Below are 72,089 nucleotides of genomic sequence, written 5' to 3'. Positions count from 1 at the left end.
CTTTGTTGCCAGTGGTGTGTGAGGCTATAGAAAGGAAAAGAGCAGCTCCAAGATGGCTGCGGGTGAAAGAGCATGTCCCAGCCTTGATGAGGTTTTTTATTCTGTCTGGCACTGCACAAACTGCTCCATCAGCAAGAGATGTCTCTATACATTAGGCATGAATTTTCTGGAAAAGACCAAGACTGTTCCCCCCATCTTCTCCTGCCAACACCACTCAGTGTAGCTCACCACTCCAGCCCAAGTGTCATGGCACCATGCTGTGCCTGGAGGGTCAGCCAGTTTCTTTCTTTGTCTGGGCTTGGATTAATCTGACCCTACATCTACAGAATCAATTCAGAGAAGGTTTTGACAGATATAGGAAGTGAACAAGAAGCCAGCATCTCTTGTATCTGACTCGTCTATCTTCTGAAGAACTCTTGGTGACCTCCTGATTTTGGCCTTTTTGTGTATGTATGTTTATCTTAATGCAATTTATCCTGACTTTGGTGCCTTCACTGCAGCAGCCTGTCCATTTTCTTGCAGTCTCTTAAGTGGATGGTGTACAGGTATCTCTCCAGGCTGGGACAGTCTCCTCTTTGTGGGATGCAAAATGCTGGCTCCCTGGCTCAGTGGTCCCTGAGTTAGCAGATCACCTGGTCCTCATGAAAGTATACTGCAATGTTGAACCATATCTCTTTTTCTGATGGTGTATCATGAGAAAGAGAGCTCTCTCTCTTGGTCACTTCTGACCTTCCTGAATTTTGAGAATACTTGGGGGAAGATACTGTGGGCGCAAATTCCTTTTTGCTGTCAAATTGCATACACTCTGCCAACGCCTGCTATCACTCACTGTCCAAGCACAGTGAATCATACCTTGCAAAATGCCCCTTCAGTTTCTAATTAGCACATTCTGGCTGAACAGCCTCAAGTTTTCCATGTATCTTGTAGAAAACAAGTTAGAGTTAGTAAGGCAGAAACTGTATCTGGGGACCAAAGCTGCAAGAAAGGGCCTCCACTTTGCCAACTGCTAGGTAATGTGAACTCAAGAGAGAAATAAACTGTTGTTATAGGTTCTGTCAGGATTTGGCTGTTTTGGGGCTAGCCAAAGTGTAATTTATTACACAAAGTGTGATTTATAGTTTTACTTGGATATGTTGCTTCTCTTTCCTCCCCTACAGAAGTCAAACATGCCATTCAGGCCACCTTCTCCCCACTAGATATTTCCTACAGCTGCTTCCATTGTCAGACATGTTTCATCACCAGTGAAACATGGTGGTACTGTGACTGCCTAGGTTCATCATCTGCAAAGGAGAATCCTGCAGTAATTATTTGTCTTCTGTTGGGCATCAGCTGCTGAGGCCCATGAGCCTCATTCCTCCTCCAAACCCAAAAAACTTGGATTATTGCAAAGGTGTTTCACCAAATCTTGCATGCCTGGGCCATTCCTTGGGTCCTGTTGAAACTAGGCACTGGTGAAGATGCTGCTGTGGTCCACTGAAATCTTACAGACTTTCACCCTGGAACTGTCACTGAGAAAGGATGTTTCACAACAGAGAGTTATTCCAAGTTAGATTGATGGGCTGGCTGCCTGCCTCTGCTGCCAGTGGTGGCTAAACACAATCACAAGCTAGGAATTTTTCTTCATGATATTGTCTCCTCACTCACCAGCCTTTCTCTCAAATGGTCACTTTTGAGAAGAACAGGACATTTATTAGGTAGTTATTCCATTAATTGCCCATCTGTTCTTCTTCATGGTGAGCAGGGATCTTCCCTACTGCACCAAAACATAAGCTCAGTCCTTTTTACGTGCATTATTCCAGGCCCATGCTGAAATGCAATTTGCATTGGAGGACAATATCTGGAGCACACACTCCTCAGTGAGTATTTTCCAAAAGAGGCTTGAATGTAAACATTGAAAGACAGCAGGACCTTTCAGCCTCTGCACTGGGATGGCTCTGCACACACAACAACCAGATCCAGAAACGTGGCGTTAATTGAACCTGTTGTTTTCCATATATCCATAACATGAAGGGGCGTCAACAGTGTCTGTCATAATCACAAAGCTGGAGAGCTCGCATGCGTTAAGCTCCTATCATTCCAGGCACAAGTTTTTTACTACAGTATCATCCTAAGGCTCCAGCAGCCACTTAATTTCCATTTGGGCAGGTCTGTCTATCTCTTTCCACTGCTATTTCATCTCCAGTCCTGCCTGTGGGAGACATGAGGAAGTGATGGGGAGGAGGTGGGCAGCGACAGCTCTGACAGAGGCATGTTTATGCTGGACTTTCATGTTGTTCCTCAGTATCTGATGGAGAATTGTCCATCTCCCCTGCACAGCGGGAGATGCACAAACCATCTCGGTGTGTTTGGAAGGAAAGGTTGAGTTGTGCTGATATTGCCACTGGCTCATCTTGTGTGACTGAGACTCTGATGTAGTCATTCCTTTCTACCACCCTCACTGACTCAGATCCCCTCCTTGCCTGTGATGGGGTTGAGCTGTCTTGGCTCAGCTGTGTTCCAGGAACCATCTGCAGGCCTGAATCTCTTCTCTTGTTAGTACTTCAGCACCTCTATGGTATTGTCCACGTTATGACAGAGCACTGGCTAAAAATCTGAAGAAACTCCTCTGTTGGATTTATCTCCTCTCAGCACGGTGAGGCAAATTACTTCTTCTGGCACTCACTGGGATCCAAGGAGGAAAAAAATAGTGGTGCCGACACCCACTTTTCCAGATATACAAAGAAGGATTAAAACACACTGTCCCCAACTTTTTAACTGTGGAAATGTTGTCTTCTTTTACTTTCCCCAGAGAAAAGAGGTCCTTCTTTTTCACATGGGATTTTTTTGCAAGTTTACACATTTCTTCTTGGCTTTGCCACACTGTTCATTTGTGTTCATTGTTTATTAATGCAAAATTTGAGAAGATAAAAGTTATCATTTTTTGAAACAGTTAGATTCTCCTGCTCAAAAGAGCTCTTCAATTAGAATTTTCCAGATTTTCATATACTTCAAAGCACTCAAGAATGACACAAGTTGGCCTATTTCAGAACAGATAAAATATTTCATTGATACAAAGGATGTTTTCCCACGTTTTGCACAGAAATCTTCATGTGGTTCTCCTATTTCTTTCCTCTATTGTTTTTCTGTTTCTCAGAACCTCCAGGAAATATGAAAATCCAGAGTTCCCCAGGGCCTTTGCCACTGACACACACATGTTTACTAGATTGCAGTGCATTTCAGGATCCAATTGGAAACTGCCACTTTCTCGAACGCTTAGTGGATGCACTCCAGCCCACATCATGGCTTCTTCTCCATCTGTCCCACCCCAACCCGCCTTTATCTGGCTTCTGCTGCCATTGCCACTCTGAAAGGGAGCTGCCCAAACACCAGATTTTCTGTCCTTTCTCCACGTTGCTTTGCTTGGAGCTGTGCTCCAGCAGAGCTGCCACTGGAGACAGTTCCCAGTCCCCTTAGTTTCTTGTCTTTTCCCACAAAGGAGGGTGGAAAGTATCTTGTATTATGTTCAACAGGGTGTGGGGAAATAAAGGGAAGAAACCAGTCACTTCTGGTCACAAGGGATTGTCCCATTTGCCAAAAACAACCAGCTCAGCTGGGATTCCCATTCCAAGCTGGATGATGACTCAGAAAAATCGAGTAGATAATGAGCTGTTTATGAGCAGGACCTGTTTGTTTACTTTGTTGCAAAGCTGTGAATGTCCTGTTCATGAGAAGCATCCTGGACTCTGACCTCGTAAAGGGAACCTGCCTGATATGGGCAGAGAAGAACCACATCTCCACCTTAGCAAAGGAAAACACATCCTTGTTGCTCAGTTTCTGCTCTAAAAGACCTCTACATGGAATACCACCAGCCCTAACACATCAACTTGCCCAACACTGAACTTGATGAAAGGCAGAACAGATATTTTCCTCGAAAACAGATTTCTAGTTAGAGTGAAAGAAAAATAACATGTTTTTCCTTTCCTCCTCTGTCCTGGCATCTCACCAGACAGCAACCAAAGAAAGCTGAAAGTCATGATGCAGTTCTAGGAAATGGAAATACTTCCTTACAAGAGATGTTGGAAGATGCTACTCTATCCTAACATTGCCTGTAGGAGTCTTCTCATCTAATTACAGTTTGAAATACTCTGTATTCTTTAGGCAAACATCCAGCCTAGAATTAAACCTTCCTAATGACTTAGGTACCATTCCCAGCCCTTAAATGTTCTTCTTTTACTGTAAAAAAAACCTGCCTCTTCTCTTTTAAATAATTATTATTCCCTTATTACACCTTATCATACTTGTGGCTACTTGACTTAAAAAGTCCTGTGTTGCCACATTAACATATGGAATTTATTGCCACAAAACACCAGAAAGAGCAAGCACTCAGCAGAATTCAAACATGGGAAATACGGCAAAGCTTCCTGAATTTCTTTGTCTCCTGTGGTACATTCCAGGGAGTTCTTTCCATGGAGGGGCACAGTTCATCTCCCTCAAAAGCTGGAGTCAGGGAGTTCTGGCTTTTTCAGAGGCTAATTCTGCAAAATGAACATTCATCTTTGCTGGAAAAAAAGGATAAGAAAATTATATATAATAAAAAAAATGTTGGCAGATCTCAGAGCTTTGACATTGTGAGATTCTACAGAAACATTTAGGGAGTTTTAGTCTTTGTTTTGGATATTGGAGGGCAAGGGAGAGGAGAAAGGAACCAGTAGCAAAACAGAGAGCAAACAAACAAACAAACAAAAACAGCAAAAAAAAAAAGAATACAAAGAATAAAAAAAAATAATAATAATTCTGGAGGAAATTAAAGTAGGGGTGGTTTAGTGGCAAAGCAAGAGGGTTGGTTTTAAAGACTAAAGTTTGTGTTTCATACTTGTGAGAGCTGATGAAACAGAGCCCAATCCTGAGAGATTCTGGAACTGATTATTGAATTTATATAATAAAATAATGAATACAAACAAAAAAAATCCATTAATTGTCATGTTCACAGATGATGCCTAAACATACACATACAAGTACTTGCAGACAAGCTGGCTTACAACAATTAATTTTTGTTGTTGTTGGTTTATAACGCTGCAAGATTTACATGTGCAAAAATATCCAAGTGGGCATGCTTTGTTTGCATAGACAATGTAGGGAATACATAAACTTACTAAGCATTTTGCTATTTGGTTTTGCATGTGGCACTCCAGGCAATCCAATCACTCAGGAGTTGCAGGAAAACATTGAGCAAACCATATTCCCACCGTACAACCAACAGCTGACATATTTTAATTTGTTAATTGTTTTCTCTTTTATCATGATGGGAATGATCTGTTCCTCTGCTTTTCCTATGAATGATCTCTAAGATCATACATTTGTGGATGCTTCCTTGTATAACACGGAAACCTGCATGTTAAATTGTAGAACATGCATTGACTACTGAGCACAATGGAATATTCCATGTTTTTGTCAACACTGCTTTTGTAAATTAATTGATAGGTCCTTGGAGGTGGACCAAAGCCAAACAATTTGGACACTGGCTTGAACCCAATGAGAGGCAGATTTGATATATTTATTTGTTCTATTGCAGGCAAGCAGCTCAAGTACAAACTGCAGCACAGGGTATAGGCTCTAGTGTCTGTAGGTAATGAATCACATCCACATGCACACAAACAGTGCTATGGGAACAAAACCTGGCAGCCATGACAACAAAAACACAAGTCCTTGTTGCAAAAACTAAAGCAGTAACTCTATTAGCTGTGCAAAGAAAGCCTTTCTCTTCTCCAAGGATGGCCATGAGAGGAGAACATGGAGTTGTAGTGTAAATTGTGGCAGTAGAAGAATATCTCCAGCAATCAAAGTTTGGGGGTTTCCCTAGTATGTGAGAAGTTGGTGACAATAATCAGCTAGCATTGATAATGATGACAGAATAGGGTGCAGTCAGGAACACCTCTCCTATAGAAAACATTGGCACAGAAGCTGTTCCATGATCTCTAGGTAATCCAAGACCTTTCCTATCTGATTCATGGCTCTTTCTGACAATAACCATAGTGGAACAAAGCATTTGACAGGAAAGGTAGAAACTTCATCACTTAAATTATTTACATTTCATGTTTTCTATCTTTCAGAAAGAGATGTTTTAGCTAGACTTAAAGACAGGTTGAAGTTTTTTTGGTGTAGGAAATGCAGAAAATCAATCTGGACCGTTCCTTGTCAGCAGGAAATATAACCTAAGCATTCCAGCATCAACATGCTAAATGTAATATAAACACAAACCAGAACATGATCTTTTGTACCAAAGCAGGTACCACATGCCTAGGCTGTGTCAGGACAACCTGCATTCAGATCCAGATTCCTGGCCTGGAGTGATGCTTTTCAACAAATATCTCACTATAGATCACTGGCATTACGGATCAGTTATGTTAACATTCCCCCATCAAAGTTCTCAATGAGAAAGAAGCTGTAAGAGATCGCAAAGCAGCTCAGCTGTGACTCAGACAAGTAGACAAATTAATAAAAGGAAAAAAGCCTGTATACACTCCGTAATTTCTTAACCCTTGAAGGGTTATGACAGTAATCAGTGCAGGTGGATAACCTGACATATACAAAGGAACTCATTAGAGGGTGTTGCATTTGTTACTCAGCAGAAGCCGTGTGATTCTGTGGCTTAGAAGATGAAGCAAGTAAGGACTCAGGGTACAAAGCTTGTTTAGCTCATTGACTCACAGATGTGGTCACACAACAATCACTTGACTTCTAAGTTTTGGTACCATTGTCATGCTTAGATAGGGAGCTGGTGTAATAGGACCAGGGACCTTTGTCTGAACGAAGAGGAAGAAAACACCAAACAAGGATGATACATCATCTGTCTGGAGTTTTTCTCTGAGTTAGGTAAGATGGAAACAGCAGAAGGAGAAAGAAAAAAAGAAAAAAAGAAAAAAAAAAAAAAAAAGGAGAGCGTGAGGAAAAAGAGGAATTAGTAACTATTTTCAGTCAAGTGAGATCTGCTTGGTGTGACCAACCTCCCCCAAGGGAGAAGAGCAAAAGTCTTACAGTGACACAGGATGAGTCACTGATATCTTTATCCTTGTGTTGCCCAGGGCAACTCTCATGACTTCAACAAAAAACTGTTGAGGGAATAAAATAAAACGTGCTTCAACTGTAGGGTGGCTCATTTGCAGGGAACATTGAATTTCAAAGCTTAGCCCAAGGCTGTTTTAGCCTCCTTTTCTGGAGAAACAAGGACAAGCATGTCATCTTGGCTTGTGCATGTATTCGGTCTGTCTTTCTTCCTGTCCTGGCCATTTTCAATCCCTTTTAGCAAGGGATTCTTCCACTTGCCACTGGGTTTGTGGACATGGTGAGGAACAGAGACACTACAAATCTATAAGAAAAGCTGTCTTTTGAGCTTTAGAATGCCTCAAAATCACTGCTGGATAACCAGCCCTGGAAAAACAAGCTTCTGTGGTGCCTCTCATTGAAGTGCATATCAAGATTCAAGGCATAGCTTGATCTCTTGTGCAGTGCACCTGCATGGAGAACTGAACAGCTGCAGATCAGAACTAGCTGATGTGAATGTCTCCCTATGGCCTCACTTATCTCCAGCCCAAGATTCCCTAGCAGAGGTGCTCTGCATGCCACAGAAGACAAGTGTCTTACTGCACAATTAACCTAGGGGATCTTCACTAGAAAGAGTACTACCTAGTTTTCAAGATGCAGTGGAATGAGAAAGTACAAAAGACGACTCCCCTGCAGAGCTCTGAGGTCTCAAAGGAAGCCACAAAATAGGATCAATGCAGAAAGCCCTCCTGGCACTCAAATAACCTCCTCCTGACATTGTCACATGTCCCCCTGCCTTGTGTCAGAAGCCCGTGCCCTCTGCTAGCCATAATGGGACAGTATCACCTGCATTCATGTTCTGACATTCAAGAATGTTTAAATATATTCCATGAAAGACAGAACTGAAGGAAAAGCTAGTGAAACAGCAGGGAAAATTAGATGTATTTCTGAGCTCACCCAGCAGTGCATCTCTAAGCTATTCCACTTCTAATTTTTGTTCTGACTTTTTCACCTGCTGTTCCTTCTTTTAAAGATGCTGTAGAAGGAAACGTGTTTCATTAATGCTAAAATCAGTGGGATTTAAGTTAACTTAGTGCCGAGCTTCAAAAGCTTTAGAATTCTGTTTCCCAACAGAAAAGCTTTCCAGAATATGCGTCCATCACACCTTACAATGGGATGTAGAGTTCCAGATCACCAGACTTTGATAATGCTACTTTTCAGAACACTGGGGATTTGTCACCATTATACACATCTGCTCAATCCTGTTACCAAGAGCTGGCCCTTCTGCATCCACAGTACACCCCAGATTTATGGAAATTACTCCAGTGCAAATACCAGCTGCTGCTGGTCCTTGAGCTCAGGGTTCAGCCTGGTGCAGCTGCAGAGCTGGCTGGCCACCTTCTCCAAGGTCCCCTGTACCCTGAACTGTGCTGTACCCTGCCACTGGTGCCTGCCTTAGAGCAGCAAAAAAACCCACCTCCTTAGCTCAGTCACCGGTACCTTGAACACAAGCACTGCAAATCTTGGTGAGGCCTCAACCTTAATTTTTTTACGTAAGCTCAGCTTGGTTGCTGACTCATGTACCCCTCCCATCAACCCTGGGTGCACTCCGAGCTCACTGTGATGCCCTGGATTGGGAAAGGCCATGCCTCCGGCTGCTGGCAGCACACAGAGGAGATCACTGAAAATAAACAAGAGAGCAAGCAGCTTGGTTTTCATAACCTCGGTTAAACGCAGGGGGTGAAGGATCCGAAGCAGCAAAGATGTGAGTTCAGGAAAGGCAGAGGGTAACCTCTGAGGGGCTCTTTTCTTTGGCAGCCAGAGGGAAGAGTGGTGCACAGAGGAGGGGGGAGGAAAAGTTATGGAAATGTTTGGCCCCCTGTGCACAGCAAATCTGTCTTTATCTCCTTCTGGGGCTGTTACAGCAGAGTTGACATTCATCACTGATACCGACGAAATGGCTTTCCTAAGCTCATGTGAGAAAATGGTGTATCATAGCTGACCCTCATGAGCAGAGGCAAATTAATATTGAACCTATCCCACATGCTAGCTCACTTCTTGCCTGCAGAGGCCTCAAAGCATCCTCCTTACTCTCTTCACCTGAAGCACAGTTTAGCTTATTTCTCTTTGTGGTGGCAGGTACAGATTTCCGGTCCCTGAGTCATGCTGGGATGGTGGGAGTCTGCCCTCCTCTGCTGCCCATAGCAGGGAGTGGGGAGAAGCCTGTACTAGAGAAGTCCATGTGAGGGGTATGCTCCTTTGAACAGAGGTGGGACATAGCTAGGTCCTTCTGTTAGGACCACTGTGCCTGCTGGGGGAACAGAAAGGCTCCAAAATCACAGGAGGAAGCTGGCCCCCTCCAGAGTTTTTGGACATTGATGGGAGCAAGCACCAGGCACAAAGGCTTTGGGAAGAACCTTCTTGGAGACCTAGAGCTTTCAGCAACTCAGAAAACAATGAATTAACTGAACTCACACCTGTCGCCAAGGACCTGCCTCCAATCACAGCAGTCCTGAAAAGACTTCAGCATGCATTTCAATGGTTCTCATAGAGCGTATGTCATTACATGCAGTGCATCTACAAATATTACTTTAATGGAGTAAACCAAATAACTACCCAGACTGGAAGCCTAGATACAGATTTTAGTAGTTCCTCTCCAGCTCACTGGAGGCTACCATAACTGTGGTCAATGCTGAGAACCTGTGCAGTGTTCAGGATCTTGTGCATAACCTGGTGACTCTTCCAGTGTTAGCAACCATAGGGTATAAACCTATGAAGAATATGTTTTCTATCCACAAATAGATTTTTTTTCCGCTGTTTCATTCTGTCTACTTACTCCTACTACAATTAAGTATCATGAAAATGCAGTAAAATTTTCCAGATATCAAAAGAAATTCAGGTTGTGTTGAAAGAAATTCAGGTTGTGTTGAGGCAAAGTTCTGTTCTAGATAAAAGTATTACTTTGCCGAATGTTTCATTTATCCAAGCCTAGAAAGAAGCTCTTTGGCCACTTGTGTGTGACTTTACTGAATTATAGACTAAGTTTGGCCACCTGAATATGTGTTTAAGATTTGTGTTGGGACTATGAAATTTGATTGTTTATACAGGAGAGCAAAATTTTGTTCCCCAGCAGCCTGAATTACCCATTACCCCTCTGAACTTACATACCACAGTCATACCTTAGCAAGAACTTGTTACAGTTGATTGTAGACATTGCAGAAAGTAGAGCTGGGGGTGGCTCTCTTCAGTGCCATCATCTGTGCCTGCCTACCCACAGACAAAATCTGTCCTCCCCTTGTCATTCCTGAGGCTTGCTATGTCCAACCTTTCCTTAAAAATCTCCAATGAAATCCACATCTACAGTTATTCCAGGGTTTCATTATCTTTATTGTTAGGAAGGGTTTTTCCATATCTAGCCTACATGTCCCTTGTTATACTTTAAGCCTTGTCTTCTGCACCCTGGACATAAAGAACAAATTGTTCTCTTCCTCTTCATCTATCTATTATGTATTTAGAGACTGTTATCATACCCCTTCTCAGTCTGATCTTCTGCAGACTAAACAACCCCCCTATTTCAATCTCTCCTCATTAGTCATGTTCTCTGGACTTCTCATCATCCTTGTTGGTTGCTTCTGGACATTGTCCAATCAGTCCCATCCTTCTTGAACCATGGTGCCCAAAATTGGAGAGAAGAGAGTACAGCAAAAAAATCACATCCCTTGTCATGCAGATGGTGCTCCGGTTAATATATCCCAGTATGGTGCTGGCTTTTCTCATGGCCATGTTAACTCTTCTGACTTCTCTTCAACTTGCAATTCACAATTACCCCACATTCTTCTCTGCTGGTTATTCGATGTCCCCTATTGGTACATCTGATTGTTCTTGCCTAAGTATAGAATTGTGTATCTTGCATTTGTCTCTATTAAACATTATCCTACCCCTTCCTAAACCCCCAGATTATTATTACACTTATATTTGATAATTCTGAAGTTCAAGACTGTCTTCTTTTGTGCTCGCAGCCCTTTCCAATTTTGTTATCTCCTAATTTAATTAGTATATTCTCCATTCATTCCATCTAGATGATTAATCAAAATCCTGAATAGTAACAGGTTCAGAGAATATCACTGCAGAATCTGACCAGCTGTGATCCTGTAATATGATAATGATCTGAACCCAGCTTGTTGATATCTGAATTTGGACATGAACCCACAGCTACACACTGATTCCCAGCATGTTTCAGCACCTTAGGTTCTTTCTGACACTGGTATGAACTGAAGGGAACTCAGAAGTGTCAAAGACTAACCTATATATCAATGCCTAGCAAGACATATAGGCCCTATATTTGTAGATCAATGAGTGCATTCTGTGTCATTGCACCTCAACATTGTAACACAGAAGACACAATGTACACTGGTGCAGCTGTTATACATAAACTAAAATTATATAAATAAATCCTGATGAAAGTTAGGTAGCAGAACATTTACCTTTGGGGAGGACGTAAACCAAATCCCAGTGTCTAAAGCACTTGTTCAGTATGTCTGGATGAATTCAGCCCTTACTTTATCCTCCTGTAGTTGGTCCAATTTTAGCAAATACATCCTTAACTCACAACTATTTCCTGAATAGTTTTAAATTCGTCTGTATCTTTTTATTGCACTCCCTTTCTGTACACCATCCCATTTTCCTGTAGATGGGAAGATTTCCTCCTCCCCATTTACAGGGCATCTGTTCAGAAACCTTTTCTGTCCCATTTGGGACATGAAGAGTGGTTCCCAACTACATTATTTTCAAGACTCTCGAACTGAGACTTCAGAAGCTAGACTTTTATACTTGTGACTGATCATGATAATCGAGTGCTCTTCAGCTGTCATTTTATCTGTGAATGTTCCTGTCTCAGGTTGCTGTCTAGGGACAGGTCTGGATACATGTTCTGCCTGTTAAACAGGAATACAAGAAATAGTCACTCAGAGTGATCCTCACTGGCAACATGGCCCATATGTGTGTTTTTATTCAGAGTAACTTTTTCCTAAGCCCTGGAGAGACCCAAGACCCATTTGTGTAAACACAGATGGAGAAAGCTGAGATCCCTGGGAAATGGACTGGCTTCAAATTCAAGCAAATCTTGATGAGCTCCTGTTTTGTGGGATTTGATCAGTAAAGTCTGAGTCAGGAGCAGGGTGAGACATCACCTTTCTCTTGTGTCTGCAAGGCTAGAGATGAATAGTCTCTGTGGCTTAGTCCCCAAGGCCAAAAGTCTTGCAATCTGCCTCAATTTAATTTTTTTATGTTTCATCCCACAACTCCTCCTTCTGGAAGTCACTTATCGTTACCTCAGGATTGTTGCCAGATTCCCTTCTGGCATCACTTCTCTCTCTCTTTTTGCAATCTTTGCTTATAGGGTACCTTAATCACTTCCCATGTCAACTACCACAAAGCTCTTTTTTTATAGCTCTCGTAAATACTTACAGGCTTTATATACATTTCCTCTCCAAACTTTGAGGGATGTAGATCACTGCTTAGAACTGAAGAGTTGGAAAGAAGGGCAGCCTGATTCAGATTTCACATGACCCAGGCATGGCAAAGTTTCCTGCAAGCTGAGATGAAACTGGTTCTTGTATAAGGATGCAAAAAAAAATGGTTTGCAGCCCTGGCTCTGTGTTACCTTCCCACTCCCAGATATCTCGTTCTGCTAAATTATCAGTCCTTTCAAAGAGCATAAAACCAGAAATCTGCTTTTGCTTCTTTTCTTTATAAGTTTGAACATTCTGGTGATAATTTTGTTACTCACTGAAGCAGAGGTTTTCAACTTTGTTCAAACTGTTGTATTTTTTCCTGTACAATAACTCTAAGCCTCCTGGAAATCAAATGATTTCTCTTATTTTTCTTCCATAGTTTCCTATAAAGAGCAGTGCACAAATCCCACAGATCCAGGCTCCACGGGTCTAAACAGACCAGCTAGATTTCTTAGTGACATCTGCTATTTGTCATCATATATGGGATACAGGTTAAAGTCTCAGGCTAATGGGAAAGGAATTTCTTTTTCTCCTGGTTTGAAAAACAGAACTGTGTTTTATTTTTCTCCATCTTTGGGCTTTATATCAGCTGTCTGTTGGGTGTTTCAAAAGTAATTGTCTTGTCTCAGCACAGTAAACTCACAAGCTAATTCCCATAGCACTGGAGATACAAAGTAGTCAGGCCAGCCAAGTTATTTGTGCTTCAACGTTCCAAATACACTCTTGACTGCCTTCAAGAAACAATAATTTTATAGGGTTTTCCTTCCTGAAAAATTGTTTAGTGATGACCTAGAAGTGAAAAGTTTCCTGTCTCATTACCATTTCCATCCAATTCCACATTAAATTTACTTAAAAAGCTGTCTTTGATGAAGCCAGGAGTCAAATATAAGAGCTACAAGGCCCTGATTAAGAAAGCATTTAATCACTTTCTGTGCTTTGAGTCAGACAGATGCTTTCCCCCATCAAGGACCATATCAGTAGCTGAGGGAGGATTGGGGAAAAGAGCTTGGCTTAAAGCCTATGAGAATTCACAACCCAGAGATACAGCTGCAGGACCTTACTAAAAGTACTGGTATTCTTGGACTATCAGCTGTCTCTCATTTTGCTCAGGACTTTCCAGGATACTTGCTCAATAAAACTCAGTGGCTTGGGTTGCATCTGAAAACAGAAGCCACAGAAAGCCCTGGGAATTGTTCCGGGAGCACCTACCTTTCATGGAAAACAGAGAGGGGCCCAGAACAACTTCTGCTTAGATTAGATTGCCCTTACTAAAAATAGGAAGCCCTTTAGTCCTCCATCTCTCTTGATAAAGCTTTATTTTTAAGCATATGTTTTGTTTGACCTTGAGGTTTAAAAAAAAAAAAAAAAAAAAAAAGAACTAAAGAAAGAAAGAAAAAGAAGAGGAAGAAAAAAAGCCTTCTTGACACCATTCCAAGTAACACTTAAGATAAAGCTGTGCTGTGGTTAGTTGGGATTCAGAGAGTGAGAGGTCTCACAATGTCCCATCTGCATTGTTCAAGTCATTATTTCTTGGCTCCAAAGGGATGTCAAACAACACTTCATCCAGAATGTGTCTATTTCTGGTCCACAAGGTATCCCTTCTCCTTTCTTTGGCTTCCCAAAATATTTTCCCTTTTCTTCCTAACCCCCACAGCTATGGCCAAGAAGAAATAGAAGTGAAAATGGTTATCAGCACCTTCAGATCACGGTAACTAGATATACTGGCTCTAGGCAATCCCATTGGACTGTAGGCACTACTGTTCCTCATCAAGACTTGGCAAGTTCTCGCGAAAGTCCATCAGCCAAAGCAACCCAAGTCATCAGAGTACATGGCTCCCTTAGGGAGTCAGAAAAAAAATATCTTTCTTAATCTAAAAGGAAGCCTTTTGGGGCCAGAGCACACAGTCATAAGTGTATACTGGAAAATTTATACTGTTAATTTTATTTCAGGTGAGAAGAAGCCTTTTAAGATCAAATCTGTGATGGAACCTGAAGAAGCTGCTGTAGATATCTTTCATCTAGAAAAATCCCGTAGGCAGCACCAGATAACACAGCTTTTAAAGAAAAAAAAAACCAAGCAGAAATTACATCTCTACTTACAAAAGTAATTCCCATTCAGTATTGACACTTGCTTGTTAAACAATTGAAAATGCACACAGACACAGCAACAGAAGCAGAGTTAACATGTAGTCTCCAGATCAACAGGCAAGAAGGATGTGAGTGAACCTTGCACGACCTTGAGAAAAACAAACTCTCCAGTGACTCCAGGACTCCAGCTAGTGCTGTTTGTCAATGCAAAGCTGGTGTGAGCCACGCAAACCCATTTACCTTCCATCCCGGGGGAATGTTAATTTCCATTCCCTCCCCTCAGTACCAGCTGGGTCCCCATTGCTAGCACATTCAGGGTCCAGGAAACCCATGCAGATGTTTTCATGGACATAGCAAAAGCCCTCTCTCTCTGCCAAGACTCACAGTGGGCTTTCCGTAGGAGCAAATGTATCTGTCACTTCTAAAGCAATGTGGTTTTGAAGCAGCTCTAATTTAATCTGAAGTTGAGAAATAAAATCCTCCTGACCTAGTTGTTGTATTTTCCTTGCCCTAAACAATTCTGACAGAAAAATGTCTATTATTTGTCTCTAAACTTGGAATCTCAACCTGAGGCAACCACCCTCTATAATTAATTTCACTCCTAAATATGGTTTTGAAAAGTTACTCTTGTTCTTTTCCAAACCAGAAATGCACACTCTTCTGATTGTTATTAAATATCTCCACTCTCAGGCTTCAAGTTATTGGGGGTGCTTAGAGGTGTTTGGGTTGTTGTAGTTCAGATTTGCACAGCACTAGTGTATGTCTGTTCTCGCAGCTTTCCATCAGGTCTGTGCTACAGACCCTTTGAATGCTTCTTTTTAACACTCCAGAGCAAATCACCTTCAAAGCAATGAAAGAGGAATTTTGTGCAAAAGATCTTCTTAAGGTAAAATACAGCATCTCCCAGAATGCTACCTAGTTTCTGGTCATCAACGACGTCAGTCACCTATGAAGGTGGGAAAAGGTGACCAATGCCTTCTGCACCCATCTGTGAGTATCAGCCACTGCAGTAGCAAACAGCAGTCAGTAAAGAGCACAGTATGTGAACAGACATTTCTCCAGAGGTGGAGGGCAGAAGTTTGAGATCTGAGCTCTGGGATCCAAAGGCAACAAAAGCCTTTTTTTTTCCCAAACTTGTGCCAGGATCAGATGTACCTATCCTGACTATCCTTAACTTTTTTAAGTATAACAGTACCGTTTGTCTGACCCATGCAGGTGTCTTTGTTCAACTCCACTCCCATTCTTCATCCATCTAATTGCACTAGGTTTTAAGTGGTTTGGAAGAAACCCTATCCTGTATGGGTATAATACTTAAACAGGGGTCAAGACTTTGTTTGGAAAGTGACAATCTTCCTAATAATGTTACTAAAAAAAAGTTAACAAGTTCTATTTCAGTGTTTTGTTCTGGATTTTGGTAACCAGTCCTGGAAATACTCCTTTGGAAAGTTTCAGCACAATCTTCCTTTCTGAATGTCCAAAGACTGCAGAAGTTAAAAATTAAAGCAATTAAATTTTTTTTTTTTTTTTTTGCAACCAGATGCACCATCTTATATTGCAAATTTATTTCTCTTTGGAGTCCTAGATAAAAACCTGGGAAATGTTAGTTCAGTTTCTTCATGTTTAAATGCAATGTGGGGTTGTGCATTTGATATCTTTTTATTCATACTTCTTTTAAAAAAAAAAATAATAAAAAAGAACAGCTTTTTTTTTTTTTTTTCAGTTAAAAATTATCTTCAACAGTTACAGAGAGATTTCTTAACCTTAGGAACCACTATACCATTCTGGTGATTTTCATTTTTCCCTTGTCAATGGGGATTTTCCTCTGAATTTGTACTTTTGCTCTCCTCAGTGTAGATTTGTTCAGTCCCATCACAGATACAGGCCTAGTGCAAAGAGCTCTAATCTGTGATTTCTCATAGAGACAGAGCAGGATGAGATCAAATATTACATTAGGATCAGCTGTTATTCAGGGAGTTGTCAGAAGGGCTAAGAAAAGTTACCAAAACATATTATCATGAGTTTCTACAGCATGGTTGAATATATCATGCATGGATCCTGATGCCTACCAAGAGAGGAAGGTTATTTTAATGTGGCCTTTTCCAAACCTCATCTTCAGACACTCCTCAGTCTTCTGGCACTGCTAACGTCACCTGTAGCGTTTGACTGGCGTGGCAGGTCCTCCCTTCTGTCTTGTGAAGAATTGTCAAATAGCAGAAAACAAAGGGTTAAATGATAGGCCTGTGTGCAAAGTTAGGAATACTGTGCAGTCATGTAGAAAATACCTGACTAATAATTTACTGTGCATTTATAGCTCAGAAGAGTTATAACAGAAACAATTTCTGTAGCAGCTTTTGCTTTTAAGGGAGACTGCACTTTGCAAATGGCTCATTGAACAAATCATCTTAGTTATTCATTATGGAATGTGCCATCCTTACAAGAAAAGAATTTGCTGGGCTCAGCAACAGGGCAGTCTAACTGTTCAGTCCTGTACAAAGCCTATTTGCAAAATTATGAGGAAGACAATTCTGAAGCAAGGTTTCAGGCAGTAATTTGGGATGGACAAGAACAGTGCTTGGGGTTTAAAAAGAAAATCATAATTCAGAAATCTTTCCACCTCCAGCTGCTATTACACTCACTACTATGACATGCTGAGGCCAAATCACCTATATAGCACCTACCTCTTGACTCTATTGAGCGATCATATTTTTCTTTAGCTTCAAAAAACATCAGTTAGCTCATTTCTCATGCATCTTTGAACCATCTGGTTTTGTCCCATGCAGAGATGTCAGGTCATCTTTGCAGAGTCTGAATCAGTATCTAACTTGAACCCAAAAGTCTCCAATGATCAGCAGGCTTGGGATTTGGTTTTGTTGTTTAGAGAGAGGCTTGACATCTGATGTTACTCATTATGTTAGTCCTGACTCCATCCCCATCCCTCTTTCAGACCTAGACGTCTAAACAAGACAGGAACTCAGGCTCCTGCTTGGCTCTTAGTCCAACACCAACCTTACTGCAGAGGCATGTGGTGTAGATACCTGGGGAATGAGAAGCTTGGCTGCCTGTGTGCTGGATCATACAGAGGACAAAGTGCCAAACATTTCAACAGCCCATTGCAGAGTAACAAAAGGACAAAGAAAGAGTAGCCAATCTGAGGAGTAGTGATGATGGGAGAGAGATTACCAGAGGTGAACGAAGCATTATGAAGAATAGTTTGGGTGGATTTGAACCTCATTTGGTATTTACCTGCAAATAAACAGCTGCACATGATTTTGGACTCAAAGGAAAACTCCAGCTTCCTCAGATTCACAAAATACCATAAAGTAGAGCATTTGCCTAAGAACCATTGACTGAAAGAGTGCTCCTACAAAAACAAGCAACAGAGATGAGCAGTTATGGCTAGAGAGGAATATACATTTCACTCATTTTTCTCAGTATCTGTAAATTGCACTGTGACCCCAGCCTTTGCCCATCTCTCCACGCAGCATTTCTCTACTGAAAATATACTGCAGCCACTAACCTTAAAACACAAGGTTATGCCCTTCCCTTCCCTTGACAGCACCTTTTTTGTTTTAGAAGAGAAAGGGGTGATCATAGAATCATAGAATGGTAGAATCATAGACTGTCCCCTCATCCAGGTCATTGATGAATATGTTGAACCATCACTGACCCCTGAAAAACTCCACTGGTTACAGGTCTCCAGCTGGACTCTGCACCATTGATCACCACCCTCTGGGCTCTATTGTTTAGTCAGTTCTCAGTCCATCTCACTGTCCACTCTTCTACCCCACACTTCATGAGCTTGCTCACGAGGATGTTGAAAGTCTTGCTAAGCTCAAGGTAGACTACATCCACTGCTCTCCCTATTCAGTCACAACATCATAGAAGGCTATCAGATTAGTCAAACACAATTTCCCCTCGGTAAATCCATGCTGGCTCATCCTGATAACCTTCTTCTCTTCCATGTGCTTAGAGATGACCTCCAGAATGAGCTGTCCCTCATTTTTTCAGGGATGAGGGTGAGGCTGACTGGTCTGTAGTTTCCTGGATTTCCTGGTGATGTTATAACTCAAAGATGGATTTGGGGAGGATGTGACAGGGCTGAAGGGTGTCAGCATAGTGGCATGTCAGGGGGGGAAGAAATCTCATAGCTGGATGGATTCAAGCCAACATAAAGTGACTTCAGAATATAAACTGCAAAATGTGATCTGATCCTCTTCTAACCAGTAGCTCTGTGCTCAGCTTTGTAGAGACAGCCATGCAGAGATCCCACTCTTCTCTAAAGTTTGGTACTTTGCCTGCTATTAAGTATTCACCACAACTACAGTTCCTAGCAGAGATCTTTTAACTTCAGTTTTCAGGGACACTGCAAGCACTGTTTCACTGTCTCAGTGAAGCAGCGTGGGATGCAGGGTAGCAGGTTCTGGTTGTAGGTGTGTGGAGCACAAGAAAAGTACGGACAGGACTGAGCTGTCCCCTACAAAGCTGGCACAGGAATGCTGAGAAGCAGAGCAAAGGTACTTTGGGAGTAGTGTCTTTGGGAAACTTTCCCAGCATTTGACTACACAATTTTAAGTGTGCATCAAGTTCATTCAAAACACTTTACTAGATGAAAAAAAAAAAAAAAAACAAACAAAAAAAAACCAACCCACCACAAAAAACCAAACCCAACAGCAACAACAACAAAAACCAGGCAAAATTCCCCAAAAGGAGTCGATGGAAGCTTGGAAATTAAATTATTTTCACTATTCAAGAAAGTGTCATACTTTTCTTTCTGGAACCTCTCCCCTGGCTTGTGGGAGGTGGTGGGAGTACTATCCATCACTTCAAATCCTTCTTCCACATGAAAGAATCTTTCAGTGAGGTAAGATTTGGCAAGTAGAAATAGAGGTAGCAGAAAAGATCAAAACTTTGACCCTCCCTGAAAAGGCTGGATACTGCAGACAGCTTTACAAGGAGCCTCCAATGATCTCATTCCACTTGTTCCTTCTTATCTCTGTTTTATTTACCAGGTTAAACTATTACCTTTCACTGTTTCCTCTCTCTCTCCAGAAAGAAAAAACTCTTCTTTTCAGTGACTGGAAAACATAGGGTCCTTTTTGCTTATCCCTTTCTCTTCTATTCCAGCGGAATGCATTCCTGAAGTAGTCTGGAGGGACTCAGTCCTTCCTACAGCATGCTCAAAGCAGGCATCTGCTTGGCCAAAGTACCTCAGCCTGAAATACACCTCAGAAACATGCAACTGCATCAAGGTCTGCTATATATTTTTCAGAGCAGAGGCAGCACCTGCTCCCAACAAACAGTATTACCTTGCACAGTAGAAGGATTACTTAGCCAAGAAATTCTTGACCCCTTGCACCTAGGTTCTTAGCCCAGATGTTAATCTAAATTGATAGACAGTAGTGTTAGATGTTTTAGAAACTGACATTTAAAAAAAAAAAAGAAAAAAAAGGGAGAAGTGAGGGTATCTAGGGAGCAGACATTCCTCTCTTTGCACTACTGGTGAGTAGGCACATTCAGGTGATGGTCACTTCTGGACAGCAGGAACCTGTCATGTCTCCCCATTCGTGGTTATTGGGAAAGAACACAGCCCTGTGGAGCTATACAGGCAGCTGGTCATGAGCTTGGTAAGCACACCCACGGTGTGCCTCACTCCATGTCTTCTGAGTTTCCCAGCCCCTGCACTGCAAGTGCATCTGGTTTTGAGAAACACTTCAGCAGCTGCTTACTGAGAGCAGCAGACCCACAAGCCATGCTGGGCTCATCTGTAACCACGGTCTTGAAAACAGTTTCCTGAAACAGAGAGGTGCAGGAAGGAGAGAGAGATGAACTTCATCTTCTGAGTTTCATCACAGCAGCCTTCCAGCAACATCCCTCCTGTTATCACTGCAAGTCATTGTTAGCAGGGCTCAGCCCATGGGAACAATCAATGTATGGGATGTGCTTCTGCATCTGACTACTCTGGAACAGGACTCAACCACTCAGGGCTTAAAATACCTTTTGTGTGCTTCTGATGGGGTCAGCCTTCCTCTGGAGCAGACTTGCTGGGCACTCTCCTGCTGTTATTTTGACCCCTTTGGTTTCATGGCTGCTGTCACATTCATAAAAAGCCACATATGTAGTCTAGGACATAAGATCTCATTTTCAGCCTCCACAGGAGCATCATAACCCTTTTTCCTTTGTGAGCAGATACATTTAAAATGCTTTAAAACCACAGAAAGGGACAAACTAAGAGATGAGATTGCTGCATCCTTGGCTGTTTGGCTTGCTGCCTCGGGGGAGCCAAAGGTGTGGTTACAGTTCAAACCAGGACAGGATCTTTTTTCCTTTTCCTACCTTCTGGTCCCTTCAAAGCACTAACTGAACCAATAACCTGAGGACCATTGGGTAGTCACCCATGCTATAGCAGAGGATCAGAGTTGGGGAGGATGTTGCATTGTGTCTTCTTTTCTCATGTCCCCTGCTGGACACAGAAAAAGAACGGGGTGGGGCACACAGAAAGTCAGAAAATGAGGTGAAACTCATATTTCACTGCTGCAAAGGCAAGTAGATGGTGATAAGATTTTAAACTTGGAAATATGTTTACACTTTTTTTAATTCAAAAGACTCTCTGGTTCCCATGCCCACTAGATACCCCTGAAGACAGGTTTATGTGTACAGCTGTGCACTGATGAACCTCATTGCATCATCTTGTTGAACCTGTTTCTAAAAATGTGTGTCTGTGTAAGAGGTTCATACTCTAACTGTCTAGTAAAGGTGAATAAAGCAACTGTCAGGCAATTATTGAAGCTCAGGGGCAAGATGAATGCTTCAGATCAAGCCTCTAGAGCACCGTTGGAAAGTGGCCGTTGTGACACCAAAACCAATCACTCATAATAGATGCCTAAGGGTGGCATTCAAGAGGCCATCTGGCTTGCACAGAGGACTCCTGCCAGTAGTCTCTGGTCTACATCAAGCCTTGGCAACTGTGACAGTGCAGGAGGATACTTTGGAAAGAGTTAAGTGAGGCAGGAGAAGTGGAAGATTTAGGGTGGGAAAAGAATTACAAAAAGATTAATTACAAGTTCTCCCCATGCTTTGGACCCAGCCCAACAGTCTGCTTCTTCCTCAGAACATTTGGTCCAGAATTTGGGGCAAAAAATGAGTGTTCATAACATCTTTGTGGATGACCTTTCACTGCTACAGGCTACAGTGTCTCTTTATTGGCAGTCTCTGAACCAAGATTTGGCTCTATTACTCCTCGCCTCCTTGCAAAACTTGCTGTCGCCTAAAGTCTTTGGCAGAAGATATGAAAGATACTTTACAAAATAAAGCAGGAGGGGGTTCCCACTGCTACTAGAGAGAGGTTGTTGCTAGCTCAGCATTAGTCTTTGTAATGTGCTTTCATATGAGGTATGTTACCCTTCTGGCAACACCTCCAGGCCTGACTTTTCTCCTTTGTCCTCATGTGGATCTGGGATAGAGGTTCCTCAGGGAATGGTTCTCGCACTTTACAGCAGAAAAGCTGCCTCCATGCTGTGACTCCCATTCCTTTGGATATTTTTGGGTTTATTCCCAAGTAAGCCTGTACTTCTAAGTTTGGTAATCCCCACTGAACGCTTGTCACCTGAAATTGTCTCCTCTCTTTGCTATTGCGTAATTATTCTATTGAACCATGATTCTGATTCTTAATGCATTTGTTTAGGGGACATTTTTACTGTTTTTACAGTACAAAGAGAAAGACACAAAATGTGTGAGTGTGAACCACGGCCTCCTGTGGGGCATGGATGGTGGCACATAAGGCTCAGACTCTGATAAAACATGGAGGTGTTCATCACAGCTGAAGCTAGGAGAGTGCTAACGTGCAGGTTCTTCAACATGATAATAAAAACTTCTATCTTTAAAACCTTTCCTGAAGACCAGTTTTGTGCTTAAAAAGCAGGTCTAGGAGTAATGATTTTAAGGTACTTATTTTTGCTTTACATCTGACTTTCAGTGTTTGCAATCTTACACTGTCTTTTCCCTCCACCTGTAATACGTGACAATATCAAAAGGCACATTGATTTAGCCCTGACAGATCATCAAAAGCCTGTCTCCTTTATACCACCAGCCAGCACTGCTCACAAGAACTTCTTAAATACATTTTGGTTAGGCCAGCTCTTTCAAATGTCAAAAAACCTGGGTGCTTTAGGAAGAAAACACAATACAAAATTTTGTCCAGTCTGTGTTAGCAGTGATCAGATGAAGTGGGCTATGAACTAATGACTCTGCTTGAGACCTACACCTCATGCCAAAAAGACAAAACCTGTCAGAACTTCTGCCAGTAGAAATTAGGGAAAAGCTGCCCTCATTTGTTCCACATTTGGGGATCACTGCAACTCTAAGCAGACCATGTTTTCCAGGCAGCCTGCAATTATTTCCCACTTGCCACTTTCCTTTTCCTCTCCAATTCCTTGATCCTTCATTGTGCTACTGCTAAGGATCAACCTCACTATCCCAGAGTGACATTTTCCTACAAGTTTCCCTATCAAAATCTTTCTGATACCAGCACAAGCTTTGTGGCATCAGCACAAACCTCCTAGCACCAGCAAAAATGAGCAAAAAACTCCCAGCCAAGCCCAACACAGAAAATGAAATGCCAGGCTGCAGCATAAATCCTTCCACTCCTAACACTGGTTTAACTTCTTCTGAACTCCTCTGAGATCCTTGGCCTTTGCTGTCCAGTTTTTGAACAGGAAACAGAGGTCAGGTACTGCCTTAAGCATTGTTTCTTCTGGACCATATCACACATGCTTAACAAATACTAACAAAAATCAGCAACCTAATTAATTAAGAAGCCCTGAACTCTTTGGACATGAGGGCACTAGAAAATAGTTGTTTTGCTCAGTGATTTCTGAATGCGTTTGCATTTCTGTTTTGTTCAGCAACATGATGCAATTATATTTTTAAAGCTCTCCCAAGATATCTCTGTTATTGTTGTTATGAAACAGGATGATTTAAGGTTTTGTTTGCTTCAGAATTACACAGCTTCATTAGGTATGTACAGGACAGAATATGAATGGCTTGAACATTCCCCCAGACAGATTGTTGACTCATGTCACCAAGTTCCTCAAGCTTATAAATAGCATCTCCGTATTACTGTACTGCCTTAATGGTCTTATGCCACCTGCTTGGAGAACTGGAGGCATGTACACCACCATTTACACCACAGGCTGTCTCCCACCTGCTCAGATGTGCAGCATTAGCACCCCAAGCTTGTCCCAAATCAACCAAAGATTACATCTAGGGAATTTGATGTTATGTATACCTTCTGCTGTAAATCATCTGTCATGAGCAGGAGCTAACAGCTGGTGAGCTGAGACACCTCCGAAGTCTTGGGCACATATTTCTCAGCAGTCTTTGTGCACCTACTCTCTAAGGATGTAATGACATTTGATCCATTAAACTACTCAACACCTGTTTTGACACAAGCCAGCAAGTAAAGCCCTGCTTTTCAAGTAAGAAGGATGAACTAACAAAGGAACCCACATACACTCACCTCGCATAGATTTCAAATCTCCATCACCTGACACTGATTAAAAAACTATTGTTCTTGCAATTCCCCCTTTTTTCTTCGTGTCCAGTCAAAGCTTCTTGTTAACTTTCTGGGCTAACCTTATCTAAGATGGCAAAATTCTGTATTTAAGAGCTAGCGGATAGGTAGTATCTCCTTCCCTGCAGGCTGCTAATGATGGATTTCAGGAGTCTCACTTTCACATGGTCCAAGTCCCTCACCAATGGTTTGTAACTGTTTTTACTATTTTCATGTCCACAGAGATCAAGTGGGGGAAGTATTGAAACCAGCTGGCAAAGGGAAACAAACAGACCACAGATTTTCTGATGACATTGCTAGATTGCAACTTTTCTTAAGTTCTTCTCTTAGCTGTGATGACGTTGTATGTTCTTGTTTGTACAAACGAAGCTTTTGAACAATCTTTACAGAAAAGATATGTACTGGATGAGATGCAGAAAAACCTGTGATACCCAAGATGGATTTTGCTGTGTGGAAAGGGGATGTGTAGTGCCTGCCTCCACACCTCTAGAGCAGTAAAGGAAAATGCTACCCCTTTTGATATTGTTAAACTGCCTCAAAATGGGAGACTTAGGGTTAAATTTGAAGACCCTTCCCTTACTTTTCCTGATCTGCATTTTGGGGAAAAAAACAGACAGGAGGCTTCTAAGCAATCTGCCTCAAATTCTCCATGGGATCCAGTGCATTTTAGGGTGGCATTCTTAGGATTATGTAGCTCTGTACCTTGTCAGCCTCTTTCTCAGCTGGAAAAAGTCTGTGAAAGCTACTGCTCCTTTACCTTTGGGCCAAGTCTTGAAGTGTTAAAGCACAACTCCTAGTAACGTGGATTACAATAAAAACTGAGTTTCTTTAGTTCACTTTCACTGCTAGTTTATAACACTGGGACCCAAAAGGTTGTTTTGCAAACTTAAAGAGGACCAAGTGTCCAGTAAACTTTTTAATACCATGTGAAATTTGAAAGCCTTAACAGCAGAGTCTTAGCAGTAGTGTCTCACAATGCTTGGGCATTTAATGAGTTGCATTTTATGAGTCTGTTTTTCTTGGGGGCAATAAAAGGATTTATGAAAGGGTCAAAGTTAGGAGACTGTAATACAACGTATCTTGCCAAGGTTACACACAACATATCTAGCACTTTCCCAAGGGAAGGATGGGTTAGGTCTGCAACCGTGGAGTAGTCTGGGTGATTTTTAAAGGCCTTCCAATAAAAGAGGGTACAGTAGACCTTTTTGTTGTTGTTGTTTGCTTGTGGGTTTTTTTAAGTGGATGTAGAGGGGAAGCAGAGACAGGCATTGGCAGGCATCTGCAGCATGTATGGTTCAATGCACAAAAGCAACCTCAAAGCAAGTTACAATGTCTGGCTCTACAGATGTGCTCCCCACTCCTTTTATCTCATGACTTTTGTTTTCCACTTTTTTTCTGTTGAGGGTAAGCGTGTGACATGAGAGCCAAACATGTATAGCTGTTCTCTAGGCTGCTGTATGGATTTCCAAATAGCTGTCCCACACTTTTTGCACAGCCTCAAACTGAAATGTGTATCTGGGTCCACACTTTACCTGTGCCATCACCATCCCCAATGGCTTTAGACGAGCACTGAATTAACACCATTACAGTGCCAATCTTATTCACTACTGACTATTCACTACTGACTCTTGGCAGCAGCCCCATAGGCTGGTAGGCAGTGAAGAATGTGTACTTGGGTTTGAGTAGTGGCCCTTCATTCTTCGGGCAATAGCCCTTGCTGCTCTTGACCTCAGCTGTGACTGGTCGAGCAGTGGATGCTTCAAGAGTGCCTCCCAGCTACCAGTGGGTAGGAGATGACTGACTGGAGCATCTCCCTTTTTCTAGGACCAGCCCCTCCTCACCAGTGATGAACCCACTGTGCTAGAGCTGCTGTCCCCAGCATTCCCTGCCTCTCCAGCTGGAAGCAGCTGGGCTTTGCCAAACCCCAGATTCGTGCGGTTTGGCACCCTCTGTTCATCAGGAACAGGAGCTCCATCCAACACATACTGCTGCATACAAGTCAAGCAACAGCCGCAGCGAGGACGGGGCCAGGAGCTGGCCCACAAGCTCCTCTTTAAGCTTCAGGAGGTGGGTTGGTAGCCGCAGGGACAGGGTGACGGGAATGCTGTGTGCTGGGAGAAATAACAAGCCAAGCCTGAAAAGGAAAGGAGGCAGCGGGAGTTTTACAAGCTGCAAGGGAGGTAAGGAAGAGGCAAATAGAACAAATATGATGCATTTTAAATACTCATTTCTCCTAAGATATGCCCCTCTCCCTTGCCCTCTGTGTAGCCTTGGTTTTCAAGGCTGGAATGATAACCCCTGTGTCTGCTATTAAGAAGACAGTGCACAGGTTTTTCTCCAGCCCTCAGCATGACCCAGAGGCAAACATCTGTGGGAACACAGAGGGAGAGGGCTGGAGGGGACAGGCAGCTGCCTGAATCATTCTTCTTGAGCCACTTTTGCCAAGATGTGGTGCAACATCTTATTTTTTTGTCACTGTTACCATCCATTATAAGAAGTCTGTTTATGTACATTAAACATCTTCTGTGTAGCCTAAGGATGCAAGGGAGGGTAACACTGAGTGGGAGTCAGTCCTTGGGGATTTAGCCACAACATGGTCCCAGCAGCTTCCAAGGTTTCAGAAGCCCTTCTGAGACCCATAACTCCCTCCAAATGCCCATGCAGCTGAGGCTGGCCTGAAGGAGGGCTGGCACCAAGGGAAGGAGGTAGGGGTGGGAAAAAGTGAGTTGCAGCACCCACACACCCCAAGCAAGCTGGGTCTTTCTCAGCAGCAGAAAGAGCCAGCTTTCGCCTCTGCCCCAGCCCAGTGAGGTCTACAGGAAGCACAGCCAGTTTGTTTCCTGTAAACAGGCTGCTGTTCCCAAAGATGTGGCAGTCAGACAAGCCACTGAAACACAAGGAAGTCCAACACTGGGACAGGTGCCACTCTGTGTGATGGGCTGAAATCCTTCACTTCTCCCCACTCTTCTCTAGCACCCTCCTAGTCAGTGCCTGACAGTTTCTCCCTGGACTAGATGAGAGCCTCCAAGGTCATGCAAAAGCATATGCCATCTCTGGAGCCCTGAGTCTATACTTCCCTTCTCTAGAATCCATGTTCCCTATTTTCTGTTGCTGAGGAGAATTAAGAAGGGTTCTGTCACCATGGCAATGCAGAACTGTACCTGTTTTGGAAAATGTAAAAGTGCCTACCACTAAACCTTTCCAAGTCAGAGCCTGCTATGATCTCCTCAGTTCTCTCCTCTTGGTGACAGATATGAGGTGTGAAAGACATTTCAGTATGACTAGGGTGGCAAAAAACCTGATCAAAGATTGGCCAAAAAGCCCTCCTGGGGGCAATCTGGGTGGTGGTCAGTAAGGAGCAACCAAAACACACCCTGACTCAGAAGAGGCCAAGAAACCCACCCCTTAGGTGTTGGGTTCAGAATCACTGAAAGGTGCAGTTACTTTAAAATGAGGCCTGAAGCTATCAGAGGTGCAAAGTTCAGCCTCAAAAAATGAGGTCAGTGTGAAAATCCAAAGGTGCAGAGCCTGACACAAAAAATGGTGCAAAACTTACCCTGAGAGCTGTGGATCATCATGCCTAAAAAGGTAACAGCAATGAAAAAGATACAGGAATACTTGGAAGAGTTCAGAAAACACCCTAAATAAAGTAAAAGATGGTGAGAGAGCCACTTCTTGTTCTACTTGAAAAAAGAGTATAGCCAGACTGGGTTTCTCCCCCATCCTAACCCATCCCTTCCAATCCATCCCTTCTCCTCTTGCTTCAGAAGGACCTCTAGAGAAAAGTATTTCCTTCCTTCCTGTCTTATCACCTGGCACAGATTGCCTCAACCTTGGCTGACCTTTGTTTGAGAGGATGCCTCTTATCAGAGCCTTGGAGGTCCTCCAGGTAGCTCTTTGCTTTGCCTTTCAGTAGGGATTACACAAGATGCAACAGTTTGACCTGGCGCCTGCACTGAACACAGTAAATTTTGAGTGTCCCTTAATGTACTTTCTTCAATGAGGACACTGGGGTTTACTGTTCCAGAGGATTTCATGGCTCTCACTGGATGAGGAACCTGGTGTCTTACTATATGTCTGCAAGGATATTCACTTCATATTCACCTAGAAGGTGATGCTGCTGTGCTGCCTGTCCGTGTGGATTTTTTCTATATTAACACCAAAGTGTTTATGTTTGGTTGGTTGGGGTTTTTTGCTAGTACCCATAAGAGGAGAAGACCCTTCGCAGGAAGGATGACAATTTTGTTTGTTTGTTTTCATTTTGAATGCCACAGTCCACTACTGGAAATTTGGAATGGTAAAATAACCCTCCCTATACTCATGGATTGTGAATTCAAAACCAAAACCCATGACTGGGAAAGCTCCAGATGTGATATGGGGCTCTGAGACTGAAAATAAACAGCCAGAGAGTCAGCTGGAAGAAGCCCTCCCTCCTGCCTTGCCTCCATGAGTTGCTAAGCCAGATGGAGCTGATTTAATGCATAAAGGCTGCTGATTCTCAAATCAGTGCAGTCGGGGTGGGATGTTGGGGAGGAAGGACAGTGTCTGTCTGTGTGCCTCCTTTTTAAGTGTTATGGTTTGGGAGACCCTGGCACGGTGTTGGATGCCTATAGAGAGAGGGACCTTAGGACCCTAAAAGACTGGAAGGGTCAGTGTTCCCGCCACTTCCTGTCACAGTCTATAAAAGGCAGGAGAGCCGGAAGCCGGGCCCTTCTCCCTCCCTGCTCCTTTTTCCTTGTCAGGGCTGCTGCTGGTTCCTGCAGCTTCCCATGTGCCTGCTCCAGAATCCAACTGCATCGGTGCTCTGAGGAGCCGTGGGCCTCTCCCCTGCAGTGGCCCTGCCTTTCCCATGCCCCTGCCATCATTGAGATCAGTTTTGCGTATAGATACTTTTCTGTTCTAACCCCACATTTAGCCTTTTATCTTGTGTTATATTCGTTTCTAGTTTCAGTTTCCAAAGTTTTAAATCTCTCTTCCTTATTCCTCCTCTATATTCCCTTGGGAGGGTGGAGGGGGGTAATAGCAATTCTGTTCTCTGTTTTTTGGGATTCACCTTTAATATTTAAACCAGGACATAAAGTATTCGGAGTTCCTTTCATACCTGTACTTTTTTCTGCCCTGAGACACAGCAGATCCCCTTTGCAGGATGCTCTACAGCTAACTAGCACATAATTAAAATTGTTACCAACTCTGGAGCAGCTCACTATAAACTAATCTCACAAATAATTCAAACTCATCCCAGCAACACTTCTGAAAAGCACTGCAAAGTAGCTTCTGTCCCTCTTTCTGAATCTGTGAAATGCAATCAAGAGCATCATGAGAGCTGTAATGTACAGGCCATGCAAAAACCTGTCTGGATCATTATAGTTAAAATCCTCACTGAGAACTGAAAGGTTTGGCCTTTGAAAGGCACTCTGGCTCTGGTTTGGAATGGCTTAATCGCTAAAGAAGAATTGCCCACGTCTGGCATTCTGTAGAAATATACTGTTCTGACTCAGAAGGCAGGCAAAATAGGAGGAAATGACTGTGTTTGAAAATTAGACTGTAAATTTAGATATAGCTGTTCTGATGCTGGCATGATTTGTTATGAGTAAATCAATACATTTTTGGCAGAGATCATGAAACAAAAAAACGAGAGATGCCAGTTTGTGTTAACTGTATCATAGGTTTCAAGTCACTGGTACTTCAGCCCATTGACAGCTGCTTTCTGATGTATTCAGCACGACCAGGTGGAAGGGGCTTGCACTGAGACTCTAGAGATTTGAATCCTGGTTTTGCATCTGGTTCAGACTTGTCACCATCTTTCCAGCTGTCCCTGCCCTTGGCAGTTCTCCTACCTTTCCTCTGTTTAAAGGCAAATACTCGAGGCCCCAAAACTGAAAGCTGGATGCCCAGAACAGGCTATGTCTCTGCTGCTGAAGCTCAGGGAAGCAGTGCCTGATGCAAACACAGAAGAGAGCAGGGACTGAAGGCCATTGTGGTCAAGAGCCTAGAGGGCAGAGCAGCAGGTCAAGGCTCCGTGTGTGCATGGGCAACCAGGTGCTGCTAACCATCTGTAACTAAGTCCTTATGTCCTGACTAGCAGAAGACAAAGCCCAGTACCAAAGGAATATGGGGATTCAGACTAAACATTGCCAAAGGTGTAGCACAGTACTGCTCTGCTCACTCTGCTGCCATTGCTAAAGTCCCTTCATCAGCTGACCAGTTATATCTTACAGGAAACAACTCAGTAGCAGGTCAGCATCCTGAGGGTATGTTATGACAGCTGTAGAGGATCTTCCTGAGAGACTCCATTTGGTTGGAAGTAGCTGGACAGGCTGAGATGAGGGAATCCCCATTTACAGTTTCTGCCTCCACAGGTTGAATCCCACAACAGGAAAGCAAAGGATCACTTAAGAAAATGTCCCAAAATCTGGGAGGGGAGTCAGCAGAATAAATGTTTCCAAAGGTCAGATTCCAGAAATCTGGTTATAGTGAAGTCCTGGAAAAATATCCAGATCTGCTGATATGCATCATGAAAAAATGCCTTGGGTCACCCAGAGGGGTGGGGAGGGTAAAGGATGAGCCCAGAACATGATTCACTTGGCACTATCCTTGTTTCCGCAGTTGGAGCCTGGCTAAAACCTGTGCAGCAGGCACAGCACAGCTCCTGGCCTGCTGCAATGCAGCCTGCAGGGGAAGATGATAGAGCTGCCCTGATTCACTGCAAGGAAAGATTGAGCCCAGCAACTGGGCAAAGAAAAAGAAAGAAAGAAAGAAAGAAAGAAAGAAAGAAAGAAAGAAAGAAAGAAAGAAAGAAAGAAAGAAAGAAAGAAAGAAAGAAAGAAAGAAAGAAAGAAAGAAAGAAAGAAAGAAAGAAAGAAAGAAAGAAAGAAAGAAAGAAAGAAAGAAAGAAAGAAAGAAAGAAAGAAAGAAAGAAACAAAGAAAGAAAGAAAGAAAGAAAGAAAGAAAGAAAGAAAGAAAGAAAGAAAGAAAGAAAGAAAGAAAGAAAGAAAGAAAGAAAGAAAGAAAGAAAGAAAGAAGAAAGAAAGAAAAATATTTCATTCAGACTCCAGTTTCTAAGAAATGGCTTACAAAAAGAAGCAAAGAAAAGCTATATTGCTTTGTATTTAATTAAAATTCTGGATTTAGATTGGGCAAATAAAACAATTCTAGCAGCCACATGCAGAAATGTCCTTGCTTTTCTCTTCTCTCTGCCTACCGGTACAGTCCCTTGTAGCTCTGTAACCTTGCAGAAAAAGCCTGAAAATCCAAATTAGACCTGTACAAAGTGACTGCCTCATACTTAGATTGCCTGTAGATATTTAAGCCTGTGCAATGCAAATAGTACCAAATGAGCAATGATATTTGTAATACAAGCATTTGTAAGGCAAAGGCCAAGAATTACAGCAGTGGAAGGAGCTTCACAGTCCTATTGTAGAAAGGAGCAAAACATTTTACCCTCTTAGAGAGTCTGTCTTTCCTCATTGATGGTCACGTCATACCCATCTTAAGTAGACCCAGAAATACTAGAGGAAAATAGGGAAAGAACATAGCATCAGGGCTGAGGTCAACATCTGGATAGACTTAGGCTTCACAAAGGAATTCACTGACTCATTGGCACATGTGAGGACTGTCATCTCCTTTGCAGCATTTAGTCTTTAATCATGAGAGTCCATTGGAGTAAGACTTGGCTTTCAGGAATATTAATGGAGTAATAATGCTATGAAAAGTGAAAAAAAAAAAGGCAAGACACTGAGTAATTAAAAAAAAACACCAGTATGACTCCCTCCCCACATACACACACACACACAGATGTATATAGACACAGAGACTGACGTTGAAAACAAAGTCACCTACTGGGTGTTTCTACAGGAACTGGATAGGAGTCCCATCTGTGGTCTGACCCTACCTGACCTTCAGGGCTCCACCAATTGTGTAAAAGGTTTGTGGAGAGACTGAGGTCTCCCTGTGACCTAGGTGGGGTGTAACATGGACTCTCCCAGCAGGATATCCACACAAGCATGTCCTCACTGCTCTGGAGCAGTGATGCCCAGTATGGGGAGAGGGAAGGAAGAGGAAATAGAATAAGGGATGATGGGCAGGGCTTTCCTGTGGCAATTTTTTGCAAGAACATGGGCTATAGTGTCACTTCTGGACAAAATATGCCTTGAATGAGTTACCATGTCTTCCCTTTCACAGCCAGCGCATCCCTCTCCAACCCCATCAGAGATGTCCCACAAGCAACCAAGAGAAACAGCCTGCAGATCCATGCCAAGGCATGCTGCTCAATGTGGCATGTTCACCAGGCTGGGGGCCACATCCTTGCCTTCATTCTCATTGGAGGCCTTTGTCTGCATATGGAGCCTCACTGGCCAAGGATGCAGAGAAAGGGCTCAGAGTGGATGTCCTATCCCATGCATCTGGGCCCACTGTCCTGCTGTCCTGCAGATTATGAATTCACTTCTGGACCTCTTAAGGTTGATAGATCACAGGTGATGATGGAAAGTGATGGGGAACTTACTTGCTCCTGACTACTCGGTTGCTGTTCTGTTATTTCAACTAGTGTTGAAATAGGCCATCTAAGCAACGGATTAACACCTAAACATTTCCAGCTACTTAGCAGGCAGATTTGTTCTCAGACTAAGGTTGAACCATTACTCTAAGACAAGTCTTAACCATTTGCTTCCCTTGCTTTGGTATCTTCTCCCAGTCCTGGACAACCCAGAACATCTTTATGTGCACAAGCACTAAGGTCTCTGAGCTCACATTCTAAGAATACCACAAAAAAGAAGGAACAAAATGCATCCATCTCTGTTGCAAGTTAGTTGTTATGTCAGGCTGTTCTTAAGCCAAGCATTTCCCAGAAGCAGAGTTGCTCCTCATGCAGTTGTTGTGGAAGCTTTTTTCTACACTGCAATGCATGTCAGAGAAGGCAGTCAAGGTCTCAATACAACACTTGTCTCCTGTAATGGTGCTTCTTTCCCCTGTAGAAGAAAAGGTAGGAAAGCAGGTATGAGAAACTCTCCTAAGTCAGAAAGCTGCTAAGGTCATTAATGGCAGGAGTTAATTGTCCAGTCTGCTCATGCACCTGCTAATTTACTTGGTTTTCATTTCATTTTGCATAATGCTTCCAAGTCTAAACTTGGAACAAAAAAATGTAGTGGGACATAGAAGATGTCACTGTGGGTTTATGTTTGCCTAAATATTATAATCTAATAGTTTAACTGAATAATCAGTGTTGCCTCTTTAGGCAACAAGGACACATGTCTTTTCAGAAAAAAGTCATGTCTACAAATCAAGCCCTGAAAACACATGTCTCTAACTCCTCTTGTTTATTCCCTGTGCTGCATGAGTTTTTATAGAGGCATTTAAGTTAGTCCCCCATTAGAAGCTGACTTACTGGCTGGAGTGGCTGGGACTCTTACGGGGTTTTTCATCTGTGTTTCCCTGTTAGCTCCTATTACCCCAGGAACCCCTGCCTCATCTCTGTAAGACTTCAGGTGTGCCCCAGTGCATCCAGCACATCTCTGAGCAACAGTCTGAGGACCCTCGCTAGCACCCTGTCCCTCTAACCTTGGTGTGTCATCCTACAACTTGTCACAGGGAGGCCTGGTATTACCCTCCTTTTCCTTCAAATCTAGTTTAAAGTTCTGCCAATGAGCCCTGAAAGCTCATGAGCAAAGACCCTCTTCTCCCTTTGGGAAAGGTGAATAAATTTGGCCATTTGGTTTTCCAGCAAAATAGAAACTGCTTTGTAATAGACTGTGAAGGAAGAGCTTTTCCTTCCATCTCAGAATCCATGAACTTAGACTCATGGCTAAAAAATTTACCTCTGGGCTTTCACTTCAGGGTTTTCACTGTGTTAGGGGGAGGGCAAAGATAATGAAACTAAGGTCTGTGATCTCCAGAACAGAACTGAAGCTCAGTAGTCCACAGCCCACCCATGCAATGCTTGTCTTCTATGGGGCCCGTCCCTTATAATTAGCTCTGACATGACATGACAATGAAAAGGAAAAAAAGAAGCAGGGAAGTTTGTCAAGGATAGGAAACAGACTCATAATTGGTTTCTATTAACTATTTTGTTTTCAGTCCAAAAATCTCTGCCATTAAAGCACTGATGCCTGCAATGTAAGAATTGAATGTTAGAAAAACCAAACCACCCTGGAAGAACAAGACTATTTTCTTCTGCTCTCTTGTTGAAGTGACATATGAATACTGTGAGGTTATTTCTATTGTGTAACTGACGCATTGTTATACCACATAGCAGGATGGAGCTGACCCTAGAAACTCCTCTAACACACAATAAATTGAGATTTTCTTTTGGAAATGACGCTAGCAGTATGCATCTCAGTAATGATGGCCTTTGGGCCTTGTTCTGGAGTCATAGGGAGTTTATGAGATGTTATATTCTCCCATTTCCTGCCTGCTGAAATTTCCCTGGGAAGGTCTTTCAGCATCAGGATGCGTAACTTCCAAAAGGACATTTGGGCAGAGTCCCTGGCAAAAAAAAACAGACTACTGATCTGGAGCTAGGTGGGCAGAAGAACTCGGTGTAGAGCTGGAGTTGTTCCCAGGCCTGTGCCACTGGTCTGATTCCCAGAACTAGATGTATAAAAAACTGGAGCCCCACGAACAGTTTCCCTTATGTTAGGCACATTGGTTTGCCTTTATACAAAGAATACAAATATAATGCAGTCACACTGTTTTGTGTAATGAAACATCATCTATCTTGCACGTAGATCCCATTCTGTCCAAGAAATATCAAAGTAAGTACTAAAAATAACCCCAAAGCTTTCAAACAACCCAAAGCATCTGGTATTTAAAGTCAAAAGATGTAGCAGACATAGTTTGTTGCAACCTTAAGTCCTGCACCAGGGTATGGATATCATAGCAATGACTTTATAACAACTGTAGGTAAAAACCTTGTTTTTCTCTCATAGCCAGAGAATCTGAAGAGTACAGTGGCTTAATTAATATATTGTTTTATTAATTCCAAGCCAAATACATGGTGTGATTGATAAATTTTATTATTTTCAATAATGCAGCCAACCTGAGGTGTGATTTTTTATAATTACATCTACAGTACTGCATTGTGCCCCACCTAACTGCTAGTCCCACTGCATGTGAACTTTCACACAAGTAGACCACACCACCTCAGTTCAACACACCCAGTATGCTGAAGAAGGTCTACTGACAGATCGTCTACCTAAACCCTGCTCCAAAGAAGAGGAAAGATTGAAGTGGAATGAGAATCTAACTGCTACCCAAATTATCCAGAGAAAGACTTGTTTGGAAGCATAAAGCAGCTTGATAAAGCTGCAGATTCTTCACAAAATCTTCCTTCATTCCTTAGTGCAAATTTTGAGACAGGCAGCAAAGAGGGAACAGATGAATGATCAGAGCAGACATTGCAACAAACCTTGTAGCATTTTGTCTTTAAAACTGAGGTGTCCCATGGTTACTAAATGTATGTAATGAAACTTCAGGTCTCTAACCACATAAAGCAAGTCAAGCTTTCTGCTAATGTGCTTGAAAATCAAGAGCAGGTTCCTTGCCATCAAAGGATACCCAGTACACACAGCTGCAAAACGTGCATGTGATCACGTTCAACCCACCAGTACCTGGGTTCTGTGGTTTTCCTAACCCTTGTGATCTGTGACATTAAGCCACCTTGCTTTTATGATTGATTCAGTGGGCCAAGCTCCTGTTTTTCCTTTTCCCGTATAAGCCAAAGAAAGACATGAGGAGTAAACTTGTTCTTCACTACCACGTCACCTTTTCTTTTTCTTTCCTTTTTTTTTTTTTTGGTGTTTTATAGTCTTAAGGGCCATTATAAGAGTTTAATAATGTCTAGAGGTTTTTATGCTTCAGCAAAAGATTGCAATTCAAGTCCTTAGGCATTTTTTTCAGACTGGCTCTAGGCAAAGGTCTCCTTTGTATAGAGTAATTGTTCTAAAATCACCAGGTTTGTTTTTTTAAAAAAAAAAAAATAACAGGGAGATTCAGTGTTCCTCTCCTTCAGTGTTTGTATGAGCAGAAATACAGTCTCTGGTCTTTCAAAAGCACCATGCTTGGTGTACCACCACCCTCAAAGTTCAGCCAGGGCTGGCCCTGTTTCTTGGCTTCATCCATGGACTTAAAGCTATCTGTTAGTCCTAAATATTTCCATTTGTTTTCTATTTAGATACATGCTTCTAGAAAACAGGGCCTTCACGGGGGGTCATATCTTTCATTTTGTTGGTAGGCCAACTTTTTGGAGTCCCTGGTTGATTATGCCTATTTAACTTCTGATAGCTGTGTTTCCTGGACTGCTGCCATGTGTTTTTCCTTTTTAGTTAATCTTACGGCAATGATCTTGGCCTTCAACAGATATAGAGTGTTTGTCTTCCTGGTATTCCATAGGGCTCTAAAACATAAACACTTTTTCACGTGTTTTTGGGTACATCAGCATTCAGAAACCAAACTCCTTTATGAGTAGCAGTCACATCCAGCATTCAGCATTTTCAAATCTCTGCAGACACATGAATTCATGCTCTCTCTGCCTTGCAAGGCAATCAGGTTTACAAATGACTCTCCATACCTGCGGGGAAAAAAGCTGGGAAATGAAAATATCCAGGTTGCAGCAGCAAAAACTAGTCATATAAACAGGTAACCAAACATATTAACAGGTAACCATTTATAAGGCATTTAAAGGTACTTTCTGGCAAAGGTAAAGTTTCATAGCAGGATCCCTTGCTTCGTGCTGGAGCATAGCAGACGGGTTTGATTCTTTGCTTGCCTTCACCTTTCCTCAAGGTGCATGTTACTGACTTGAGAACCTTACTGACATTTTGTAGCTCTGGAGACCCATCAACTTTTCCCTTTTTTTTTTTTTTTTTTTTTTTTGTCTTGTGCTGTTTTGCAGGTTCAGCTTTTGTATCTCAATGAAGCCTCTGAGTTTTCTGTAGCTCTTTCAGTCCCACAGAGTGCTCTAGGAATGCTATTAACTGAGTAAGACTTTTCCCTGACATCAACACTCAGCAATGTTGAGCTAAGAGAGCGACAGACCGTGGCATCTTATTGTATTTGTCTGAGATAGGATTTGATATGAAGAATCAGTGCATTGTTTCAATGTCTGCATACCAGTTAACTATTAATGAATTCACAGTCAATAAAATATACTCTCTGAGTCATATCTGGTCAACAGTTAACCTACTAGTGATATTTGGAAAAGAGTTTATGATCAATCCCCTGTTGCCACAACCTTTGAAGTTCTGGAATGTTCACTTGTTGGCCTGAAACTTCCCAGAATTTTAGGGTGGCAGAGTGAAAATTTACATGAACAGGGAGAAGAAACTTCCCAAAAATTCTGCTTCAATATTTTCAAGCCAGTGCTGAAAGAAATACACATCCATTTGGGATTAAAGTTTGTCAGGGCAGGTATTTTATTTTATTTTTTTCAGAAATAATGACTGTCCTATTTGAGGAAAGAACATGTATATCTATCCCAAAATTAGGAGCACCGAAAACAAACAAACAAACTAATTTAAAAACAAAGCAAACAAACAAAAAACACAAAACAAACAAACAAAAAAAACCCAACCCAAATCATGCTGAGAATATGATTTTTTATTTTCTTTTTCTTACATGTAGAGCTAGTGAGTCATTTCTGGAATAATTTTTCCTGTGACCATTAAGTAGATGAGTTCTCAAGACTGGTTTGTCACACTCCACAAGTCTTATTTACTTGGCTGCACTGCAGACCTTCAAACTTGATTGCTTGGGAGTCTCACTGGGACCTTAAAAAGAAGCTAGGTCTGAATAAACTTGGTGGAGTTATAAACCATTTCCAAAGTTATTGATGTGTATTGATGCATGTGTATACACATGCACACACATATAGATGTATTACTTAGCATTAAACAGTCATTTACAGTCTTCAAACACTAAAAACGTTAACAGTACTGCAATGGTTGGCATCACTCTTCATTGTCTAACTGCCTTAAAGATGCACAAAACCAAACAGCCAAACCAATAAAACCCCAACAGTTCCTAGCTCAGTAGTTTTAAAATTACTCATATTTCAGCCAAGGACCCAAAACCATTTCAAACTGAAATCATAGCACTCGGAATCTGGTCTTTTTTTGACCTGGTGTTGCCTTTCCACAGCCAACTCTCTTAGTCGGTAAAGTCACACACACACATACATCCACATGGGGGTGTGACACGGAGTGGGTACAAAGCAGTTTAATGGGCTGGCTAGAAAGCTGTGGTAAGTAGGGGCTATAAAGAGGGGTTCTCCTGGGTTGAAGCTTTCCCTGCGCTAATACAGAGTGATTTGGTTTTGTTTATGGGACCTGAATTGCCCACAAAGTCCTTTTTCACAGGATGCATTTTCTTGGTCCCCCCTCATTAAAGTAAATCTGATTACATTTCAGTCTCATTTTTTAAAGAGAGGGGAGCTAGCGGGGGGGAGCTAGAGCCACACACTTAGATAATTTCCATTCAAATCCAGCACAGTAGTCCTCTCAGCCAAGTTGCACTTTGGGGAAGGAGACAGCAGGGGAAAATTTTGTTCTATTCTTTGATGGGCTTCATCGGGTGGTTAAAGCATGACCAATCATCCATAACCTGTCAAGGCCTTGGAAAAGGCAGAATCATGACTACATCACGTACACCTCCAGTGCCAGGACAATAGGGGATACTGTTGCAGGCTGCAGGGGTGGAAAGGAAGAGCATTTAAAGTTGTAGTAACAAGGAGAAATTATTCTCTGGGGGTGGTGGGAGGTAGGGGTGATCTGGCAGAGGACATCAGAAGAAGCTGGGGGAGGGGAGCGAGGTGCCTCATCCCCTCCCTGCCCCAGCCTCCATCCTCCCTGAGACATTTCAACATTCGTTATCCAAGCAGCAAGCTCTTTTCTATGACAGGGAAGAAAGAAATCAATTGTGTTTTTTAAAACTACTTGGAGCTCACAAAAGGTGCATTGTTTCAAAATGGGTTAAGGGGGCTGGGTGCTTTGGGGGGAAAGAGTTGAACTTATACCATCATTTTGTCTAATTATGCCTGATGTTATTCCTGTTGTCATGTGGGTTACTACAAAGCCAACTGCCAGCTTTTGTCCCTGAGAGCAAAGACTAAACTGTTACGCTTTCAAGGACACAAGGCTTGCTCCCCTTTCCCTTCCCCCCTCCCATATTAACGCAGGCACTAGCTCCTCCTTGGGATACCCACACATTTGGAAGAGATGTTGGGAAAAGTGGGGGCAGAAATCACCTAGGAGATACCAGCCATTTCTGCCAGTTAGGAGACAACCACCAGGCTTATCCTGTAAAATTCCAGGGACATGCTGAGAGACATCCAACCAGCCACCTAGACAGTGTCCTCTCCTTTTCTGTTTGGACAAGGCTTTTGCCATGTCTAGTTCCCAGTCCAGGCACACATTGGAGCTGATCCCAAAGCAAACTGCCCTGTCATCTCATCCAGGTTTCCTCTGAGACAGATGTCTTTGACAGAAGGGAATCTGGAGGCCACCAGGGTGTTACATATTGCCAACAAGGAGAGGCACAGTCCCCAGGGATAAAACAGAGCAAAATCTCAGATTCAAAATCTCAGATTGTTCAATCAGTTCCACCTGCTCATCTGAAAGCCAGCTCTGGCTGGTCAGTGACTTGACTGTGTCCTGCTTGCACTGCCGTTCATCTCATAAAGGATGGGAACCCTGCTGGCTTTCTAAGAGACCCTCTGGTTATGTTTAGAAAACAAGCGGAGCTTGGGCTGTCCCTGAGCTGGCTCTTCAGATATGTGTACATCCATAAATACTGTCTCCTGCCAGTCTGGCTCAGCTTGCCCCAGGGAGAATGTATCCCTAAGGACATTTGGGATGAGGGTGGACTTCCACCTCTGCCCCTGAGTTTATGCTAGCCAAAGCCAAAATAAGTGTGTTCTGTACCTGATCCTTTGGTAAACTCCACCAATTGAGGCAGAGTCACATCTAATAGCTGGGAATGGGTGAACTTGAGTCATAGGACATAAACAAAAGGCCAGAAGTCTAACAGGATGTTTGAGGCAGGTTAGCAAATCTTTTATTTGCTTTCAATTTAACTTTTGTAGGCTGCACTGACTGCCCAGTGCTGTCATCTCAGCTTAACAGGACACTCCATTTCATCACTGACTTGGAGTGGATATTCAAAACTGAGACTCGGGTGTTTCTTTAGAGCTAGGGAAAATTCTCTCAGTCTTGAAGCATTGAGGTGCACCTTAAGTATTGCCAAGGGCTTCCAAAGACGCACAAGTCCAGGCAGGTTTTTGCAATGTTCTTCTGTTTGCACATGCATATATAAAGAAGAAAAAAAATAAAAATAAAAAAGAGACATTATAGGAAATTAGCGTGGGGAAATAATTTCTTGTTTAAGGAGGCTGTGCAAGGATTTATTTATTTATTTTACCTGTTTTTAGAAACTGGTTTATAAAGAGACATCACCTGCCCTAGTCCCAGCTTCATCTGAGCACTTTCTGTTGTACTGTAAAGGACATCTTTCATGTGACTGTTCTCCCTGACTCAAACAGTGTTCTGCTTTGGTTTGGCTTTAATATGCAGGGACACACATTGCCATACACCTATGCTAGAGATGACAAAGTTAAAAACCAGATGCTTACGTTCTAAAAGCCATCCTTGTTTTACACTCACCAACCTCAAATCCTCCCCCCTCATCCCCTTGCCCCTTTATTATACTCAATTACAGTGAACGATTTGGAAGACAAGTGAGTCTTGGAGCTGACTTGGGAGCTATCTGACCTGGTTTCTGTAAGTCAGACAGTTTGACCTTCAAAGCTAGACTGTAAAGCTCACCTTTACAAAGCAGCCTTCCCAGCTCCAGCAAATTACTGTTGGGACACACATACTAGAAGCTGTAACAATAGCTGTATTGATGTGAGGGAAGATTTTATTGTAAATTGGATTTAGGAATGAGTAATTATGCAAACAAGCAATTAACTAAAATAAATATGAATGGCTTCCTCTTTGGGAGGATGCTTATATTTTGACTTCTAGCAATATCAGAGGCAGGAGATTTCTGAGAGCTGAATCAAGCCTTTAAAGCAAAGATAAAGGGGGCATTTGCAATGCAAAGATAAATACTGCTCTGTCTCGCCTATGCATCATTAAATGCAATGTGCATGTGTATGCAACAGGGCAGCTGGAACTTACAGAATCAGGAAATTAATATACTAAAGCTTTGAGGCCAGGTAGAGCCCACTTTATCCACCTACATTCTGTGTGGAGCAGCATCATTTAATTTATTCCTGTAAATTTCACTGGTGCAAGACAGGGGACATATTTTTCTCTTGGTGGGAGATTTCTCTCCCCCCTGAGAAGGCAGACTGCAGGATGCCTGCAAGCTAGCTGAACCCAGTGATACTGCTCTCTGTCTTACAGCTTCAGCTAGCTTAGCTCATCAAACCAGACACTTTGGAAATCCAAATGTTTCAGAGGTCAGTCAGCCTCCTCCTTCTGTAGTGCATCACCACCTTGTTTACAAGGCCTGTTCTATCCCACACTCCTGTGCTGATGGAAGGCAGCTGGGCTGAGAAAGCAGTGCCAGATTCCAGGAAGAGAGAGAGATCTTCCTGTAAGGGAAAAGGCAGCCCCACTAGTTTCTGAGTGGGAGAGGAGGTAGTGGTAGATTATGTACATGATCTTTCCCTGTTCAGGGACAATTCAACAGAAGGGACTGGATCTGAGCTTCCTTTTGAGACTACCGTGCTGATGAGCCCACAGAGAGGAATTTGCTGGAGATGCAATAATAGGAATCACTGAAAAAATTTGTGAAGTTCCACTTGGCAAGTAGGTGGGAAAAATTGCACCCCCTCCTCTAGATTCTGCTTTTACCTTTTGGAAACAAAATGTGTTCTCACATGACTTTGACTCTATGTTCCCAAATGATTCCTTTAACTTTGAAATTCACCTGCCTTTTTGTAAGGCAGCATGAAAAAAAAAATAAATTAAATAATCCCAAATCAAAATGGCCTGTTTCATTTAAGGTTGAAATAAGTATTTATTCTCTGTAGAGCAGAAACAATTCTCATCCCTATTATTTAGGTCAAATAAAAAACTTGAAACGTTTGCTATTTACAAATCCTTTGTTATCAGTTGAAGTCCAGCGCCTCATCTCCTGGAGTCAGGTGATTATGTTGGAAGCTTAGTTTGGTTGCTTTTGACATTTCTTGCCTTTGTGGTTTGGAAACAGCTCTTGAAAATATGTTTTAAGCATAATGAACACTGTGACGTCTGCCTGAGCCTCCACACATCCGGAAACAAAAGTTTCATGTGAAGCAATCTGTTTCAAGTTTATCAAGACAATGTTAACTCCAAGGCTCACTTATGAGGCTGGGCCAGCATCACTCATGGAGAGCTTGCATAGGACCAGATGCTTTTACTCAGACTCAGAAAGATTTTGTTTATCCCCTCAGTTGACCCGCTAGGGTACATCAGGAGCAAAAACCTATTCAACATGGATAAGCCTGTTTCACTGTCCTACGGAATATCAAGATCATCCATTCCCTGGTCAACATTTAATCCTAGTGCTGCTGTATCATTTTGCAAGAACAGTATTTTGATGTTCCCTTCAAGGATTTGCATTCAAGCTTCTGGCTCACAGTCAGTGCCAACACACACGGACTACAGTTCATAACCCGAAGAAGAGGAAATGACACTGAACAAGAGCTCTCACGTTTCGTGTGGCTCCAGTGATGATATGGTAGAGGTCAGCCTCTGCTACAGCTGCATGTGTGCAGGGGACTCATTTTCAGTATGGCTGGCTGCAGTGGTGAAGTCAAAAGAGAACCATACATCTGAGCCAGGACTTGGTCCAGGGCCAAGACCATTTCCTCTCTAGCCTTGGTATTTACGCCCTTCAGCGATCTGGAGGTTTATCAAGACTGCCACTGCCTCTCACAACCAATTTCCAGTTATCATGAAGCCGTGGCAATTTGATTGTGAGTCTGAGCTCTTCACTGTCATTTGGCCAAGCCAGGCATATTTCACTTTCTCAATTGCAGCTCATAAACCAAGCTAGCTCTGCCACCTCTGGTCAGTTTGGCCATGCTCTCTCTGAACTGCCGCCACTTTGTCTCTCTTCTTGGCAGTGACCTGGAACCAAGCTGTCTTCTTATTGCTTTTACACAAGCACAAATCAGCTTGAAAGAGGTCTTCCATCCCAAGGAGAGAAGCTGCGGTTTAGGATTTCTGAGCTTCATATTGCTTAGTTCCCTGGGCTCCCACAGATTCACTGTCAGGCCTTGGCCAGTTAAATTTAATCTCTAGTGCCTTAGGTCCAATTCTCAAAGAGCAAGAGCAATCTTTTTTTCTAACTTGCAGTGGAGCTGAAGTATGTATTTCAAGCCAGGTGCACTCCTCAACTAAACAATACTCCCTTCCAAAAAATCCCAGCAGCCATTAATGCCTTCTAAGTAGAGCAGCCTGTCATAATTTTAAGTGGTGCCATCCATCTGTTCTTCTGTTCACACAAACTCTCCCTACCACTCAATGCAGACATACAGAGCTCTTTGCTTTTCATTTGGACCCAAAAACCTTTCCGTGTCAGGTCTCATCAGGCCTCTGCCCCTCTTTGAGTTACTTATCCCCCTCCTAGATGCTCAGCTCTTCCTGAGTTTGTCTCTCCTTTCTAGTCCTTTCTTCTTCACTCTGCAATCCCTGTCATCCCCTGCAAGGTATTTCATGAAGAGCATTGTGCTCATACAGTGTCTTCATAACTTCTTGCTCAGCTCAGATGGGGGGTTAATGATTTCACCAGGCAGTGCCATGGGCCTCCACATCCCTTCTGCTGACAGAGCGTCTTCAAAACTTCCCTAAGAGAACCGGAACTCCTCTCCCTGAGGAAACAAAGGGTCAGAAACCTTTCTGCTGGGGGGTCTTTCTGAGTTTTGCCACTTCCTTGTGTTAAAGGGGGAGGCCAGATAAAAGAAAGTCAAGAAAAGCAAGAAAGCCAAGAAAGCCAGAGCAGCTGCAGAGGCTGCAGCTGAACAAGGAGACTGTCTTGACACATCCAAAGAGCACACCAGAGGGGAAGCTAGAAGGCAGAAAGGCATTGCGGGGTGGAAAAAGAGAGAAGGAAGTTTAAAGGAGAGGGTAAGGGCAGATGAGGTTAGAGATGATGGAATTAAGGGAAATGTCAAGGTGGAATGTGCTGGTTGAGTAGGAGGAATGAAGTTGAAGGGGCCACAGGAGGGTAATACTGCCACTAGCTGGATTAGGAATTACAAACTCATCCACCTGCCTGTGCCATGTTCATGGCTCGGACAAAAAGAAAGAAACACTGAGAGTGTCCATGTTCCAGACTCATAGAAACAGCAGAGAAAATTCATTTAACCACTCGCATGGAACTTGACAGTTGCTCAGAAGGGCCCAGATATCCCCAGGAAGTCACTTCTAGGCTGCATCAGCTGTTTTTCCAGTCCCCAAATGCCTAAAAAGTAACAGGTTCATGGCGAAAGCAGGAGGCAGCTGTTCGGGGTGATGGTGTCCTCAGCGCCACCCCTGGGTGTAGAGATCAATCCTCAACCTGCAGGCCCAGCTTTTAGGCAAACAGAAAAGCACTGTGCATCCAAGACTCATAGCAAGCAGCAGCTCCAGGGAACTAGATTAGGGAACCCTTGTTCCCAGCACTGTGCTGAGGGTCCCTGAAGAGGTGACACAGGCTGTCCTCCCAGCCAGCCCCTCAGCAAGCAGTGCTAGGGAGGAGGCAAATTCTGAAAGGAAGAGCAGCATCTTTACTCAAAATAGACTTTAGGTGACTTCATCACTGCACAATTCTCACTGCCACTGCCCCATGAAGCTCCTAGTTGGAGTCAGGCAGATCATCTGCTGGGGGTGAGCAGAGGAGAGCTGCAGTCTCAGCTTGCCAAATTTGTGCTAAATGTAGGTGGTTTTACTCCAGGGACTGTAACATCAGTGAAAGTGCAAGTGAATCTGGTTACTGGAAAGCCAGGTCACAAAATGCATCTCTGATGTTTTGGGGCCTGATGCTCTCTTAAAGATGATAGGATAGCACAGCAGCTGCTGGCCTCGGAGCACTTGGAAAGGAGCTGGGAACAAAGTTCCTGTTTATGCAAAAGTGACTGAGTAATCAGTAATTTTGGGAAGGGAGCATTACACACTCCTAAAGAGCAGTCTTCCATTGGGAGGTTTTCAGTTTGTGGTCGGTCGCTGCAGTGTGAGATTCACAAGCTGCCATCCAATAAGCCTCAGGCTCAGGTCATGGCTGAACAGCTCAGAGCAGCAGGGAACCTGGTTTCTGGCAAATCGGAAGCAGATTTGGGATGGGAACATGACACAACAGACACAAATGCAGGTATAGGAGTCAAACCGCACCTGGCAGGAAAGGTTTGCTAAGGCTGGACATGTCACTGGGAACAGATAGCCAGGGGAAGGAGCTCTACACCATGAGTTCTGCCTGCACATCTGGACTCCTTTCAGTTGCATGCTGCTACTCAGAGTATTACACTTTCTCTGTTCTCCCTGAGGCTGGAAAACCTGGTCAGCTCCCTATTTCCTCCTGGCTTGCTGTTATGCCTTTAGTTATCCACCTCTGGGGCTGAGATGAGAAGCCCTGGCCCATGCTTTAGAGTGAAAAGAGAAAAGATGAGCCCACTTTTGCTGTACTGAGCATCTGGAGTCTCAGTAAGTCAGTTGTGCCATGAGCATGGGTTTGGAGTTCAGGGACACCAGAAGCTGGAGGTTCGGCCATATCAAGCAAAGTGATGGCCACTCTGGTGAAAACTGCCTATGATAAACCTTGCTGAGTGTCACCCACAGCCCTCATGCAGGATGAGATCCTGCAAGAGGGGTGTTGTCTGAGCAGGCCTTGTCTGAGTATTCCTGAAGATAAGGGCCTCTCAGTGAGGTCATGCTGGGCATCCAGGAGCCCCATCTCAAGCAACACTAAGCCAAGGAGCTGGCAGTGCTTGGGACCCTGAGGGTAGGGGACAAGGTGGTGAGGAAGGCTCCTTGCCTAAAGGAGAGGGATGCTCATAGTGCAAAGGTCGCTAGATTTTAGCTGAAGGAGAACTACCTCCCTCCCACACTAAGGACTCCGTTATTCCCCATCCACCTAATTTTATCAATTTGCTGATAAGCTACAGGCTTATCATGTTTGGCTTAAGTTTCCACTTGTGCTGAGGCAAAGCAGAGTGAAGTCAGTGACTCTGAGGGAGGACAAATCTCATTTTTATGAGTGTCAGGTTGCTCTCACCAGGTGATGCTGTGGCTGCTGCTCCCTTTGGCCTTGCTGCAGCCAGGGTCTCATTCATGTTTCTCTTTTTCTGTGGACCTTTAAGGCAAAGTTGAAAGATCCCCCTTGAATCTTGGTTTCCAAAATGTCAAATACTTGCTGCAGCACTCCTTTAAATGTTAGAGTTAAAAAAAAAAATTAAATTACATTACATTAAAAAAATAAATCAGCCTGAACTTCCAGCACAAGCACTGATTCAAAGGATGCAAGAAGGGCTGGCTAGTAAGTAACAGAAAGGAGGCAATTCTCCATGGGCTGCACAGCACTCAGGTGATAGGAAGTCTGATTTGGAACCCAAGTCCTGTCTCTTGGAAGAAATAGTTGCTGGTACAGTGGATTCTTGAAGACTAAATATCTAAGAAAAAAAAAATAATACATCTCTCCATGCAGAAAATATCTCTGGTGATATATCCAACTGCACCAGTTTACAGGTTTCCTACATTTGCCCTGGAAATTTGCCAACCAATGGACTCTGAATGTAAAATATTGCAGGCTTGTGACTGTTCTCCTTTCTTTTCCAAAGTCAAAGATGGGACTTTTTCCCTTTTTTACTTATTTTTCCCAAAGGGCAGAGACAAAGCTATTCCTTATGTGAAGAAGCTGAGATCCTACAAAGATTTCTGCTTTTGCATGCATGGCTTTACGTGTCCCCCTTGCTCACTCTGAGAAGTGTTCTGCTTTAAAAGAATAACATGGTGTGCAGATGCCTATAAATGGAAGATGAAATTGTTACTATTAAGCTCAGGCCCTGCCAAGGCAAACAAGTGCAGGGCAAACTGTGTGTGCAAAGGAAGGGAGCTGAGAAAACTTGAAGTCAGCTGAATCATAACTTCACTTTAATTTTAACATCACTTAAACCTACATAAACAAAGCCATCTTATTAATAACAAAGCTAACTCCTCAGTAGAGCTGTTGTTTGGAAAGCCAAGCCCATGCACACTGGCGCAATGAGAAGAATGTTGCAGGAGAAACATGCCTTCCAAAGCTATGTTTTAAATTGAAAATAGTTGAGATGTCTGAGATGCAACAACTTTGCAGGAGCCATGAATAGCATTTGATGTCTCCACTGCGGTTCACCGGGATCCTGACCTCTGCGAGGCCGGGAGTTTGTCACGACTAGAGCAAGGATGAAGAACACAATGAGGACCTGTCCATGAGGAACACAGCTCTACTTCAGTGGGAAAATGCTCACAGATCCCAGAGGCTGCCCAGCCCAGCTTTCTGCTTTCTTAGTGGAGGATGGTGTGTCAGGACATTTTCATTCTCTTCCTTTCAGGCTTTGCAAGAGCTGTCAGTGTGACCTTGAACAAGTAAATCGTGTGTGCACACATTTTAAAGTACACTTACCCACTCAGCACATGCAGAAGTCATGGGGAGCAGCAGCATAAATCCCAAGCCAATTCTGCACCTACAATTTTGACTTGCCTGTTGAGTGTTTTCTGTGAGATATTCATTGTGCAGAAATGAGCGGGCTCTGAGCGGACCATCATGAATGCATATAGTTCAGTCTTATGCTGTTTGCTTTTTAGTGAAATGGAGAAAATACCACTTAGGTAATTAGGAGGTGAAAGTGATAAAGTTACAGGAATGGTCTGCAGGAGTCTTGAGTCACACCATAGTAGACAGCAGAGCAGAGCAAAACATTTTTAGCCTTGTCTTGCAGGAGTGATTTGGTGTCTGCAGTGATCTGATAATCTCAGGGTGAGGAGTGAAAACATTCTGGTACAAGGCTTGTGCTTTATTACTTCTGACATTTTATAAAGGCAGATTGTCTCAGCAACTCCCCTAATATATAGCCCCTAAAGCAGAGATGCAGTTCCTGATGCATTCCTAATTAAACTCCCCTGACTTCCATGGCCTTGTGTTAAGACTGGATTTGGCCCTGTCAGTAAACTACATTTAGACTTCCAAACTGAAAACTGCCTCTAGATTCCAGAGAGACTTGAAAAACTCCCAGAGCACTGAAGTGCAGCAGTGAAATTTATGCTTTTCCCTGACTTTTTGCTGCTCAGCAATACATTTGTATAGCCAAAGTAAAGCCAGAACTGGCATTCTCCACTCCAGATTTCTCTACTACCCAGGGAAATAAATGACAGTGTAGACTGGAACAGTAATGTTTTAAGCCCCAGAAGAGCTTTTTGAGGATATTTTCACAGCCTGTGGAAAGAATGCATGCATGGGTATTTGAAATACAAGGATTTGACACTTCAGCTCACCCCAGTCTGGAGAACCACTGGTGATACAGGTTCCTGTGCAGAGGCAGAGATGTGAGGCCAAAAAAAGCTCCTTCTGATATTTATTTGAAGAAAAGTAGCTTCTCTAGTCTCCAAGTGGATGGAGGGCTAGGTTTTATTTGGCATTCTTTACCTGCTGCCAAAAAGAGTCCCAGCTCTGGAAGAAGATGATGACTAAGCAGATAAGACAAGCAGGCAAAAGGAAGAAAGAGGCACAGGAAAGGTGGTACAGAGCCAGAGCACTCCAGCAGGGGTTCAAGGTTTCTCAGCAGCAAAGGGAAACTGGCTGTTGCTTGCACAATCTTGAAGCAAGAGCATGGGGACAGGGAGCAGCAGAGCTGGGACTGGGAGCCAGGGGCAAATTTAGCTGCTCCTTCTGTTGCCTGGGCATCAGAACAGGAACGAGCTGCATTTCCCTCAGCCTTTCCCACTGCCCTGGAGACCCTCATGACCCCTTAGGGTGAGCTGCCACCTTCCTGAGGGGCTATTGCAGGTCTTCCATGCAGCCTCCAACAGCCAGCTGAGACTGCTCCAGGGAAACTTCCCTGGAATCCCTGTCCACCATCTCACATCCTTTTTGCCCGGTGATGGTGCTGGCTGAAAGCTCTCGTTCACTACCACCATCACACACATAGGTCTCACATTCCTTCAAGACTCCCTCTTTGCCTAGTGCTAGGAGAAATCATAAATTCTGAGTCCTACTGTTAGCAACAACTACATCCCCACAGCCTCTCTCATGAGTGTATCAGGAACAGGGGATGCTCTAGCTGCTTGTGACAGGATTTTGGAGTGGAGTTCTGTCAGAAGGTCTGTGAAATTACTGCAAACTATTAATTTTAATATTTCATGTTCTTCTATGCAAACATACAGCAAAAATGAGGAAAATAATAAGAGGAACATGCAGGGAACAATCTTCTTTCCAGCAAGCTGTGAATGAAAACTATTGTGGCCACACTAACAAAACCGTCTCTGGCTTTTCTCTTTTAGCCAGGAACAGTTGTCATTCTACCAAAGGTTAAAAGGCCCAAAATGAGCAGGTCTCTGGAGGCCTTTCTCAGCTCCATTTCTATGACTTCATAATCTGAAAATGACTTGGTTTCTTTTTCTTTTTTTTTTTTCATTTTTGTATTGCTGTTTTCCATCTATTCCCATTGTCTTGATGCATTCATGGGCAGCCTGTACCCAGCTGCTCTTGTGCCAACATTGTGCTTGAGTTAAAGAACTCTCTTTCGTCCCCAATATTTAGGCCCCTGATGTATCTGTAGCAGCCAGTCCTACCCTTTTCAGCCTTCATTTCACTAAACTCAACAAGCTGAGCTCTTCCAGTCGTTGTCTGCAACATGAGTATGCTCTTCTCTGGGCTGTTGCAGGAGCTGTGCCCTGAACCTCCTCTTTCTTTAACATTGTAGGGATTATGGTAGCTCTGCCACATTTTTTTGCACAGAAAATATAACCTAAGGGAAAGTTACACAGTTGAAGTCTGATACAGAGAAATAGGAATTGGTGGAAAGAGGAACACCACCATAACAGCATTTCCCAGTAGCAGAACTGGTTATATATAAAAGCAATGATATTGCTGTCACAGTCCGTCCGGGTTTTTTGTTGTGGTTCAGTAGTTCAGATAGATAGTCATGCTACCGACCAATTACTTTATTTCTTTCTAGCTTGACACTTCACACCAAAGTTTCTCCAGACTCCTGACTTCAAACTGCATGACAGCATCCCACTCTACCAAGATAGATCAGCTGTCCTGCAAATAGAGTTGCCAGTATGAACTTACTGCCCTTGGGCTCTGCATGCTCCCCAGACACATATTCTGAGGTCAAATCCTTAATTTCCTGACTTCTTCTTAGGTGCCCCTTGGCAAGTAGCACAAACTGGTGAGGCACCCAACTTTATCTCAGGTGCCATTATCATTTGTGAGGCCTTAAGCTGCAATCCTCTCTGAGCCACCAAAGCAGAGTCTGAGTATGAAGAAGGATTTGCTTTACTCTGGTTCCTGAGCAGTAAAACCTTAGGGAGGACAAGATAAGGATGTGCCACTGTTTGTAGGGCACAGAAACAAACATCTTGCTCCTGTACAGCTGGGGAACAGCAGTAGCTCTGAAGGAAAAGAAGCAAAGCAGGCTGAGAATTGAAAAGTCACCATGTACTAAAAAAATATAGCTGTATTTAAAGAGAAAGGGGAGACTAACACTCCCAGAAGGATTTTATTGTTTGCATTTGTAAGACACTAGGCATTTTTAATGAAGTGTTAATGACAATATTCTAGTCAGATGGGATTCATCACACTGCCATTTCTCTGTCTAAAAATTTAGCATCTAGTCTTAGCTGGCCATTTAGGATCTCCCTCTGCTGAAGGGCAGAAGATCTGTCACTCTCCAGGAATGCTCTCTACAACAGAGGGGATGCACTGCCATCCAGAGCTGTCAGCCTCTTTCCATGCACTGCAGCAGCACATCGAAGCTCCATCCCATCTGTGCCTCACAATCATCCTTAAAGCATCAGCCACCCTCTCCTGCCATAGCCAGGGATTTGAAAAATAGTAATTTGAATTACCCCACAGTTAGAAGCCAAATCAAAATTAGCTGATGGGAATCCCATTGTTAACGCTGGTGAACAATAGATACACGCAGACCCACAGGATCAGAAGCACACCCCAACTGCATGTTGCATATTGTTCTCCCTACCCGTTAAGATTCATATATTTGTAACCAAAATTAAGCTCAGGAAATTAGTATATGGGACTTCTTTGCTCTGAAAATTGCCTGTCCCACCCTCCAAAAAACGCTACTGAGTATGTTCCACCTTCTGCTGCCCTGGGCCAGGCTGAGAGGGCTGATGACAAGCAAACACCTGTGGGCATTTGTTGATGAACAAAGATTAACCAAAGTTCCCAGTGGTGTATCCAGCTCATTGGTGCTGAGAGAGGACTGTCCTGTGTGGAATTGTGCTCTTTTTACTCTCTTTGGGCAGACAAAACTGGGAATCTTCAAAATCCTGAATCATCGATGAAGATGGCAATCTTTATTTTAAATACTTTGGGGAGAGACTGCAATCATTGGCTGCTATGACTGTTGCCTCTATTTTTGGTTCCTCAGCCTTAATAAACAGGTCTATAAAAAGGCAGAGCTAAATCAAGAAGCCTGGCCCCTACCTTCACAGCCATTTGTGTCATTCATTGACTGATGCAGATCATCTTAAAACCCGACACCGATTTTTACCAGTGATATACCCATGGTGGACATGGTCCAGACCTCTTCCCTTCTGTTGCTTAGAAACCTTCTAATTTGTACTTTCTAAGTTCATTCATGTCTAGTCCTAAGTTTTTTTTCTTTTTTCCCCTCTAATCTCTATATAAATAACCCCTAGCAGCCTGGACAGTTTGTTAGCAGGGCTTCAAGTTGTCCCTCATTGAAGGCTTAGAGAACCCCAGACTTTGGGTGAAATCAGATCACAGCTAATGACATTTGGTGTTTTTCACAATGAAGGAGAATAGACTTTGTGGTTCAGATGTTGATGTGACCCAAGTGCTGTGTTGGAAGGCAGGTTTCTGTATAGCAGCTGTTTTATCTGCAGCATTAGTCTGAGCCGGCTTTTCTCTGTCCTTTGTGCCGTGGCTCTGGTTTTTGGCACCACCTGACATTTGACTCAAGAATCAGTCAGTATTTCCATAATGATTAACCCACCAATTGTCAGCATTCCTAGCTCAGTGTTAAATATGGGAATACTTTGATTGCACAGATGCCAAGTGACCGTTGCTAACCAAATAAAAACGTGTCTTGAAAGCCACCCTCCCAGGCACCCACAGTGCTGTGGGGTTGCCTCAGGAGGCAATCAGGAGCCCTCTTGCTTTTGGCTGTGCTACAAAGCATTTCCAATGCCATAATTACAGTTCAGAGCAAAACTTGTGATTGGACTCATTGGCAATTTCCAGGCAAGAGTTAAAAAAAAAAAAAAAAAAAAAAGAGAGAGAGAAATTTTGGTGCTGGAAGAATCTGAAGGAAATTACATTTTTAAGGGAATTTAGCTCCTTGAAATACAAAGGTTTGTTCGACTTTAAGCCATTTTCTGTCCCTTTTGAAGCCAATTTACTTCTCCAGAAATGCCAACAGTTTTCATTTTTAGCTCCTTTGAATGGCTTGGGGATTTTTTTTTATCTTCTGAATGTTTTCAAAGGAAAATGTGGAGCCAGAAAGTTATTTCAAACAAATGAGAAAATAACAAAGTGCGTGATTATAAAATGAAACATTTCAGGCTTTCTTCTCTTGCCACCCCACCAAAAAAAAAAGAAAAAAAAAAAAGAAAAAAAAAGAAAATAGAGATTTCTCTCTCTCCATGTTTTTTTTCATTAGAGAAACTGTCATCTGGGAAGTGTTTCTTGGAGCTAATCAGAGGTTCTGTGCAGGTTACAGGTGCAGCAGGGCAGCTCACTGCTGTGGAAAGACAGTGAGCTGGGAAATCTCTTTTTAATTAATTTGTGTCTCTTCCTTTGCACTCAAGCAAACAGTAAGAAGTGTAATGCCAGGAAAAGCCAAATACTTCAGCATAAGAATTGATAAGGGCATGAGAATTCCTTCTTATCTTTAGTGCCTTGCATCCTGCGAGCAGGGAAACCAGCTCTTTTCTTCCATGATTGTTCGTGGTTCGATGTTAACTGAGCCACTACCCTGAGTATGATGGAGCAAAACTTTCCTACTGCCCTGCAAGACACAGAGAGACTTCAGGAAGAGGATGCAGTGATAACCAGCTCAGTCAGGAGAGGAAAGAAGTCCCTAGCCTAAGAGCATTCAAGGCAGAAAGAGTGTGCAGGAAGAAAACAAAAAACAGTTCAGAATATGGACCTGCCACCCCAGTGATGCAACTCTGACCTGGAATGACCACATATATGGGTCCAGGAGATCACGGGATGTTTGTAAAATAGATCTTCTCTCTTGTGTAAGCAAGAGGATAAAATTATCCTGGCAGCAGCTGTTGTTTCCCAGAATGAGGATCAAGGCTGGCTGTTTTCCTGCAGTATTTAAGACATCAGGTTTTCCTACCTCCATGATCCCGTGGTTGCCGTCCTGTGCAAGTGGTCTCAAACACACAGACATACACATTTCTCCCTGGCACAGTATCCATGCTAGTGTGGCATAAGGTTCCTCTTAACATTTCACACCATGTAAATCTGCTTCATTTCTGTAACATAAAAATCAGTAGAAGGAAGAATGGGGAATGCAGAGAAAAGAAGGGAAGGCAGAAGAGGAAAACAGTGTCAATCAAATGACTTTGGCAACAAAATACCATCTTGCAGCTTGCCCAGGACTTGAGCAACAGACAGGGTTGAAGCTCATTTACAAAGCTAGAAGTCCAGTTTCCAGTTTTTAAAGAGGACACGGACTTACCCAAAATGTCTATCCAAATGTGTGCTCAGTCAGCTCAGAGAGGCCAGATCCCATCAGTGAGGATGGCAGGCGGTCATTCAGCCGGCCGGGAGAGGAAGGAGGGTGGTTGGAGGAACAGATGTCTCTCCACGTGACGCCCGACAAACCGGCACCTCCGGGGGAGATGAGAGAGCCAGAGCTGTGTGGGGTTCCCACTCCAGCAGGTTGTGGGCTTCTTTGGGGCTTGTTGCTCGCCGGCTGGCCGCCATCCCACACAACCCGTTCAACTTCACGTTGGTAGGTCAGGCATGAGCTCAGCAAAGATAAAGTGCCTTTCCACCACACCATGAAACCATGCTGCTCCCTCTTCCCTCTCGAAAGGAGTCCACATACTTGAGTTTTTCTTTCCCTGGGCAAAGAGGAGGGTGAGTAATAGTTTTTCTTTGTTACTGGCAGCACTGACCACTGAAGTGTGGACCTGCATCTGCTGCTGAGATAAATCAGAAAAGATGGCAGGGTGGTCAGGCAAGCATCTGACCAGAGCTTTAACAGCACATTTAATTTATAAGCAGGGGAAGGTTTAATATTTCTGTCCCTCTGTAAATACACTCATGCAGCATGCCCCCACCTGTCTCATGGGAAGCTGGGCTAATTGCCACAGGCTGATGAGCTGAGCCCAAACTGATTTTACAGGGTACTGCAGCCAAGCATGGCTGTGGGCAGAAACACTAGGCATTACGATATTGGAATAAGGGCCCCAGATATCAGTGGCTGAGGAGCAAGCAAAAATCTCTCTGGTTAGGTTGCTGTTATTGCAATATAAAAGTTTATTTGGATTGTAAAGAGATAGGCAGCCAGATGTTGGCTGTGGCAGGTAAGATGCAGCAAGCTTCCAGTTTCAGTCTCTCCATCAAGACCTGGCTCCTGGAGCTTGCTATCTCTATCACCCAGACCCAGTGTACCTTTTGTGTGCCTCATTCTCAGGGCATTCTCTTGACCACACGTTCCCAGCACCTCCCAGTCTCATAACCCTGGCAAAGTTTCCCTCCACAAGGCTCAAGGAGGAGAGCACCAGTTCCATCCTGTCCATAATATCACGTTCTAGTGGTTTGTGGATTTCTCCAGCGCCCAGGGTGGTGTCTCCAGAGTCATGACTCCATGACTCAGAGTGGGTGGGAAGGGGGGACAGCAAGAGTGCCTGTTAGCAGTGGGAAAGCTCTGCCTCCCTCTCCCCGCAGTTGCCTGCTGGGCTTATGGGAATAATGCCCCAAGTACACCGCGGCTGGCTGGATTATCAAAGATCGTCAGCTGAGATCTTTTCACACGATGCAAAGTGCCAGCCACTGAACTGCTAACCTGATATTGAAGGACACATTGTGTTACAGCCTCTGAACTGGCTTTGTTTTAAAAGTGCTGTCTTTTGTCTGTAAGACTTTAACTTTCTGTCTCTTTTTACCTTCTCTGGGGCCACTCTCTGCTTCTCTTTTTCAGCCCTTATTTTTCTTCTCATGGTCAGGCAGTTTCCCTCCCTGTGACAGGACCATCAGGTTGTGGATTCAGCTCACTTTTAACCATTTTAATCATCTGTGCTAAACTGGTCATCTAAACTCCGTCAGCTGATGGAGAAAGAGACACTCCAGAAGACAAATCTTCCCCTTTTATTTTGATTTCTTTATTAGACTAGCAGAAGTTCTCCCCCAGAGCTGCCAGTGTGTCTCCAGTGCCTACAGAGCAAGTTCCATTTATGTAAGCCACCCACTTTTTAGATAACCAAGATATGGTGAGATGACTCCTGCCCCTATCTTTAGGGAAGTGAAAGGCAAATTTTCTGCTATTTCCTGGTGGCCTTTTCAAATAAGCATAAATGCACAGAATGCTTTGGGAGGTTTTCATTGTTAAAAAGGAGGGTTTGATGTTACTATATCATTAGGAAGAATTCAGGCCAATACTGAACTATCACTTTCCGCTTTCGGTTCACATTGAACTATTGTTTGGTTCATTTGTATCTAACGAGTATGAGCTGCCATCAGTAAACATGACAAGTGCTGTCTTGCTTAGTTTATAGGAACTGGATGGGAAGCTTGCAGACTGAAAGTCATTAATTTGCACTGTTTCTCCATGAAAGCAGCCTCTCACTACCACTTTGGACCCTCGACACAGCCAGGAGCCTTGCGCAAGGTCTCATTGGTGGGTTAGACTGGCACTTCTCATCACCAAAGCCCCTTGAAACACAGTATCCACGGGAATGACTTCATCTAGGATGTGAATACAAATACTCCATGGCAGGGTGAGAGTCTTGTTTTTAGCATAAATGTACTGTCTGGTCTATGGACCAGCTGAAGGTTGTTCTGTTCATCTGGGAACATGTGTCTCTGTTAACCTCCTAACACCCAGATGGTATCATGTATTATTAACAGCACTCAGGGGCATCACATAGCCCTGCTGGGAAGGAAAGGAAGAATGTTACTTCCAGTTTAAGCTCGTATTAAATCTGCACTCAAAGGCATGAGTTCTGCAGCAGAAATTGGGAATTAAACTTTAACTCACAAATGTTTACTTTACATGAAGAAGTATGAAAGAGACAGTGTTTGATTTCAAGTTTTTAACTCTTTTAAGCATAACTTTCTAATTGTACAGGCCAACTCCAAAAGTTTATGAGCTAATTATTACTATTAGCTAAAATGAAGATGATATGCAATCATCTAACTCCCAGAACAGGCCTTTTAGGAAAAACACCTGCAGTTTGTCAGGGTGGGGGGCAATTTTAATGAAGAAATTTGATGAAAGGATGCAATTCTTCCATTTTCCCCACCCCCCAGCCCAAACCTGGAGGTAGAAATGTGAACACAGATCAGTTTAAATCACAGCTTCAGGCTGTGGGGTTTTGGCCTGCTCAGTGCTTTCTGTTAATATCAAAGCATGAAGAATTTTACATACAGAGCATTATTTTTTTTACCCAGCTAACACCCGTTTCTCTGACTGCAGCTAGATGAACTATTGAGATGTAGCCGGGTGAAGAGGTGGCCATCCCTGGACCCTCACCCTGTCTCCACCACCACTGCTGACCACCTCTGTCAAATGGCCACCACAGACAGCTCTGCAATCACCTCCAAACACAGCTCTGTCAGAACAGCCCAGGCTGCTTTTTGGAGCAGTTAACAAACAGTTGAGCTGGTGGGTTGGGAAGGGAATGGAGGAAACAGAGATGAACAGCTGGAGAGTAATAACTTTCTAAGGGGATCGGTTGCCACTGGAACAGCACGTCTGATCACAGATTTGCTGCCAAGCATCTGTTTTCCTCCTACCTCCTGATGTGGTCCAGCTTCTTTGGTCTCACTCTGCTCCCTCCTTTATTTTTGAGACTATTTCTCAAATCCCTATCCATCCTCCTGGGCATGGAAAGGGCTCAGCAACTCCATGGTCTCTTCCAGTGCATTTGAGAATTACCTCCCATTCCTTTGTGTGCTGTTCTGCCTAACAATGTCATGCCAAACAGGCTTAATCAAGCTCCCCTGAACCAGACAAATCTCCAGGGAGTCCAAATTTGTATATTTTCTTAGGCAGAGTAAAATCACAAAGAGTATTGAATGACAGTTAAAAACCACATCTGGATCTTGCTCTATTATAATACATCCATAGCCCTAAGGGGAAGCAGTGTGGTTTAGTGATTCATGAAACCTGAGTTTTATTCCCAGCTCCTCCACTGCCTCCTTGGGTGACCTTAGCTCAGTTCTCTGCCTTGTGCTTCAATTTTGCTATCTGTGAAAATGGAGTGGGTGATACTGCCTCCTTCCCAAAGTCGTCTAATACCTTCTGAAAGCAAGTGCCAAGCACAAGCTCAGTCTTGTATGCCACTTGGGGTTGCATGCAGGCAGGTGGTGTGCCCCATAACTTTCCTTCTCACACACACACAGATTCCCCCACAGCTTGGTGCACCTCTGCAGGCTACATGAGGCTCTCCCACATCTTGCTACCACTGCCACAACTGGCCATGTCCGACACTAGAGCTGTCCCTGCTGCAAGAGGGAGCAGGAGCAACACCAGAGCATGGAGCAGTATCTGAGGACTGTGCCATCCAGCATGTCCTGCTAGGAAAAATCAGGCTCAGTAGCAATCCTGTCATTTCTCCTGCTCTGGCAGACACATTTGTTTGTCTGTCATGCTAGCTTGTATATGTCAGCAGAGGCAGAGATTTTTGTGCAGACTGAAGGTCCCAATCTCCTTTCCTCTTGCATAAAACAAAAAACTTCGGAAATAAAGAAGAGTGTCTGTGACATAAAACTTGTACTGTGATGAGAGTGCAAATACATCTGACCTCTCCTCGAGTCAGCACAAAGTAGTGGTTGTCCTTCTGTATGTTAAATGGCTCATGCAGCTTGGACCTAATGAGACACAAACAGTTAAGCTCCTAAAGAGCACAAAGTGACAAGCCCTCCTTTTCCTTTGAGAAATATTCCTATATTCCCCAGGTTACAACCCACTAGATAACAACCTTGAGCTGTATGTTATCATGGCTGAGATTTCCCACTGCAGCAACATACAGGATACTTTTTTTGGTTTACTACCCACTCTGAAAAAAAAATAAAAATGCACACAGCTAAATAAAGTGAAGGTTCACAGCTCCGACAAAGCCTTTCAGTGGGAATCTGGGACGCTTTTCAAGTGTTACCGACTGCTTTATTTTCCCATGGCTCTTTCCAAGATAATAATTGCTCCACAGATTTTTCCCTCAGGACAGTGAGATGTTCAGGTACCCGGGCGAAAGCTGAGGCTTTGGGCTATCATTCACAAGGCTACTGTTACCTGCTGTGCTCTAGCAGAGTGCAGCCTTTTCCCATCACAGAATTTCTTAGGCGTCTGGTTTATCAGAAACGCTGTAAATTTGAGCCCTCTGGGTAATTGTGCCTGATTTATGTGAATGACGTGGCTGTGTCATGAATGAGAAGAGGGAAGATACTTTATTTCTGCCACACACGGCAACTCACACATTCCCAAATGCACGACTCTGAAATACGTTACTCAGCACTTGGGGAAGCCAGGGCACTAAGACGACCAAGAAGATTCAGGTTTCCAACTTTTGACACATTACCAGCTTTTTTACAGGTCCTGCAACACCAAACACGGAGTGTTTTGTGTTTAATCTTCCACTTTGTGTGTGCTCTTAAACTGGCAGAAGCAACGTGGACACTCCTTTTGCTTCAGGATGGAGTAAAACCTTAGGAAGAAGGGACTTTTCTTAAAGGCCCCCGTGTCACAGGGAAGATGGTAATTATCTTCCTTCCTAGTAACACTGCCACCTCTGCCTCTTTCATTTAAAAACAGGGCCCATTAAGCAAATTACTCAGATTTTGAGAACAACTCTCCCCTCATGCAGTAATTTGAGGTCTGTAAAAGTCAGCCCCATGGGCACTCACTGAGTCACATATGCATGTGGACAATGTTTATGACTGCATATGATGGGTACAGATAAACAAACTCAGGTGATGGGAGGAACAGCTCATATTTGTGGAACAGGCACCGGGCATCAGACTGCCAGATTTTGCCTTAGTAGGCTACCCAGAGCAGGTGATGGAGGAGCTCACCACAGTTCAGGTAAGAGATCTATGGGCTAAACCTCCCTCCCAGGAGCAGGAATGGCAGGTTTGGGTACCAAGTCAAATCCAGTAGCAGATGAACCACGTGCCTAAAGCAAATGAAAGGAAGGGCTGCTTCACAACACATTCATTTCCCATGAGATTGGACAGTCACCTGCTTCAAGGAAATGATGGTGCAAGGCTGCTTCCCACTTGCTTTTAAGTCTGTTCAAAAAACACTGGCTTTATCTAGCTTGGAAAGACCTGGCCCAGAGCTGCATATTACCAGTGTTACTCTGTAAGAACAGAGGAGGGGCCTTCCTACCACCCACTAGAAAGGATGACCACTCAATAGCTCCTTAAAACCTGACCAGGAGGTAATTCTGATAAATCCCAAGAACTCTTCCCACATGGTAGCTTTTATGTAGCACCTATGAAACTACAAGGAGTAACCTCCCCTCTTTCCTCTACCCATTGTAGGTCCAGCTAATGTGTGTCACATTCTTACAGGCACCACAGAGGTAATCTTTTCAAGTGCAGAGGAGGGGAAAGTGATGAGTGAGAAACTCTGAATGCAGCTGCAAAACTTGGCTTTGACTTGGCTGGGCAGAATGCTGAGCACTCTGGAGGTCTGGTCAGGCAGGGATTTGTACAGAGTTAAAAGAAAAATATACTCTGCCTTATATTGCTCTTTTGAACTGGTCTTTCTTTATTTCTCTCCCATATAACAATGGAGTGAATATTTTCTGCCTAGTCACATTCTCACACACACGCACACACACGAACCAGCCTGGAAAAGAAGCCAGATATATCACTTGGGATCCTATCCAACAGTCTCCTAGAAATAGAAAGCCAACAAGAGAAAACACTTGGTCACTGCCAGACTCCAGTGCCTCTGTCTGAGCTGAGCTCCTTGGAGCCAAAGTGGTCACTGCAATGTCAGGACTTTGGATTTCATCAAATCTGAGTTCATTGCAAGGAGTCCTGCTTGGGAAAAGGAGCCAGTCCCACAGCCCAACAGAGGGGGTGATCTTTGATCTTCAAAGATTCCTGAGAGCCTGTGGTGGTGCTGACAGCCTGTACCACAGCCTGGTTTTGGCTGCAAGCAGCAACACTCTTGCACCATAGAAGCTAGCAGGAACTGTTTTCCGTGCAAACCTCTCTTCCCAGAAGCTCAAGGCTGTGAGTTCACTTGAGTATCATTGCTACTGCCTGAACGTACATCAGGGGACTGGACATAGCTGGCTTTGGCACCAGTTCTTTCTAGTGGACAAACAGACCAAAAAATCTAATAACGTTATATTTGTCCTCCAGTGCACTGAGATAAACCTGGAGTAGTAGTTTGAGGGATGTCTTTAAACCTCAGCACAGATTCACATTCCTGAGGAAGCTGCCCAAACTCATCATGCTGGACTACTGCACAAGTGGCATCTATTTTAAGAGCAAGCATCAAACCCTCCTTCCTTCCCACTGCATAATCTTGCAGGCAAAGGAGAAAGCAAGGGGAACACCTTCCTCCATACAATCAGCTAATTAATTAGCACATGCCTGTGTGTAATGCTTTTAGCAAAGCCTTGTCTCTGTGCTAATTAGTATCATTAGCTAGTGCCCCAAGGAAGGAGCTTTGATTACCTTTCTCTTACTGATTATACAGGAACAGCCAGGCTAATGTTTTCATAGGTCATAAAATCATCTCAGCTCTCCTCAAAGCCCATCTACAGCCCTTGGCTCCCTGACCTGCTGTGCTGATGAGTCATCCATGCATTGACTAGTTAACAACTGCTATTAGAAGGCCTGGCACACAGGCATAGAAAAAAATGCAGCCTTTTATGATATTAAGCTTTTTCTGTAGATTTACATATTGGTTAAGTCCTATCTGTGGTCTAATAGAGGAGGCACATTTGCCTGGGTCATCTAAGAAGCAGTTCTCCTCTCCATATTTACCAGTGACCCCTGACCAGGCAGTGTAGGAAGAAATTAACTTTCTACTTAGGCCCTTCTCTTATTTTGGTTTCTGTGGATACATTTGACCTGGACCTCTTAGATCTTCCTTCCAACAGCCAGTACAACCCCAGACCCCAAGGTCCTTCAAGCTCCATGGAGGGAAGAGAAAGAACACCAAAGCTCCTGCAAAACATCCCACAATGGCTGAGCACTTCCCTCTGTGCTGGGACTTGTCCCAGTGGATCTGCCCCTTCCACTTCTCTCTGATTATGAAGTGTAATAGGCACAAAAACCTGTGAACTGCTCACAGAGTCTTCCCGTGATGTGAGTTTTAATAACAGAAGTCACATTTCAAATCCGTGTGCTCAAACATTTTGTGAAACCAAATATTTATCTGTAAGAATTAAGACACTTGTGCTTTATATGCTCACTCTCCTTCACGCTGGAGCTTGAAGCTTGTGAAAACAGGTATAATTAGCTGTGTCACTCAGCTAGAGATAACACTTGATAAAACCTACATTCAAATAAGGTGTCAATCAAATGAAGGCAAAATAAAAGCCAGCCATCCTTTCTTCACAGCTAACTTAATAGGATGAATTAATAACCACAAATTACTCAGTTCAAGGGAGCACTTCTCCAGTAATTAAGGACACACTTAAACAGTCATGAGCAACACTTTCACCTCTCCGTGGGCAGCTGCCTTTTGTGCTGGATCACAGAGGGTGGTGGAGTGAGGAAAAGGGACTTGCAAGCACAAGAAACTAACAATGTCAGAAAAAGAAAGAGAAAAAGACAGAAGAAAAGGCAAGGTCAAGGGCACAGAACTGTCTCAGATCTGATGGATAAATGGGAAAGGCTGTGGTCAGTAGCTAAGTGTCCTTGGGCTGCAAGATAGAACAGAAAATAGTTGATAGTAAAGGCAGAAAAAAATGAAATGCAAGCAGGCATGTTTTAGTTCTCTGACATAGGTCCACCATATGCATTTATGAAGTTTGGTAGGGACAAGAGCAGAGCAAGGACTCTGTAAAATCCTAGAAGTGCTTCTTAACCCACAGAATCAGGAATGTTGTCTAAGGAGCTGAAAAAACAATAGATCAGTATATTGCCAAACTGCGCAAAATGGCTGACTCATGCAATTATCAGAGCCACTATCACCAAGCAGAACAATATGCCCAAATTGAAAAGGAATGTTAGAAAGACATGGGAAGACTCAACTGAACCAGTCACATGCCAGTTTCAAAACCAGGGCTGGAAGGAGGCCGGGAATACATTGTACGAGACAAAAATTTACAAATGTTCTAATTCATCTTCCTGTCAGGCTGAGCGGACACCCAGAGCAAAGGCCCAGCTGCCTCTGGAGAGAGGAGCTATTCAGGCAAGCTGACCTGACACCCTGCCTAGCTTAATATGCAGATGAGGTGTAAGCTGGGATACCATCCTATAGAGTTTCTCAAGAGCATGTTGTGAAGCAGGAGCCAGGATGCAGAATCCAGGACTGATCGAACTGCCTGGCCTTCTCGCAGCACCCATCACAAGAGACAAGCCAGCAGCTACCAGGCAATGAAACCCCATTTCACATGCTCTACATCTGTACTTTACCCAGGAATGGCTTGTCGGTCACATTCCACCAGAGGGTTACTACTGTCAGGCACAAGGTGTATATCCCAATTTTAATACTCACAGAAACAGGCAAAGCTCAACAAAAGTATTAGGCCAGCTATTCTCAGTTTCTGCTTGTGGCCTTGATAGGATCCACAACCATTAACATTAACACACACATGTAACATACACATATACCATCCATGCTACTAGTCTTAACACTGTTAGAGCCTAGTGCAAAGGTGTAACAATAAAAAAGGAATCTCTAACTGATTGAAAACATTTCAATCTTGGAGTCCTGCACAGATTCCCTGTCAGGATCCAGTTAGTTCCTCAGAATAAATCATGTGTCCAAGGAGGAAGAAACATCAGTGGATATCATAAACCCTTGTTTGTGCAAAAGGCTTGTTAGTGGCCATGGACTTAACTGCAGCCAAATACCAAGAGCTGAGTAAAAACAGAAGCTACAAGCTCATTAGAAGAAACTCAGAGGGAGACTTCCCATGTAGACCCTGATGTTTGTGCTCACTCTTCTTCAACCCCTCCTAGGCATTTCTGGAAAGCAGATATTTGGCTAGGCATCATCCCTTCTGCTCAATAACTATCAAAATAGATGCCAGAACATACCTCACCCATCAGAAAATCAAATGGAGAACAGATTCATGCGATCACAAGACAGATGTTCATTAAATCGCCAGCCCACCTGTGTATTGTTAAGCAGGGCAGAAGAGCCTTCAAAATCCTGCTTCCTAAGAGCACGAGTTAACACTATCCTTCCTCTCTAAGCTAAACTGTAGTTCTGTAGACTTAAAAGTGATCACGAGCATAATAACTGCCTGGGTAGATTCATTTTGCTACCTCTTGCAAACAAGACAGTAAGGCTGTTTAAATGTATTGTGATATGGAGAGGAGGGAAGGTGTAATCCCAAAGTCTAGAGGATGAAGAGGCCTATACTCCTTGAACATGCTTTCTGGGGAAGGATGAATACCACAACCAGCAACGACCTGGTCCTCTCTCTTCCTGTGCTGGAAGAAAATGCACCCCATGCATCTGACCAAACCTGGTTCTCTTTAGCTGAAGACTTGCTGAGGTCCCAGAACAGAGCAATATTGCATGAAGTTTCACAACACAATAATGAGCCCCTATGCTTGTCATCACCTGTCCTGGCTGGCTTGGTCATGTGGCCTGCCCAACTTCTGAACAAAAGCCGATTTGTCTGTGATGCAGCTATTTTTAAGAACACGTACCACCTGATTGCTCACAAAGCCTTCATTATTTAATTCTGCAGTGAGGGCTTTGCAGACATGAAAATGCTTTAATATGTTGCACATAGCCGTGAGACTGTATATTTTCTCCTTTTGTTTTCAGAGCAGAGGTTGGAACAAAGATAGCAGGACTAAACCAGAGCCCGTTTTTCTTGCTGGTAATCCTCTTGGACCCAGTCCAATTCTGTGTCACCAAGTAACTCTTTCCTCTCTTGTAGTGTTTGCATCCATTTCCTTGCTCTCTGCATTTCTTTAAAGAAACATTGCATGCTCTGCAAGCAGCTGATCTGTAAATAGAAGCCTTGGCTGGCATTACCAACACCTTTTTCTATATCTGAGGCTTTTCTTAAATGCTGTCAGTCACATACTTATTTCATAAACCAGTTCATGCTCCACCCAGCCATAAGCTTCAAGGCCACGAACATATCATCCTTCTGCTTACAAGAGAGGAATCAGCAGTTACTATTTGAGTACTACATAATGGTGTTTCCATGGCTGCTGAGAAAGCACATTTTTATCTTTGGGGTTTTAAAGGCAGAGGTGGGATCAGGAAGATTCTTCCGGAGAAGAAATGTTGTAGCCCCTATGTTTTTCCTTACTCTAGAGCAAGACAGCATCAAACAAAAAATTAAATTTATCATCAAAATTCTGAGGCAAGGAACTGAAATATATTTTCAGGGTAGTTAAAATATTCCACTTCTGGGGGAAAAAAAGGGTATTATTTTTTGTAGTTTCATGTTCCTCTTATAAAGTCTGTTGTAGAATCATAGAACCATTTAGGTTGGAAAAGACCTTTAAGATCACCAAGTCAAATCCATTAACTGCCAAGTCCACTGCTAAACCATGTCCCTAAGCACCATATCAACATGTCTTTTAAAGACCTCCAGGGATTGTGACTCAACCGCTTCCCTGGGCAATGTGTTCCAGAGCCTGACAACATTTACAGTTAATACATTTTTCCTAATGTGCAATCTAAACCTCCCCTGGCACAACCTGAGCCCATTTCCTCTTGTCCTATCACTTGTTACTTGGGAAAAGAGACCTGCACTCACCTGGCTACAACCTCCTTTCAGGTATGTGTATCCCCTCAGCTTCCTTTTCTCCAGACTAAACAACCCCAGTTCCCTCAGCTGCTTCTCATAAGACTTGTGATCTAGACCCTTCACCAGCTTTGTTGCCCTTCTCTGGACACACTCCAGCACCTCAACGTCCTTCTTGTAGTGAGGGGCCCAGAACTGAGCACAGGATTCGAGGTGCAGCCTCACCAGTGCCAAGGGCAGGGGGACAGTCACTGCCCCTGTCCTGCTGGCCACACTGCTGCTGAGACAAGCCAGGATGCTGTTGGCCTGTTTGGCCACCTGGGCACACTGCTGGCTCATATTCAGCTGCTGTCAACCAGCACCCCCAGGTCCTTTTCCTCTGGGCAGCTTTCCAGCCACTCTTCCCCAAGTCTGTAGCACTGCCTGGGGCTGTGGTGAGCCAAGTGCAGAACTCTGAACTTGGCCTTGTTGAATTTCATGCCATTGGGCTTGGCCCATTGATCCAGCCTGTCCAGATCCCCCTGCAGAGCCTTCCTACCTTCTCACTGAAATGACTTGAACCAAGAGATTGGTATTATTGTACTCCCAGAAACTGGAATGTGGAATCAGGACCAAAACTTTGCATCATGGTCATATTTCTAATGAAATAAGACAATGCTCTTACCAGGAATGCTAGCATAGGCTATGTCTGCATCTGGGTAGAGTTGCACACCCAGAGCAGATCTGCAGCACGCAACACATGATGCAGGGAAGCCAACACCCTCAATGCATAACCCGTGCTCTACACATTCTTGATATTTTCCCTCTGGCTACCTTTAGCTTGGCTCCAGGGACAGAAACGTTCCTGTGTGGATGGAATGCACTAGGTTAACTTCTGCTTAGCTTCATCTGAGACCACTCCATGATGGAAACCAAGTTTCCCTTTGGAAAAGTAAGTAAGTGAGCATGGCATGACTCACATAAATTTCCCAGACTAATGCACCCATGTAGCTGCATGCAATATCTCTGAAGCAAGTTTGAATAAAATTTTCTCCACTCACAAAAAGAGGGAGGTGCAGAAACATGTTCTTTACATCTCTTGCTTGAATTTTGCTGCAAATTTCACACACCCTTAAAAGAGAAACCTAACTTCCTGAAATGCAGGAGCTGCAGCAGAGAAAGGACCTTATGGAGAAGGATCTATCTAGTAAACTAGCAAGATGACCAGCACTGTGTGTTATAGTCACCAGCTGCCAAACATTGCTGTGATGTTTTCTCTACCTGCCAGCAACCCTTGTGGGATCACATAGTTTGATGGTGGCCCTGTTCCACAAAGTGTACATTTTATTCATCAGAGTTGGCAGCATCAGTCCTCGAGGCATCGTAGCTGGCCCTTGAGAACTCTTCCTAAAAACTGAGACAGTACCCTGCTGAAGCTTGCCCATCAGAGAGACATTTACGAGCCAGACTGTCTCAAAAGGAATAAAAAAGCCCTCCTGATCAGATCACTCCCTGTCACCTGTGCTGGACAGAGTGGTATCTGTTTGTCCTACCTATATTTCATGGAAGCCAAGTTTTCTCTGAGGTTTTCTTTTTAAGAACATGCACCAACCAATTCCTTACAAAGCATCCTTTCTTTAATTCTACAACAGAGGCTTTGCAGAAATGAAAATGCTTTTATATTTTGCACAAAGCAAAGAGCCCATATATACCTCTCTTTGTTTTCAGAGGGAAACTTGGAACATAGAGACATAGAGAGTAGGAGTAAATCAAAGCCTTTTTTTTTTTCTTTTTGCCAACTCTCTTGGTTCTGGTCCAGGCTCTTGAGTAACTGTTTCCATGCTCTCTGGACAGCTGTGCAAAGCCATAGGGGTAGTGTGCACTATTCACAGTTCTTCAATTGGTTCTGATAGTTGGGCTCCAAATGCAATGGCAATGCAAGGAAGGATCATGCAGAGTGCAAAGAGAGAGTCCCTTCTGACATAGCTACCATGAAACTGGACCCCACAACCTGCTTTTCTTCTCAGGGGTCTGCTGCTAAACTGGAAAGAAATTATATCAAGAATGAATGGAAGGGGGTTGGTTTAAAGAGCAGAATGGGTCCATCTTGCCAGTGGGATGACAAAGTCTATCTGGAATCCTGGAATAGTCTAAATGACAAATATCCACTGATGCAGCTATATAAACACCACAGGAAATGTGTCAGGAGATAGCATTGCCCAAAATTTCCATTTTTAAACATTTGCATTTAAAATTTGAAAAATATTATACAGACCATGAATCTAAGGAGCAGAGAGACAATTCTAGCCCTGACCCATAGTGCGTCATTGGTCACAGTGGGGAGAAATAAAATCCCTGCCAACATGGGGGAGTACTGTGTTGAATCTGGAGTTTTTCTTTCCCCCTAGAAAAATAAGTTCTTAACTGAGAACCCGGGTGTCTCACAGAGGATTTGCTGCAGTCCCAGCCACTGTGCCCATTCAGTGACTCATTTGAAAACATCCATTTTCTGAGAGTCTTTGTTTATGGATATTTGAGCAAATAAATGTCAGCTCCTCCTCTCTGGTTATCAATGATGCAGTTGCTCGGCTCTGTCTGCACAAACTCCGCATCTTTATCTAGTGTCTCATCTCAGACACAAACTGAATGACCAAGATAAACCATGTGCATCTCCTGCACTTCAGCATCATCAGCAACAGCTAATCTCCTCTGAAATCACCAACCAAACTCTACCTGCAGGGGATGCATGGGGGCGGATATTATAACAAAAGTTATAATCTCTTCATGTCCAGATGCCTTCTCTTGAAAACCATAGTGGGGGTGGGAGTGGGTGGCACAGTTTTGTCTGAGAAAAACAGGATTAAGGTGACCTCTGGAGGGTGGCCTAGACAACCCGCCTGGTAGTGAGGTCAAGAATCTTCTCATTCTCCTTTCCTCTCGTATCATGATTTTAGTAGGGCTTAGGGTACAGATCACTGAAGGTTTTGGTACAACAAGATGCTGGTTCATCTCAGCTCAGACTGTTCAAAGAGTTAATACCACCAAATTTTCCTTTGAAAGTAATAATTGTCAAAATGTATGTTTTTTCTTTTTATTCAAAATTTTAACCATTTCTATTTTAACCTATAAATTGTGAAGCAATATTTTAAAGGTTAAAATCTAAAGAAAGCATTTAAAAAACCTGATTTATGGATGTCATTTCTTAGTTAATTTCACAGCATTTTTGCCAATTCAAGAGGAATTTTTTTAAAAAATATATTAAAGTATATTTTAAAAAAACTTTAAAAAAGAGTTTATTTCATAGACATGTATTTGTCTAGCAAAGGCAAATGGACAGTTTTGACTGTCTGATAAGTGCAACAACAGTAATGGAAAAATAGATTATACTGACACTGTATCTTCTAAGCTATTCATTTTTTCTCTGTCTCATTTTCTTCCAATTTTTATTTTTTTTTTTAAAAGGCATGACTGATGTCTGTAATAACCTAATCTTAAATTTTATTCATGCACTTGTATAAACAAAAACTGAGACTTTCCAAATTTCAGTGATTCAGCTGACTTAAAATACAGGTCTGTGTGCATGCCTGGTGTGGTGGGGAAAGCCAGGAGACCTGTACGAGCCATCTTTCTCTCTCCACCTTGCACCTTCTACCTTTTATGAGTTGGAATTCAGCTGCTCGTTCTTCTGATCTAAGTCACTGATTAGCTTCTTTCTATACTTGCAGTTGCTGCAGCAAAAGAATAGGCATGGAAATAATTTTACTGGTTTTGGAGCCAAAGACCTGGAGTGTCCTTTATTTCTTTGCTCTCTCAAGCTAGGAGGCTGCAACCTCAACCTTGATTGGTCCCAAAATGCTCATGAAACTTCATTTAGTCCCTGTTTCCAGACAGAAATAAGGACTGTCTTTTGTCTGAGATACTCATATAGAATTATTGCCAAAGTGTCTGAGTGTCTTAGAGCCCTCTCTCTATTTATTTTCCCAGTATCTCTGGGAAAACTCTTGTTAGCTAGGAATCCAACAGATTAAGGCTCTCCCCAAGCCCACATCTTTCTTAGGTACCTGCCATTTATTCAAGTGGAAAAATCCCACAGATTTTCATGAAAGCAAAGCAAAGCTGTTAAGTACACTGGGGGACCACAGATAGGAGCACATACTTATGGCAGCTTAGCAACTTACCACCTCCTCCTCTGAGGTTTAAGGTAGCTCCTTTCACCTCATGGTTAGGACCAGGTCAACAGCTTTTGGGTGTATCAACTGATGGGTAACGACTCCATTCCCTTAGCACATGTAGCTGTGCTGTCATATCAAAATTTAAGAACTACTTTAATGGAAGGGACAGGTGATCATTCCAGGGGGAAAACGAAAGAGCTAGTCCATAGGCCTGTTTGTGTAGTTTTACTATTTTGCTTTCATGACAGCCCGTTAGAGATCAGGTAGAATTTTGTGTGAAGCTACTGCCTTTATTTTCTCCCATTTTGCTTGTTCGTTTGCATGTAGGGGACTGCACATGTAAGCTTGGAAGCAGGATATTAGTTTTGATTTTAAGCCTCAGTCATTTTGGGGTCACTTTCTGATGGATAAGCTTTCAAACATTCATCTAAGTGACTTATCCAGGGTCACATACCAGCAGGACCTACACCTACATCATTTTCTGATAGAGGCTGTACTAACAGCCTTGGGACTGAAAGTGTTGGCTATTCCCAACAGCTCAAAAACCATGGCACACTTCAGAAATAATTTGTGATAACAGGAAAAACATACAAATAAATGGAATCCATTTCACTACTGCAAATACTTTAGGAAAGGTGACAAAAAACCTACAGTGCCTCAGAGCCAGGAGTTTCTCATTCAGGCTACCAGCTCATGGCTCTGAATCATGTTCCTTTTCAGACTGGGGTTAGTTTTCAAAAGATTTATTATGAGTCCCAGCTGCTTCTCTGACCCTCAGGAAGAGCAGCAATGCCCTTTCGCAAAGCAGCAGGATGATCCACTGTGGGCACTAACTCCAAGGTGTAAATGAGGCAGGTAAATCTGCCCTATTTAATTAGCTCAACTCTTGCTCACAGTTTCAGTGTAGACCCAAAATAAGATAAACCCAATGTGTCTGTTTTAGTCAGTGATAGGAACTTAACTCTGTTATTCTGTTATCTACAAAGGCAGGCAGATATTAGATGGATAGATAGATAGATAGATGGAACAGCCTGAAGTAATTCTAGTGATAAATCTATTTATTTTACTGTATTTATATGGGATAATCTTCTTGGCTGAAAAATGCCCTCAAAAGAAGTCCCTGCGGCGTCAGTTTGCACAAACAAAGGCAAAGCAGCAACAAACAAATAATTCCATCTTGCATGCTGCATGGGACATGAAACACACGGCAAGCACTTTCCTCCTGGAATGTTTCCAGCAAAATTTTACCAGAGGCAGTTTTGAAGGAGGTGCTCCATGGTTTTTGGGGATCTGTGTGCACATGCTGTTATTCTGAGGGGAGAAGAAATGTGTTTGTGAAGCTGCACCATGAAACACAAAGTAGTTGCTGCTGTAAGTTCTGGAGTTATGAGCTTGAATTGATTTATTTGCTGAATCTGGGTAACCATGTATTTTTTTAAGAGCATGTTTATTTGGAAAAGGTATAGAGGGTAGGGAAATACTAAGCCCTATTTCTGGATAATCTGCTTCAATATATTTACACAGAACAGCCTTTGTGGGATGAAAAAAGGTTTGGAAATAGTCCAATTAGAAGGTTAGGAGCAAGGGAAGGGTCACATTTCCCTGAATCATCTGTTACAATCAGAGACAAGATACTGATTGAGCTGAACCTTGGCATGTTATTGTCTGACCTCTTTAATACTCCTGTCACAAGAGTATTTTACGTTTCTGGCCAAACATATCTTCTCTAGCTTTTGCCATCTCTCTGTTATCCAGCAGGACCTGGAACAAGATAGTCAGCAGGGAGACATTGTCTGGAAACACAGGCAGGACCCAATTGCCTAAGCCATTTTAGACCCTCTAAGGTATCCTCAGCATCATGGACGTGCCAGATATGGAGCAGGGGCTACACCCTACTGCCTTTCATTCTGCATATCCAGCAGAGGCCAGGTGAGGCACTCTACCTGTCCTATAATGACACTGCTTCTTTTGTTTAGGCAGCTTAGTCCCACACAGGTTGTGGGTGTTGTGCTGTCACCACCAGAGAAAGAGCTTCATGGAAAACAGGAGTGCTCCTGGCCCACTGTCTCAGCCATTCCCTGGCCTTACTAGTGTTATGCTGTTTGCCTATTCATTACCTGTATCTAGAAGATACTGAGAGCATCTGCCAGCTTCAAGAAGTGCCACTGAAGATGTCTATGTTGAATGTGATTTCTGTGGTCCCAGCACCATCCTTTAGACCAGGATGACCTCAAATCTTTTGCATCCCACATCAAGTTGGATCCCCTCAAAACTGTTCACACAGCAGCCTTGAGGAGACAGGATCAAGGCAGGGCAGTGCTTATGGGCAATCATGTACAAATGTAGCCACTGTGTCAGAGGAACAACACCCAACCTAAGATAAGGGTAGTTTGATGGAGACCGCCTTCCCATTTAATATTTCACAATTTTCTCAAAGGCACATGTTTAGTGCTGTCC

At 43.2% G+C, this 72,089-nt stretch overlaps 1 long non-coding RNA gene across 3 annotated transcripts; it reads right to left on the bottom strand.

Annotated features, from left to right (window-relative positions):
- Positions 1–37,762: 37,762 nt before the first annotated feature.
- On the bottom strand, positions 37,763–54,547 carry LOC127386552 (uncharacterized). 3 transcript variants are annotated; one of them, XR_007889929.1, is made up of 4 exons: positions 54,081–54,547; positions 53,736–53,874; positions 46,421–46,569; positions 37,763–37,950 (listed from the first exon to the last, which is right to left on the bottom strand). It is a non-coding gene; the product is annotated as an uncharacterized LOC127386552 (long non-coding RNA). The 3 variants fall into 3 exon arrangements; XR_007889930.1 differs by lacking the exon at positions 37,763–37,950 and adding an exon at positions 40,212–40,470; XR_007889928.1 differs by lacking the exon at positions 46,421–46,569 and having other exon boundaries at positions 54,081–54,520.
- Between the last annotated feature and the right edge of the window lie 17,542 nt (positions 54,548–72,089).

This window comes from Apus apus, chromosome 6 (genome assembly GCF_020740795.1).
Source record: "Apus apus isolate bApuApu2 chromosome 6, bApuApu2.pri.cur, whole genome shotgun sequence".
In the NCBI taxonomy this organism is placed as follows: domain Eukaryota; kingdom Metazoa; phylum Chordata; class Aves; order Apodiformes; family Apodidae; genus Apus; species Apus apus.
This window is presented reverse-complemented; position numbering and strand designations above follow the sequence as displayed.